Raw genomic sequence first — 72,089 nt, 5'->3', positions numbered from 1 at the left:
CCGTGTCGAGATGTAAGGAACGAGTCCAGTGATTCGTGGGGGCGATTAATAACAGCCGCATCGACGTTTTCCGAAGGCTCACTCTAATAACGTATTTTTCCCCGCTTGTCCTATAGGCTGAGAAGACGATTTGGTCTTTCGATGTTAGGGAAGTCAGAAAAGCTCTAATGGTATCCTTCTAAGAAACACATATTATTTCGGCCTCTGAAGCAACGTACCGGAACATTGCGCCATAGAGGCATTGCTTTCCGAGATCCTGTTGGTCGATTCACACCTGATTACCTGTGTGTTGTCTAATAAATTACTGTATAGTGCAACCGAATCATGGTGTAACTGTCGTGGCGCTATTGCATCAGACGCGTAAGCACAATCCATACACGCAAAATAAACAAGCTGTTATAACAAAGATTGCTAAAGGGTTTTAGCGTGTAAGCAGTTATTGGGTTTTTCGGGCAGAAGCTGCAATATGACTGTGAGGCAACGGGGCACTCAGCATAAACGTGAGTTCCTTCCACTTGTGCTCAAATTCAAGCACACGGGTGTCGTATTTCGCCTGCGTCAAAATATCGGCGCCTCTATGGTCGGAAACCAAACCCGTGGCCTCAGTCTTACAAGCGCGAGGTATTACCTGTTATGCAACGCCAGTGTGCTTTTTTTAATAATGACTAGCGCTCTTCTTTAGGCGAGACCCTTTAATGTCTCATGCTCACGTCCATCCATCCATCCGCCCGGGCCCTGGCATGGTGCCAGGTGGCCGCCGCTGACACCAGTCCTGTGCGACTTTGCAGTGCTTGCGCGCTGCTATAGCGTAGCGTCACATGAGCCCAGCTTGCCCGCTCATGCAATAAGGGAGTAGCGCCATCACGTTCCATTCTAATCGGCGTTCACCAAACATGCTTTGGAACTTACAATGGGTCCTTCAATATTTTTTTCGTTTTGAGTATTAACATTAAATAGCATGTTGAGGCATACCGTAGCTGCCAATATTCAGGACACATTCGATTACTTATTGCGACATCGTCTGCCAGCATTACGGTTAATCCGCATCTACTTGGCTCAGAAAGTGCGGGTCCATTTGTACTTGTTCAGCCATCCATCAAGTCAAGACTTTCTGCGTGACACTCAGTTTTCTGTATCTACTGAAAGTGACCTGCAATGCGCAAGTCAACGTGGCCTTTCGACGAATCATTATACCAACTCTTGCGTAAGAAATAAGACCTCCTGTCAGCTTTGCAAGCGTAATAAATCTGTACCTTTCTTATCACCGAAAGATTTCCCGACATTTGAAGCAGGAGGCCCACTGCCCACAAGAAAAGAGGATTAGATGTGAGATTAAAGCGGCTCATGCCAACTTCGTATGGCTTATCCGTACTACGTGTTGCAACACTGGAGAGGTTGTAGTTGATGCGCAGCGTTAATAAGAAAAACAAATGAGTGCACTAAGACCACAAATAAAATAGTGATGGGGACGCTGTGAACGGAAACACCAGTGATTTGTCGCCCTGTTTGTGTGTTATTTATCTCTAAAAGAAGCGAAGATTAAGCACTGGGATCGTAACAGTGATGTTGTCTCTGTACCTAGTCTTGCTTCGCGTATTATGGTGCTAGCGTCTATAGCGACACAATGTTCATTGCGCAACAAGACAGACTCACCAATAAATAAGCGCTGGTAAAATTAAATGTTAGCAAAAAATACCAAAGCTCGTACGAAAGGATAGCAATCAATGACTAGATCGTGAGACAAGTCAAGTGCTATACTTGTCAGTTTCGTCATGGTTAGTGATAACACGCGCATCGTGAATATATGCCACATAGCCACATCTAGGAAGGAAAGAAAGCAGGCAGGCAGGCCTTTATTCAGCCGGCGCTGCGTCATCCTTTGTGTAAGCTCTTTACGCTATGGCTCAGTCCCTCCTCCGTTGTCGTAGCCACTTTACTTCTTTAACTGTTCACTAGGTGGCGCTGCGCTGTTGCAGTACTAGGTGGCGCTGCGCTGTTGCATAATCTATCGTCAGTCGACGATAGTTTATGCACTGATGTCACATAGGATGTATGATAAGCTCAGGGGAATGCACAGATGAAGGTGGCTCCAGAAGTCTGGGTAGCGATCACAAACGTATCAAGCTAAGTTTTGGAAGAGCAGTGAAAGTGGGAAGGAGACAAGATGAGCAACTACAGGAAAATTTTTATTCAGAAAAGCAAATTGAAATAGCCACTAAACAAATTGAGAAAGTAATCACGGAGGATAATAAGACAGTGTGGACATACACGAATCTAATTAGACTCTTTGAGCTAGAGCTTGCTAAGACGCGTGACAAGTCACCCCGGAAAAGAAGACACAAACCCAAAAGTTGGTGGGATGAGGAAGTTAAGAGAGCCATAGCAAAACGTCAGGAAGCCTCTAGAGAACACAGACATGCTAAGCAGTGGGGTGAACCGACAGATGATGTTGAAAGAAAATGGGCAACCTTTCTAAGCTGTAGAAGGGATGCATCCCTTCTGATCAATGAAAAGATTAGAAGGAAGGGAGCTCAGTGGCTGGCAGAAGTACATAAAAAAGATAGAAAGGCAGCTGCGAAATTTTGGAACCATCTAAACTCCCTAAGAAATGAGACGAGCCTAGAGCAGAGTTTTATAACTACAGCCCAAGGTGCTAGGCTAGAAGGGGACGAAGCTATTGAATATATAAGAACAAGGGTGACAGAAAAATTTCAACAAAGAAGTACTTCATGCACCACAATAGACAAGGACGAATCAAGTGGTGCAATGGCTCCATTTTCACAACAAGAGTGGGAAAGGGCTGAGAAAAGGGTTCCTAGTAGTACATCAACAGGCCCAGATGGCATTCCAATTAGGCTGATAAAGACATTAGGTCCGAAGTCTAAGCGTGCTTTGAGAAAGGCAGTGAGCACAATAATAATCGATGGTGAAGTTCCAGATGGATGGAAACTTAGCAGGATGAGCATGATCTATAAAGGAAAGGGGGACAAAGCTGACATAAACAACTACCGTCCTACAACAGTGACATCAGTGGTCTACAGGCTGGCGATGCAGATTATAAAGGAAAGACTGCAGGCCTGGATAGAGGATGAGGGGGTGCTGGGGAAACTGCAGAATGGGTTTCGGAAACACAGGAGGTTGGAAGACAATCTGTTCTCACTGACGCAGTGCATCGAAATAGCAGAAAAGGAACACAGGCCCCTGTGGCTAGCATTTTTGGATATCAAGGGAGCGTACGATAGCGTGGTTCAAGAGGAATTGTGGGGAGTACTGGACACACTAGGCGTGGAACATGTAGTACTAATCTTTTAAAGGGTATCTATAAAGGTAACAAGGTAGTTATAAAGTGGGAAAAAGAGGTATCCAAGCCTGCAGAGGTAAAACGGGGGCTTAGGCAGGGGTGCCCCCTGTCACCCTTATTATTCATGATGTACCTACAAGGATTAGAGGCAAAATTAGAGGGAAGTGGACTGGGCTTCAACCTCTCTTTAGTCAAACAAGGAAAACTTATTGATCAGGCACTACCAGCATTAATGTACGCAGATGATATAGTGCTAATGGCCAACAACAAGGAAGATTTGCAGAGATTGATGGACATCTGCGGTAATGAGGGAGATAGGTTAGATTTTAGATTCAGTAAGGAAAAATCAGCAGTCATGATTTTCAATGACAACGAAGGTAGTGAGCTTAGAATACAGGAGGTCACGCTAGAGATAACAGATAAATACAAATATCTGGGCGTATGGATAAGCAATGGGACCGAGTATCTGAGGGAACACGAAATATACGTGACGACTAAAGGTAACAGGAATGCAGCAGTCATGAAAAATAGGGCACTGTGGAATTACAATAGGTATGATGTTGTGAGAGGAATATGGAAAAGGGTCATGGTTCCTGGGCTGACGTTCGGCAATGTGGTCTTGTGCATGAGATCAGAAGTTCAAGCAAGATTAGAAATTAAGCAACGTGGAATAGGCAGGCTTGCTTTAGGAGCTCACGGGAATACACCAAATCAGGGAGTACAAGGTGATATGGGATGGACATCATTTGAGGGCAGGGAAGCTAGCAGCAAGATAAAATTTGAGAAGCGATTGAGAGAAATGGGGGAAGAACGTTGGGCTAGGAAGGTTTTCAGCTACTTGTACATGAAGAATGTGGATACAAAATGGCGGAAACGAACCAGGAAGTTGACTGGTAAATACTTAGAAAACAGCAGGTGGCCAAACCAAAAAGAACTATCGGTTAAGAAGAAAGTGAAGGAAACGGAGACTGACATGTGGAGAATGGGCATGATTAAGAAGTCCGCACTAGAGATCTATCAAACTTTTAAGCAGGAAATTGCCAAGGAAAGGATCTATGATAATACTCGGGGTAGTTCTCTACTGTTTGAGGCCAGGACGGGAGTACAGCGAACCAAGACATATCAGGCCAAATACGAAGGGGTAGACACAGTATGCAGTGCGTGAGGAGAGGACGAAGAAACTGCCGAACACTTGATAATGTTCTGTAAAGGGCTTCATCCTATAGTTCAGGATGATGGCGCAGAGTTTTTCAAAGCACTGGGGTTTAGGGACCGGGAGGGCAAAATAAACTTTAAGCGGGTAGACTTAACTAGATGGAGGTTATCTGATTGGTGGCTAAAGTCAAGGCACGAGTGAAAATTAAACTCTTCACTGCAAAGTACGAATCCTCAAACTCACTTTTTAAGGAAAAGTAAATAAATATAGTTTTTGGTTCATTAGGTATTACGGCTTGGTGGCGCTAGCCACCGCCCGATCTAAAGGGTACAGCCATATCCATCCATCCATCCAACGGGAAGTGATCTCTAGATGGAATGGAGACAAATGGACAGACAGACAGACAGACAGACAGACAGACAGACAGACAGACAGACAGACAGACAGACAGACAGACAGACAGGCGGACGGGCAGGTGGACGGACGGACGGACGGACAGACGGACGGACGGACGGACGGACGGACGGACGGACAGACAGACAGACAGACAGACAGACAGACAGACAGACAGACAGACAGACAGACAGACAGACAGACAGATCAGTGGACGGATGGACGGGTGCAGGCAGTCGTCTATTTTTTGGAACCACGCTCTTGAAGAGAACGGACACAGCAGATGCGGTCGGTACAAACCAAAGAACAACACACATTTGTTTAACTACTTTAGAACGACAATATCGTCCACCGAATCGATGCACCAATCGTTGTTGACACGCTAAGACATCCGTACACAATATTACCATACACTCCATGACAAACACAATAACATGACACACATAATGACACAACCAGGGTGGCGTCGCCAACGCTTGACTTACCACGAGGGCCCCCGACGTGCAGCCCGTGGTGCCACGCACCGGGGACCCACGCTAAAGACAACCGTTCGCGGCAACCGCCACGTGCCGAAGAGACTCGCTCAACTCTTCCAACAAAAGAACGAAAGAAAGAAAGAAAAAACTAAAAAATAAAGGAGAAAGTAAGAAGAATAGGCAGAACGAAAGAACGAGAAAATTATGCCATCGCCCGCTAAAACGTACCATTTGTATATGCGAAGCAGCGGGCGCTAACGCTTACACTGGCAGCGACGTTGGCGCTTGCGCTCATCGTCGCGTTGAGCAGGAAAGAGACTTGGGGAGGCGAAAACGCGCAGTGAGTGACTGGTGTTTAGAACTGGAGCATGGCGCTGCTAATGGGCGGTGAGGGACAGCTGACTCCGATTGGACACAGATACCCGCAGTCCGCTTTCAGTTAACGCGCACGCTGTGAATATTTACTGTTCAGCATCGCACAGGAAAAATATACTACCGGCACTTTCTTGGAGGTTAGTGAATGGTTGTGCAGCTCCAGCAGCCCGTTCTTCCAACCAAGAAACTTGCTAGCAGACGCTGCCTGCGTCGGCGTTGAAACCAGGAGAGAAGAGAGGAGAAGAGAGAGAGGGGGAAGGGAGGGTATGGGCATGCGCAATTTTCTAAACGAGGTAACCGATGTTATCATCGACACAATGAACCATAATCTTACTAGTATTATCAAAGAGTGTGCATGGAAGTGAGAGGTACAGTCACTAAACAGGACACTGGCAAATTATCTCAGGGTACGAAAAATCTCATTACGAGGCGACGATCCATGAAAGTCTCAAATTCAACCGACAATATATAGCCATGGAGCTTTCGAAGTTAATCAATATGCGTAAGGTAGCCGACATCAGAAGGTATAACGTAGAGAGCCTGTAAAAATCGGCAGAAGCCAGAAAGCTGCGAAAGCAAACTAGTGCGTAGGCAGAAAATGGATTTATGCATTAAGGAACAAGGAAGGCCATTTGATAATAAATATTATTAGGATAGTTCAGATTGTGGAGGCGTTTCTACAAAGAGCTTTACAGAAGCGGAAACAACCAGGATGATATTGTGAGAAACAATAATAGTCCATATCCAACCACTAACGACAGGGGAAGTAAGGAAAGCCATAGAAGGAATGCAAAGAATCAAAGCTGCTGGTGAGGATAAGGTACCAATGGAGACCTGCTGAAAGATGGCAGAGGAATTGTGTTAAAAAAACTGGCCACCTTATATTCGAAGTGTCTTTTGACGGGAAGGGTACCATAATCCTAAAAGAACACCAACAGCATTTTAATCCCCAAAAAACGTCAAGCACTTGAAAAATTACAGGCCGATCGCTTGCTGTTCATTCTCTGCAAACTATTTTAATAGCTAATACAATTAAGGCGGCATTATAGATCAATCAACTAAAGGACCAAGCAGAATTTTGTCCAGGCTACTCCACAATATGCATACTATCAATCAGGTAATTGAGAAATGCGCGGAATACGACCAACGCCTCACACGAGAGGGGCTAGAGTTGGCGATTGCGTAGTAAGGGTGATCAAGCCGCGCCAACACCTGATTAAGCTCCGCCATAAGGTGCTTAGCATCCAATACTCAATAAAGTGGATGAGGGGACGATCGTTGCCTTAGCTTAATTTGAAGAGAATCGACGTGTAATCCGAGGTTGAAGGTTCGGCCCCTGTCGGTGACAACTCACCTTTCCGTGGCCTTTCTTCACATCTACGTCACTTCCACAGAATGCTTTGGTACAAGTAACGTCTCCTATGCCTAATTTAGTTTCATTATCTCTTAGCTTTCATTAGGGTAGTGCGAAGCAAAAAAAATTGACCATTCAGATTTCCCAGCTCGGGCTACAGTCATGCAAATAAGACAAGGTGGCTCTTCTTCGGAGCTTACTTATTATGAACGCAAAACTATGTAATTCATTCGCTCCCTCGAGGTAGTTTGTCTCCATAGTTTTAATTAAAGGAAGCGGCGTACTAGATGTAACCATGTGAGGAACGAAACCCGTAGTTGACGTGATAAGTAAACCGAGACCTGAGACTCGTAATCAATCTTTACATGCGTATGCGCGCACTAAAATCTAATGATTATTTTAACGCGGGCAGCAATGAATCAATAAAATTAGCTTTATTTGAACCAGGCTCTTTGTACTTCAGCCCTAAGCTGGATGGCCTCCTCAGGCCAGGTAGCCATGGCTCGCTGCCACCGTCCGAGCCCGGTTCACCAATTGTAGCTAATAGTCAGGGTTTTGCTTCCCCAGCAAAGCCTTCCTCTGGATCCGTTGAGCGCAAATAAAGCACCTGAAAACTCGGCCATGCAGAAATGTATGATGGCGTATGGTGCGTAAATCTTTGCGTGATTCCACTGGTGAAGGAAGTTACCGAATGCCAATGGCGGTTTTATATACGTAGAATGCAGTGTCGACATCTTGTCTTCGATATGTTGACTGAGATACCGAGCTCAGGATATCAAGTGAGAAAAACAGCTGGGTGCGCGAAAGATGTTGGGGAGTAGCACATGGGGGGGGGGGGGGGTAGGCACACTTTTTTTTACGGAGGGGAAGGGGGTCGTACACCTTGTGGATTTTCAGTGGGGGCAGGGCAAGTAGATGTCGTCAAGTATAATTTCGTGCTCTGTACCCCATGGCGAAAACCTCCACCCTTGTGGTTTAGTGGCTAAGGTACTCGACTGCTGACCCGCCGGTTGCTGGATTGGGTCCCGGTTGCGGCGGCTGCATTTTCGATGGAGGTGAAAATGCTGGACGTTAAAGAACCCGAGGTGGTCGAAATTTCCGGAGCCCTCCACTGCGGTGTATCTCATAATCATATGGTGGTTTTGGGACGTTGAAGCCCGCATATCATCATCATCGCTATGGCAAAATAAGCTTGAAAACTCGGGCGGAGAAGACGCCTTGGGCTCGGTGGGCTTGCCGCAGTCTACGCCACTGGAGTAGAGAGGATCAAACGAGTTTCTGCACAGCCTTAGGTTTCGGACACTTTGTCATGCGCTAACCTTTTCATGAACGAATAACGTAAGTACTGTCATAATGAATAGCACTCCTACGGGTAGCGAGGTTAGCCGCTTTGTATATTAAACGACTTATTTATGAGGCCATCATTCACAAGCTTTTTGCTTTCTCTCCGTAACATTAGGGCGCCATCTACCAATCCGCTCTTCCACGAGCCTTCCTCATCATTACGCGTGAAACAAAGAGAGATGAGCCACTTGCTTCTGGCCATTGTCAGGACATACTGATATGTCGGCCTCGAAGTTCTAGCTCACTAGTTAGACAGAGAGAGAAAGACTCTTTGTTAGAGAAAAGGGAGATTTTGCTGGTGTTTATATACCACTGCATGGATGGAAAACAGCATTTAACAAGGGCAGAGGAGAGATATACTATCATGTCCCAGCCTGAACTAATCAACTTCTTTCCTTGGTGAAAAGTGTTGTGGAATATCTTGTTCATCTCAAGTCGTTGCTAAGCAACTTTCAGTAGTCATGTTAAGAGAATGGTCCGCCGCGGGGCAGTTACGTTGCTGAGCTCCTGACCCGAAGGTTCGATCAACTTCTTTCCTTGGTGAAAAGTGTTGTGGAATATCTTGTTCATCTCAAGTCATTGCTAAGCAGCTTTCAGTACTTATGTTAAGAGAATGGTCTGCCGCGGGGCAGTTACGTTGCTGAGCTCCTGACCCGAAGGTTCGATCAACTTCTTTCCTTGGTGAAAAGTGTTGTGGAATATCTTGTTCATCTCAAGTCATTGCTAAGCAACTTTCAGTAGTCATGTTAAGAGAATGGTCCGCCACGGGGCAGTTACGTTGCTGAGCTCCTGACCCGAAGGTTCGATCAACTTCTTTCCTTGGTGAAAAGTGTTGTGGAATATCTTGTTCATCTCAAGTCATTGCTAAGCAACTTTCAGTAGTCATGTTAAGAGAATGGTCCGCCGCGGGGCAGTTACGTTGCTGAGCTCCTGACCCGAAGGTTCGATCAACTTCTTTCCTTGGTGAAAAGTGTTGTGGAATATCTTGTTCATCTCAAGTCATTGCTAAGCAACTTTCAGTAGTCATGTTAAGAGAATTGTCCGCCGCGGGGCAGTTACGTTGCTGAGCTCCTGACCTGAAGGTTCGATCAACTTCTTTCCTTGGTGAAAAGTGTTGTGGAATATCTTGTTCATCTCAAGTCATTGCTAAGCAACTTTCAGTAGTCATGTTAAGAGAATGGTCCGCCGCGGGGCAGTTACGTTGCTGAGCTCCTGACCCGAAGGTTCGATCCAGGCTGTGGAGGTCGCTTATCGATGGAGCCGGAACGCCAGAGGTTCATGTGCTGGGCCATATCAGTGCGTGAACACCAGCCCTCTACTACGACGTCTCTCATAATCATGTCGTGGTTTATGAGTTGAAATTCCAAGTATTATTACAACGTTAAGCGTACATAGTACCTAGATAGCAGAATATAAGAGCTAAAAATTATTAGAAAAAAAAAGAACAGCCACGCATCAGTAGTGCGAAGACAGGACAAAGTGAAGATGGTGGCCTTACCCTCCTCTTTTCTTTCATCCTCACTCTCACTTCTGTATCCGACCCCTTGCTGCACTCTATGCACGGCTATGTTATGCTTTACCGTCTCTCTCCTCATCATCCACACATCACTCCTTCTCACCTTGCTTTTCGTTCCTACATCCTTGCCGGATTTGCTAACCTCCCTGCCTTTTTCATAATTTATTCTCTCTCTTGTCGGATTTGTCGTGGCTGTTTAAATAAACGGATCCATACTGAAATCGCTATGACGAGATGTATGTGTATGACAAACTTAAATGATAGGTGGCGCGTCAAAATAACGTTTTGCATGTCATGTAAGCCATGACTAATTACCACGCACGTAACGTGCTGGTGGCGGGTTTGCTAGCAACATAAAGACACCAAAACTACTAGTGCATGACATAAATGTATGACGAACATAAAGAACAGTTGTAAAAGTGAAAATCATGAAGTGCATGTAACTTACATCATGATCTTAACACCACGTTCATGGTGTGCTCGCGGCTGGTTCGCTACCTGGATATACACCAAAAATGGTATCGTGTCGCGTGACTGCATGGAGAACATGGACACGTGGTAACACGAAAATAACGCCATACATGTCATGTACTCACATGACATGCTGACTCGCATTCGTGTAAGCGCTGTCCAATCTACTTCATCTTGTTCATGTTTTTCTGTGCGCTTAACGAAAATTTCGAAATTGCTTGAGCTGGCCGTATAATCAACATAAATTAAGGTGGTGACAAGTAACATGTCATATTTTTTGGTCATGTTTTCTTGCATAGAAACAAGCTGGCATGTGATATTTGTATCAATATGTTCGTCATTTAGTAACGTTACGCTATACCAATTTTGGTGCATATCAAGATAGCGTACCGGCTGCGAGTGCACCATAAGCGTGGCGTGCAAATCGTGATTGATAGACTTATTTGTAGGGTTGAACGTACCAAAACCACCATACGAATATGAGAGACGCTGTTGTAGAGGGCTCTGAAAATTTCGACCACCTGGGGCTCTTGAACGTTCTCCTAAATTGGAGCACACGGGCCTACAACATATCCACCTCCATTGGAAATACAGTCGCCGTGGTCGGGATTCGATCCCACGACCTGCTGGTCAGCAGCAGAGTACCTTGCTACTAGACCACCGTGGCGGGGCTGCTAGTCGTGGCCTACCTAGCGTGCAAGTCTTAATTTCTGGTTACAACTTCTCATTTATTTTAGTCATACAGTCACCTCACGCTTACGAGTTCGGGTGATAAGCAAGCTACTTTTGAACCACAATGAAATTCTCACTCACTCACCAGCCAACCGGCCACGGGTGCTCTATGAGCATGACATTTAAATCATGCTGTCCGTGAGATGCACGCCATCATTTTCAATTCATAACCTGTCATTCATGTTCGTCATACAGTCCCTTCACAAAACGCCACTTTTGATGAAGATTAAGGTAACCAACCGGCCGTGATCTCACCATGAGCGTGGTGTGTAAATCATGTTGCGCAGAAAATTGACGTCATGTTCTTTTTTATGTTTCCACCTTTTATTGTAGATTGTCACACAGTCACCTCACAAAATAGCCATTTTCATGCACATCAAGCTAGCAACTGGCTGCGAGCCCACAATGAGCGTGGCTTGTAAATCATACCATACATGAAATACATGCCATTATTTGCATTTTACCACCTGTTATTCATATCCGTCATATAGATATATTTTGTCGTGAAATTTTGGGCATATACTCATTTAATCAACCGTCGCGAGCGCGCCTAGACACTAGCGAAGCGAGCGAGGTGGACCCTCTGTGTGGCGAAGCCCACCTAGAGTGCGTGGGGGTGAAGAAAGAAAGAATGCAGTACTTCCCCCGTTCCTGTGACTGCACAACTGCCGAGTATTTAGTGCCGCTCTTCGGAGGAAAGAGGAAACATTTCCACGGCTTCCGAGATTTCTAACACGGCGCGTGGTTTGAACGATACGACGTTCTTTTAACGCGATAGCTCGTTTTGCAGAAATTCTCGCGTCGGCATAGCCGTTGGTATCGTTGGCTGTGAGCGAAAAAATCATCATCGTGCGCGTTCGTGAAAAATCGAGAAAGATGCAAATAAAATAAATAGTAAGCAATTCTTGTCCGAGTAGGTATGGAACCCGTGTTATTTGCGTGTCAAGTGGGTGTTGTATAACACAGCCGTGCGTCGGTTTTTGAATACAGCAAAAAAAAAAACTTCCTCTGCTTTGAAACGCATCGATCCTGACTGATGCTTCACAAACACACGCGTCCTGTATACATGCTTCACAATTCAACATGAAATAGTGCAATCATTCTCCATTGTGCAAGCGTACATGGACATCAGGCGTCAGCGCATGTGATGGAAAGAAGGAAGGAAATGTCTGGAAACTGTGGCACACAACCACGCTAGGGGGATTGGCCAAGTGTGATTATCATAGCGACTTCGTGGTTTAAAGCTGGTCACCCACTACAAAAGGCACACACGTTACTGCGACTATTCTCTCAAGGCCACGTAGTGGGTGCGTAGCAAGGTCGAAATAATTTCATGCACTAAGTTGTTACAGTATGCACTTGAGACAGGATATTACTATCGTGTTCAACTTTTAAAGGCGACGTTTAAGGATCCCCATAATTTTTTTGTGCTTCTTGGGCGTGCGTTGAGCGCCACGACAAACGTTTGATTATATGGCGTTACCTCTAGCATAAAAAAAAGAATAATGGAGGACTCATTTGACCCTTCAGCAATTTTCACTTCGCAGCAGTTTCTAAGCAGCAGGCAGAGGCGCTGTTATTATGCTGAAAACAGACGAATGACGCACGTCGAACAAAATGGACATAAGCTTTTAAATGTGAAGCATTTCGTAGTGAACTTTGGCTTCTTTGAGCGTATCTATCTATCTAGCCGCCTACGACTTTGTGCTTTCCAGACCATATCCTTTATCGAATTTATAACAAAATTAGTACTGCGTTTTATGAGTGGATGACGAACATAATGACTGGTCACATCGTGAAAATCATGACTAGTTTGTGATGAATGGTATGACTTACACGCCATAGCTGTGGTGCTCCTACGGCCGTTTCTTTACCTTGATATATCAGGAAATTGGTACAGTGAGCAGAGGTGTTGCCAGGTGTAGCACTACGAGCCCATGAGCCCCGCCCCCTCCCTTGCTTTTTTTTCGCCATGCATACATAACGCAGAATGACTATTTGCCTGCATGGCCGTCACTTTAAGTCAAAATAGTGCCCCCCCCCCCTCAGAAAAAAAGTTCGGCAAAGAACTGTATTGGCGAAACATTTCTGCGTGACCAACATAACTGATTTGATTAATATGTAGGGTTTATCGTCCCGAAACCACTATATGATTACGAGAGACGCCGTAGTGGAGGGCTCCGGAAATTTCGACCACCTGGTGTTCTTTAACATGCACCCAAGGTGCCCAACATAATGGCAGGTGGTAATGTGAAAATAAAGATGTGCGTGTTATGTACAACACGATTTGGATGTCAAGCCTATGATGCACTGATGGCCGTTTTCCTTTCTCGATGTACACCAAATTTGATATTTCGTTACGTGACTGCAAGATGTAATATGAAAACCCTTACATGTGATGTAATGACTTGCATGCCATGACTTGCATGCCATGCTCACGACATGTTCGCGACCGTTTCGCTAGCTTTTTTTACACCGAATTTCGTATCGGATGACGTGACTCTATGATGAACATAAATGACAAGTGGTAGTATGGAAATCGTGACATGTCATCTTCAACATGACTTGCATGCCACGTGCGTTGCGTGCTCGCGGCCAGTTCGGTAGCTTGATATGCATTAAATATGGTATTGCGTGACGTGCCTGTATGACAAACAATAATGATAGATTGTAAAATAAAATTATCGACCATCTCCCTGAAGGAAACCGCGATAGGATGCGAATCAGCAGCAGTGCGCACGGCGTTAATCCGGTCTGGTGCCGACGCGGTTGCAGGAAGAACAGTTTGAAGTGAACCTTGGAGTATCGTTTACTCGAGTAAACGTTTGTATAAAACGCAAGGACAAGCGAGGCGGGTTGGGTTTCATGTAAGTTTAATCGCAGATAAACAAGCCGAAACAGTGTTCTCACTTGACGTGTGGTCAAGCATTGCGGGCGATGAAGAGGGTGAAGCGAGTGAGAATAGTGTTGCGAGTGGGTGGACGAGCCGGCAGGTGCGGGCGCTGCGGTGAGCGTGCTGCGAGCGAAGGAGAGAGTGACGTCAGCGTGATCTGCGAGGAAAGCGTGTGGTGGTAGCGTGACGTCAATGCGTAGCTGCTGCGTGGCCTACTTGGCAGCCCCCAAACACCAGCGGCGAGGGAAACGCATTGCGGTGCGTTCGCACGGACGCACGTATATACGTAAGGCGTTATACACGTGAGTCAATGAGCTGCTTCGTATTTAAAAATCATGAAATCTATGTCATGTTCACCATTGTCTACATGCCACGCTCATGTTGTGCTCAGGGCCATCTCACTAGCTTGATATACACCAAAGTTAGTTCGTCGCAATGTGATTGTAAGGCGAACAAAATGGGCAGATGGTATAGCCTGAATATCATGACATACATGTCATGCGCCACGCCACTGTCGTGTTCATGGCGTACTTGCATCCAGTTTGCTTGCTTGATATACACCAAAGTTGGTATTAGTGGTGTCATTATGACGCTAATAATAAGAGGTGGTAACATAAAAATCATGACATGAATGTCTGTATAACGTGATTTATGCTATGCTCCTAGTGCGCTACGGCCGTTTCGAGTCTAATAAACGCCAAGATAAGTATTGCGTGACGTGAGTGCATGACGAGCAGAAATAACGGGTCCTAACATATCAGCCATGACGTGTATGTAATGTGCAGCATTACTTGCTTTTTCTGGCTGCTTCGCATTACATTTATTCCCACAATGCGTGGGATCTGCCGGTATTTGGGGGCTTTTTATGACCTTTAACAAATATCTGTTCAATTTTGTGGGCTGGCCTCAAAAATGGATTTACAGTACGTACAGACACACAACCGCATACTCTAACCTGCACATTACCACACAAACCATAAGCTAGGACCAATGGTTCTCATTAGTAAACCATGCTCAACGCCGACTTGGCTCACTTCCAATCACGAAAACTCCCACGGCCTATGATTGCCTCAGGCGTCTTCTCCTCTCTCGTCGCAGTTGATTGCATTCACCCAGAAGATTCGTGATTTTGGACTGCTTGCAGGATCGGATGCTTTTGACTCCTCGTGTTCAGTCGAAATTTTGACCCGTTGGTTCGTGATACTTGAAGAAAGCCAGCGAAAGCACATCAGAAAGAGGTTTTGGGGTGCTTAGGAGGTCAGCCCAGCTTTGAACAAGAAAGGACGTCCTTTATTCACTGCATCATTTGATGCCGACTATATTTTAATCCAGTGACGTCCTCGTGTGATAAATAACCTTTCGGATAACTTGTGTTGACGCTGCCGCCGCCGAAAATACCTTTTCGTGCTTGACGGAAAATCAAATGGCTTCGCTTAATAAGAAACATTGGTGTCGTCTACTCATCTATCAATTGCAGCTGATACGGCTTCACATTTCTGTAAGGTTGTACATGTCCTTGCTACAGATGCCAGACATGACCTTTGTATGAAGCGTTTAATGGGAAACTTTCCTTCAATATCACAAAGTTGAGTATGACGTAAACGACAAAATATCCTCCTCCTCCTCATCATCATCATCCTCCTCCTCATCACCGTTATCACCATCGTCATCAACTTGACTACGTCCACTGCAGGACAAAGACCCCTTTCATGTTCCCCCAGTCAACTCGGTCCTGTTCTTTCTGCTGCAACTTAATACCCGCAAACTTCCTGATCTAGCCCCGCCGCGGTGGTCTAGTGGCTAAGGTACTCGGCTGCTGACCCGCAGGTCACGGGATTGAATCCCGGCTGCGGCGGCTGCATTTCCGATGGAAGCGGAAATGTTGTAGGCCCGTACGTGTGCTCAGATTTGGGTGTACGTTAAAGAACCCTAGGTGGTTGAAATTTCCGGAGTCCTTCAGTACGGCGTCTCTCATAATCATATGGTAGTTTTGGGACGTTGAACCCCACATATCAAATCAAACTTCCTAATCTCGTCTGTCCACCTAACTTTCTGTCCCGCTCACTCGCTTAACTTCTCTGGGAATCCAGTCAGTTACCCTTATTGACCAGCGGTTATCCCGCCTACTCACTACGGGCACTAGGCTAACGTTAATTTATTCTTTTTGATTTCAACTATGATATTCTTAACCCCGGTTTGTTCCCTGACCTGCTCTGCTCTCTTCTTATCTCTTAGGGTTACACCTATCATTTTCCTTTCCATCACTCGCTGCGTTGTCTTCAGTTTAAGCGGAACACTTTTTGTAAGCCTCCAGATTTCGACAAGATTTAATATGACTATAAAGCTAACCCCCGCTTGGCTTATTGCGAGTTATGACTAATTGACCTAATTAAATTAACGGGTGATCTGAGGCCTTTTAAAACTTAAATATCTAGGCGAGCTTTGTTATATTGCATACAACCAAAAATTTTGATTAGGTCAGTTTAATTAGCACCAGTTACCATTATTTGCTTAGTTAAACTTGACCCTATAAGTAATGGTTAGTATTTCCCTGAGCTTAGCTTGGTCGCCTAATTATCGAATTCGACTTTGATTGCTTGGATTAATATGGCCCAAATGTATACAGTCTCAATAAATTCAATCATTTTCAGCCTAATTATATGATAGCATGATCAGCTGTGCTTAAATTGATTTGGATATACTTATTCTAGCTACCGATAGTGTGTCTAATTACAATAGCTAGGTTACACTGAACTAAATCATCATTAATTACCCTGTCTAGATTTGTACAATAGATATTATTGCGTTTAAATATAATTCATTAAGTTAGACTTAGCTGGTGGTCATCAATATCTTTCTATGCGTGGCTTCACTAACGTCCCTTCGAACTCCACTTGGATTACCCGCTCGCTTTCTGTGGATCATACTCGTCCCTGAGAATGACAGTTTTCTGGTGACACAGACCGCCATAACGAAAAGCTTAACAGCCCCGCTGTAAAAGAAAAGACCCGGGCCAACAGAATGCTAAGCACATCTTGAGAAATTCGTCTTCAGTGAGGCCCTGTTAAGTATTTTTCTTACCCTTCGCGGCGTCTATGTGTTTAGAAAAAGTGTTTAGCGATATTGAGTACTGGGTACTCTACTATGGGAGAGCATATAGCCGTCCCTGTCAGAACAAGATGCTACCTTCGTAAGGCTGCAGAGACGCAACGAAGTTGTGGTGGAGTTGTGGTGTTGTGGTGAAATTGTGGTGGAGGCACCTTTGCAGATGCCTCCACCACAACTTCTCTGTTTGGCCACATTCGCACAGAAGCTTTAGTGTGTAGCCATCTAAAAGCTCTACAGCGATGCATTTAGCCCTGCATTTAGTTTCAAAAGATCTTTTTGCCTTTTAACACTCAGAAAACACAACACTGCTTTAAGAGTAAAAAAATTAGTAAATTTCCTTTATTTTGGCCCAAAATACGATCCACGAACGACACAGTTACAAGAAAAGCAAAAGAACACTGCAGGTTGCAACGAACTGAGATCGTTCTTGTCCATTGAGGCTCTAGTAACTCAGATCTCAATGATGATGTTTTGTGATGATTCGCTTTTTGACATCGTTTGCGTAGTTTAACATCGTTCATGCAACGCAACGTGCAGTTCCAGAATTTTGTATCCAACGGCACTTACATCCACCTCAAAGGAGAAATGTTCCACATGTTGAACGAAATGAGAAAATTAATGACACCATTTTCGCATGTTACGTTCAAACTTTGAAAAGCTAAGTATGACGTAAATGCATCTATGTATAGGTACAAACCCAACTGTGGTATCACATTTTTTTCCATTCTCAATTATGAATAATTGGTAAGCCCATAAACACAATTACGACAGCGCCAACCAGATCCTATCCTGTGGGACAATAACGTGGTTTGGTCAGCAAGGTTATGTTGTTCAAAGAGTGCAGATTCGGGCTCTGTTTCTCATATTGTACCGATGGGCATTTTATAAGGAGAGCTTGATATGGCAACTTCCCTGCAAATCTCACGAGACTTCAGCCCAATAAGAAACAACGTGCACTAATCGTGAAATCACAGGGTGCCTTTTTGAATAGAATCGCCAAAACCCGTTTGACGAAAGCCGCACTCAAGTTGGCCTCGCACCGTTCAATTTCCGAGGGCACAAAAATTCTCTAAAGGCGGCCCTGAAGTCTTTAGCTTTCCATCCATATATGATAGGGTTCACAGATGACTTGCCGAAAAACAGACAGATCACGTACGGCTTGACGTGCACTTGTAGACTGGTGCTCATGTCATAGAAGAAAGGGATGAAGACGATGATGGAGTAAGGAAGGACTCCCAGAATACACACCGCTAACACTAATGCCATGGTGCACGCAGTCCGGGCCTCTTGTTTCACTCGGTGATGGACATCACTGGTAGAGGCTACTGCTTTCAGGTGTTTCCACGAGGCACGGAACACAAAAAAGTACAAAACCAGAGTCAGGGCCGATCCAATGGTCGAGATACCGACTGTCACTAGGATGTAGATTCGGGAATAGACGTAACTGAGATCGCAGACGACATGGGCCGCATCCAGAGCTAGTGGGTAGTCCTCGTTGTCACCGACGCCCATGTAAGGCAACAGGCTGTACAAAAGGCATGAGATCCAGACGCAGACAATATAGCCAGCGGCGAGTCGGTATCGCATGAGGCGGTGGTACGATATACCGTGCACCACGGATACGTACCGGTCAACGGCCACACCCAGATGACTAAAGGAGGAGCACGCAGTCGAGTAGGTAGCGAACCAGTAGCGCAGCATGCAAAGCCTCCGGTGGCACGACAGATCTTCGAAAAAGTAGAAGGCGTCGTAGAAAGGGACATTGAGTGCGACCAGAAGGTCGGCACAGGCGAGACTTAGCACGAAGTAGTTGGTGATGGTGCGAAGTCGGGTGCATCGGCACACGGACACGATGACCAGAAGGTTGCCAAGGAGGGCGACAACGGCAAGACTGCACTGGATACCTGCCACCCAGACGATACTGCTGACACTGTATTTGGCAGGGTTACAGGTTGTATGGTTTGCCTCCATGGTCATCGAATGGGAGTACTATCGGTGAAGTGCCTGTCGCACCGACTTCCTACGCTGCTCTCTGTCATCTTGCACTGTTGTTTGGAACCCTCTGCAGCTCTGCAAGAAAAGAAAAGCCGCTTCGGTTACGAAAATATTGTTGCGCCGTGCCGCCACCATTGATTACAGGCCGCCTAAACGAAATCTCTAAAATCCCGCCTGGGAATTAAGGTGAGGTTGATTGCTTCCTCTCAGTACTTCTTTTTTTTTTACTTCAGTGCATTCTCAGCACGCTTTATGTTGTCGCGGCCGCTATGCCACGACATACTGATCCTAAAACAGTGTGCAGGTTGACTTAGAAGAGAAATGCTGACGAAATCTATTGTTTTCATGGTACTCCGGACCACTTTGTCAACATTCGTAATCGCGATGAAATTTCGTTCTGCGACCTTGCTAAGGGTGAGAGGTTCACTACAACAGCAAGAATGTTATTTTAGAGAATATTGGTTGAGGTTTTGAAGGTCTATGGGTATACTTTTCCTGACAACTCTGTGATTTTATCAGAGTCGTCTAGTAATTGCGCGGAACAAGAGAAAGTCCTTTCACACGTCCCGGTTGGCTTCGTAGAAAAGTAAACACATTTGTTGGCTTTGAAGTCATGTTACTGTCAACGACATTGTACTATGGTGAAATGTACAGTAAGATTGTGATTGTTTGGACCGAATTAATTTCGAGGAAATTGAAAGACGAGGGAAGATTCGTGAATTATAGCTTCTTTCCTCTACACACATAGTGTGAGCTGTAGTAATGTGCCGCACTGAATGAGTTGGAATAGCTTTATATTAAAAGGTAACGCGAAATTGACACGTAAGAGCATGAGGCTGCAGTACGTATCAACATTACCAACCAATGCGGTCATAAAAGTAAAACATATAAATTTGCATTGCCTCTATTCAGAGCTCACTGTGACTCTAATCTTCAGTTTCTACAAAAAAAAAGAAAACATAAAAGGAGCAGCTATAGAACAACTCTCTTCCTTTGTGTCCAACCTTACATTTGAAACCTCGTTCCAAAGATGAGGCAGAGCAGAAATAGCTCGGTGAAGGAAGAGCTCTGTTCCAACGGTACTCACGTCACATTTGCCAGAAGACGAGCCGTGCGCCTGCAAGCGGTGTAGCTGTGAAATGCAAGGCGAGCCTCCTGTCTGCCGGCTTGTGCATATTTCGCCTGCCAATGGGTTCTGCGGTGGGCGGATGTACGGATATAAAGCGCCTGTATTTGTGCACTTTTGGTACTCCGCGGCTATGTAGTTACGAAGTACCACAAGTAACATTGTAGCCCAAGATTTTTTTACGGCGGGATATTGAGTTGTATGCGATGTACAGGGTGTTCAAAATTAGGCATTATGGTTTTTTTTAAGTTCATCAGTGAGAACATGAAAACCACCTCTGTGAGAGAGAAAGAGAGAGAGAAAATTTAATGCGGAAAGGCAGGGAGGTTAACCAGAAAACATATCCGGTTTGCTACCCTGCACTGGGGAAGGGGTAAGGGAAAAGGGAGGAAGAGAAGCACAAACACACACACACACACTCGCACACAGTAGTGTCATAATCGTTCAACGAGGCGGGTCGCTCGCAGAAACTTCATCAGCGCCTTCGTTGCTTTCTGGCGTGAAGCTCGATCTTTCCGACATTCCAAGATTGACTGCTCAGAGAATGGCTGGTCGTCGAGGCGGGCAAACACTGCTGAGAGGGACTGTCGCTGAGAGCTGTACTGGGGGCACTGACATAAAATATGTTCAATTGTTTCGTCATTGTCGCAATGGTCGCATGTAGCGCTGTCTCTCATTCCGATGCGGCAGGCAAAAGCGTTCGTGAAAGACACCCCAAGCCACATACGGCAGAGAAGGGTCGTCTCGGATCGGGGTAGGCCAGATGGAATAGTAAGTCGTAGGCATGGGTCCAGGCGGTGAAGACGGGTGTGGAGAAAACCGGGCGTATTCCGCATAGACCTTGCGACATCCTGCGCAAGCGTATTAATCTTTGCTGCTGCGTCGCTTCTTGATAGTGGAATAGGTTCCATCTCTTCATTTTCGTGAGCATTCTTAGCTGCATTGTCGGCATGCTCGTTACCGATGATGCCGCAATGGCCTGGTAACCACTGAAAAGATATGTCATGTCCTTCGTCTATTAGGTGATGGTACAGTTGTCGTATTTCGAGCGCCAATTGGTCTTGAGGTCCACGACGTAGAGCATTGTGTAGACATTGGAGAGCTGGTTTCGAATCAGTAAAAATGCCCCATTTTTGTGGTGTCTCTTGGTCAATCCTGCGGAGTGCGCTGCGGAGTGCCGCGAGCTCCACGGCTGTCGATGTCGTCTTGTGTGACGTTCTGAACTGGATGGTTTCGGCTCTTGCTGGGAAGATCACAGCTCCTGCAGATCCTCCAACAGTTGTCGAGCCATCCGTGTAAAGTTTGACATGATCTTTGTATTCTTCGTGTAGCATGAGTAGAATCATCTGCTTTAAAGCTGGCGCCGAGAGCTCCGCCTTCTTGCGAATCCCCGGCACTGTCAAGCGCAGTTTTGGTCGGTCCAAGCACCAAGGAGGTGTTAGTATCCGTTCCGAAGGCGTGTAGACTGTTGGAAGGCACTCACGGAAAGTCAATACTCTCTTACAGAAGGAGGCACTCGGTCGATCTTCTGGAAGCGAAGCTAGGTGGTGGGCAGGGGCGCGAGCAAGGTGTCTAATATGAGCTATAAGCACCTCCAACGTAATGTGCACTGTGGCCGGATGATCTTTGGCGATTGCGATGGTTTCCGCTGTTGATGTACAGCGTGGTAATCCAAGACAAACTCTGAGTGCCTGGCCCTGGGCGTTTTCTATTGTGCGTATACTGCTTTTGCAAGCGTTCGTCAGAACCGGCAAGCTGTACCGCAGGTACCCCAGAAACAGCGTTTTGTACAAATGCAACATCGCGTGCACTGATGTGCCCCACGTTTTGCCTCCGAGGAACTTGAAAAGTTGTGCGATGGCCGTTAGGCGCTTCTTTAGAGTGGCCACATGGGGACTCCAGCAGAGATTTCGATCGATCGTGACCCCCAAAAACCTGTGGGTCCTGGCGTAGCAGACACTGTGTCCATCGATGGCGATGGGATATGACGTCATTACCTTCCGCGTGAACGCGACTAGCGCCGATTTCTCAGGAGAAATCTCGAGGCCTTGTTCTCTAAGGTACGCCGATATTGAATTCGCTGCTTTCTGGAGTCTCGCACGTACCTGAGGACGTGTTACACCTGATGTCCAGGCACAAATATCATCTGCATAGAGAGATATCTGCACGGAATCTGGTATGCGTTCAACGAGACCGATCAGAACCAGGTTGAACAGTGTGGGGCTCAATACACCACCTTGAGGAACACCACGGTGTGTATAATGTTCAGAAGTCGGCCCATCATCAGTTTGCATAAACAATGATCTCATATGTAGGTAGCATTGGATCCAGCGGTACACTCGCCCACCCAAACCAACTGACTCGAGGGCGTCAAGTATGGCTTCGTGAGAAACATTGTCATATGCTCCTTTGACATCTATAAATAGTGCGACAGATAACCGTCCGCTCATTTTCTGGTGTTGTACGTAGGTCACCAGGTCAATGACATTGTCAATGGAGCTCCGAAGACGACGAAAACCGGCCATGGCGTCTGGATATATTCTATGGCGTTCTAGGAACCACTCGAGTCTGGCAAGGATCATTCGCTCCATCAGCTTCCCTACGCAACTAGCCAGCGCTATTGGGCGATATGATGTCAGCTCTAGAGGCGATTTTCCAGGTTTGAGAAGTGCAACCAACCGGCTTGTTTTCCACTCTCTGGGGACCGTTCCATCTCTCCAAGACTCATTGAATACTTCCAGCAAAGCACTTCGTGCTCGATCACCGAGATTGCATAATAGGCGGTATGATATGCCATCCGGCCCAGGCGATGACGATCGATTGCATGAAGCAAGAGCCACATTCAGTTCTTCCATTGAAAAAGGCAGGTCCAGGTGCGGGTCAAGTGAATGTGGCGTGTAATCAGCAGTAAGGGCTTCTGTGCAATTTGGCGGGCCCGCAATCTTCCTACAAAAATCTTCCGCTACCTCGATATCCCTTCTATTTTGGAAAAGGGCCAAGGCTTTAAACGGAAAACGTTGTTGGGGAAATATGCGTAGGCCTCGCACGGTTCGCCATATTTGAGAAAGCGGTTTGCGAGGGTCTAGACTCGCGCAAAATTTCGCCCACCGTTGAAACTCCAGTTTGTCTATACGACGCTGGATCTTCTTTTGCATGCGCCTGGCCATCCGTAGATCTTGAATGGATTTTGTGCGTCGATATCTACGCTCCGCACGCCGACGAGTCGCACGGAGTCGCTCTAGCTCCACGTCCGTTTCTGAGGGCCTTGTAGAATATGCCAGCGTGCGCATCGCACTCTGCGCTGCTTGTTTGATCGCTTGCTCAATGCCAGAGGTTAAGCCTTTTTCACAAGCGTGTTCAATGTTGGTTGTGAATGCTGAAAGATCGATCCTCCGTACGGTTTTCGGCGGGTGGTCGCTAGCAAAGCCTTCGATGGTGAGATAACTGGGGATGTGATCGCTACCATGTGTCTCGATGTCTAAAAACCACTTAACGCTTGTGGCGAAGCGACGTGACACGAACGTCAAGTCCAAACAGCTGCTGTACGTTGATCCTCGCAGAAATGTAGGGCTCCCATCATTAAGTAGAGACAGTTCATGAGTAGATACAAATGAAGCCAGCCTCCGGCCCGTGGTATTGACTTTTGAACTTCCCCAGATTGGGTGGTGGGCGTTGAAGTCCCCTATAATTATCCACGGATCCGGGACGCTCGAAAGAATGTCATCCAGTCTTTGGCAATCAAAACGGGCTGAGGGAGATAAGTAGACACCTATTAATGTGAAGGTGAGGGTTTTCTGCTTCACAGTCAGGCAAACATATTGGTTCTCATCATGAGGCGACACAGGTTGAATGATGTAGGTAAGCTCCCGACGAATATACACAATGACCTTGCTGCTTTCGTTTCGGGTTTTGGACGGGATTGATTCGTAGCCGGATAGTCTGATCGGGTTTGATAATTTCGGTTCACATATTACGATGATTGGGAAACGGTTAGAAAACACATACTGACGAAAATCGGAAATCCGTGATCTAAGTCCTCTTGCGTTCCACTGGATGACTGATGCTTCTCTGACGTCTTTGCGGAACGATTGTTGATCTCCTGCCATGACTCTACGCGAGGGAGGCGAGGACTGGGCTCAGCGCGTCCAACACCTGTAACCCGCTTCGAGCGGTTGGAGTTCCCAGGCTTCTTAGTATGTCTGCCATGACAGCGACGAGGGATCGTAACATCGGGATGATCTGTCGATCGACCCTTGACACATCCTCAACGGAAGTAGACTCGGTGGAAGGTGTAGGGCGGCGAGGCCTCGCAGGAGGCTCCTTTGCAGGCTGCGTACGCGGAAGCGTAGGCCACTCATCCGCAGCTGTGAGCTTCTCCACTTCATTTCGCTTCGTGCTTACTACTTCACTCGTGCTCGGAGGAAATGGGTTATGTGCAACACTCTGTCCTACACGCCTCCGTCGGCGACTACGTCGCCGCCGTACCCTTTCAGCAGCCTCTCTGTGGGTTGAATTGTCCCTAACCATTTGTTTGATAATGGCGATTTCCTTCTTAATCCGAGGGCATTCCTTGGATGCAGCATCATGCGGACCATCACAGTTTCTGCACTTCAGACTTGTTGCCCGACATGCGTCTGCAGTGTGCGGCTCAGCGCATCGGGGGCATACTGTGGTGTTTGTACATACACTCTTGATGTGCCCAATTTTCATGCAGTTATGGCACTGGAGTGGTTTAGGGACAAATGGTCGAACAGGATGTCGAAAGTGTCCCACTTTGACATGCGATGGAATGGAATCTCCTTTGAACATTATCTTTACACAACGGGTGTTTCCGAGGCGAAGTACGTTCGCGATGAGAACACCTTCGTTCGCTGGTTTTATGAGAGTTGGGAGGTCCGAGTTTGCTATGGCCAAATCAATGTCGTAGATTACTCCCGCCATGCAGGCACCGTCCATTGGAATAACCGGTCGAACTTTGATGCCTCCCAAATCTGATACTCTGCGAAGCTTGTCTATGGCGCTGGCAGTCATTGTGTCCACAGCTAGAATATTCTTCCGCGTGTTCACCCGGATATCCTTAATGTCGTTTGGTGCTACCCCCTCAAAGTACATAGAGAGAGCTTGCCTGTTTACTGCTCGAAGGCTGATGGTGGAGTCCTCGGGCATGAAGAGGATGGTGTGCGGCCAGCATTCTCCTTTTGACTGAGACGTTAATGTCCCTGCTGGTGAAGACGGCTTGATACTTCTTCTTTTGGCCTTCCTGCTTCTCACGGTCTCGAAGTCGTCATCCGACGAGTCATCGCCAGTGGCCGAGTACAGCTCCGTGTCCTCGCTGGTGCTCGAACAGGTGCTTCGTTTCCGCGACGAGCTTGCCAAAGGTGGTCTATGGTCGGACAGAGCCGCAGAAGGCTCCACGTCCACAGCCATGATGCAGTGACTATCACCGTTGGCCTCACTGGTTCTGGGCCAGGCGCGCTGATTTTCCGAGGAGCTCGCCATAGCAGACCTCTGGCTGGGCGGACCAGTGGATGACTCCGCGTCCGTCGCCTTGGGGCAGGGAGCAGCGTCTCCCGTAAAAAGCGAAAAACTTGATAACAATGCTCGGAGCCGAAAGCAGAAGCGACCACCTCTGTGGATAACAATTATATTCAGGGGGACACAAAAGTAAGACAATAATTAGTCATGAAGCGGAGCCGCCATGGAGGCTTGGACGCCGTCCATGGTTGGTGGCGAGCCCGAGAACACTCGTCCACTCCGAAGTGTAGTGGACGCGGGAATGTCGGTGTCGGTACATCGCGACTGCACCATTGTAAGAGTCAGACACAGCGCCCGTTCCCAATAACTACGATGTAATAATTAACTTTTCAGAGGTTGCAGCAAGTGGGAATGTTTGTATTGGAATGTTGTAGGCAGTCGCATTTATACACTGTTTCACTCGGAAGTATTTTTCAAGCCTTTCTGCGCCACTGCGAAGTTCAATGGTGGTTTACATGGCTGCGCATGCAAGTCAGTCAGCCCTGGCGTAAAACTCCTCCGCGATATACCGTGGAAGTTGCGTGCACCATTTATCTGACCAGTCGTAGGCACGGGCAACGATAATGATGGTTAACATTTTACTATTGGCCAGGCTACGACTGTTCGTCCTATTCGGGAGGATCATTGCGCGTATCCTCACCGCCCTTCATACGCAATCATGGAATCGGCTAATAAACTTTGCAGCGGGATATCTCGGAGCACCCACATACTAAAAGAATTACTCCAGGTAGAACTGTATATGAACGCAATTGCCTCCAAGTTTTCAATAGAAGCACGCTTACTTCGGGCAGTCACTAAAAAAGTAATTGTTAAATCTTAGTTAATTGAGTGGCTGAACGCGATAACTGATGTCTCACTTTGTGTGCCCCTGGATATATGAGTATATATATGCAAGCGGGGTTTTCAAGCTTCTCCCAGGGCTGAATTTTGAGAAAACTATAAAGGTTAACTCAAACACCCAGTATTTGTGCATGAATATGTGTTTAACATTAATTCGCATTCGATTTACGTTATGCTTACAAAATCTCAAATTCTGCGTATTATATAAATGTTTACAACGATGTCGGAATCGCATGCACATATTTAATTCCCTCCTTGGGACAACACTGTTAGTCTTACGTGCGAAGTCGGTCCTGAAATGCTGAACGAGCCGGGCGCGCTCACTGGTTTGGATGCAAATAGAGTTCGCGTTTGCGTAGCGAACGCACTCTCGCAATGTGTTATGCGTCACAAACACCAAAGAAAAAACAAGGGAAGGGGGGAATTAAACGCGGCCTTCTCGCAGAAGGCGTCATTTGCCATGTAACTGCGGTCTGTAACTTCCCTCTCCCCCTCCCCACCCACCCCCTTGCCTCCGTATCATTACGAACGTCCCGGGTGACATCAGCTGCATATTAATGTTTCGTTGGAAACACTAGAGCCTACTTGTCATGCACCAAGAGCCATGAAGTGTCAATGCAGCCAAACCAGTCTTCGAAGTGTGTCGTTTACCTTTGTAGACTTCCTATTACAAACATCCACACACTGTGCTATGTAGAAACATGATAGAAGCAGTCTTGGGGGTGGAAAGAAAGGCAAATTATGTATTGAATCGTGTATCTAGAAACATCCTGCTCGATAATGTATCTCCCTGTCTCATGTATTGTCTCTTCTGTTATTTTCCAAACCAGTGTTTTTCTTTTTGTTTTGTTTTGATGTTGTTGTTGTTTTGCTCCGGAGAGCATTATTAAGTGATTGATATCAGGGTTGAACTATGCCTAAGGTTCGTCCTCCATTTCTGAAAGGATTTCAGTGGAAACTCACGCAGTCTTCAGTACTCGACTGAATGAAAGCTGTGTTCCCATCTGGACGAAAATCTTATATTTTGTGCTGTTCATTCCGGTAATCCGAAAGTATCCAAATGTAAGACATTCAGTTATGATAACTTTTCAGGTTACTGGCTTCACGAGCCTCAAGTATTTTGCTTCTAATGAAATGCGACCACTGTAGCCGGGTTGGAACTTGGGATTTCCGGTTTGTGTATATATATATATATATATATATATATATATATATATATATATATATATATATATATATATATATATATATATATATATATATATATATATATATATATATATATATATATGGGTGTGTGTGTGCACGCATCACGTAAGCTGAAAGATTATATACCTTCTTCACTGATTTTCGTATTTAAGCTCCATGTGCTCCCTGAAGAGAAAACACGAGGACACGCCGGCCAGCACACGTTATTTTCACCTTTGTTTATTATTCCACGGGAAGCTCGCATTTTTCTAACATTCTTCGTGGCTCTTCGGTGAGCAACTTTTGTTTGTTACATGTAGCGAGACGACCGGCTGGAAATCGTCCCTCGTGTGGCAGTGATGAGCTCTGCAGAACCGACGCTCGGACGGCTTGCGTGGTTTGGGCGCGAGGCGCACATTGCGGTACTTCACGCAGCCAAAAAGCATGCCTGTATAGCGAAGTGAGCGGCGGTCATTGTGCAGCCGTTCATTCGAAAAGGTTGCGTTCACAACTTGCTGAAGTCGTGATTTTTCTATCGTTATCACAAGACGGCTGGCCGCAAAGAAATTCGTGAAATAAGCACTAGTCGCGCAATGGTTTTTAACGGCGCGCAGAATCTATATATAGCTTGTAACAGAATAGAAAGTTGGGCGAGTTGGTGTGTATTCATATTCAAAGAAAAGCGGCGCACAAAAAAGACGGAGACAAAGAAGAGAACCACACACAGCGCTGCACTCACAACTGAAAGTTTAATCCGAGCAACAAGAATTTAAAAAGTAATAGCCGCGCATGACAAGTGAGGTACAACGAGATTAAGTGATACGCTCATCAATAAAAGTGAACTCTTTTTTGTGCAATGTAACCGAGGTCTGGCTTACGCAAGCATCACGTGACTTGTTAATATAATAGGCTTCAGACACCTCACGGGTGAATTGATCGTGGTGCTTAAAAATAATAACAGTGTTAGACAGAAGAGGTGTGCACCCACACGTGGCACAATGCGAAGCTAAATGAGAAGGCGTGCCGTTATGCAAAGAGAGATAGTGCTCCCGCAACCTTTTATTGATACAGCGGCCCGTCTGTCCCACATAATGAAGGCCACAAGATAAAAGAATGCGGTACACCACCCCCACAATACAAGGCACATACTTATGGGGGTGGTGTACCGCATTCTTTTATCTTGTGGCCTTCATTATGTGGGACAGACGGGCCGCTGTATCAATAAAAGGTTGCGGGAGCACTATCTCTCTTTGCATAACGGCACGCCTTCTCATTTAGCTTCGCATTGTGCCACGTGTGGGTGCACACCTCTTCTGTCTAACACTGTTATTATTTTTAAGCACCACGATCAATTCACCCGTGAGGTGTCTGAAGCCTATTATATTAACAAGTCACGTGATGCTTGCGTAAGCCAGACCTCGGTTACATTGCACAAAAAAGAGTTCACTTTTATTGATGAGCGTATCACTTAATCTCGTTGTACCTCACTTGTCATGCGCGGCTATTACTTTTTAAATTCTTGTTGCTCGGATTAAACTTTCAGTTGTGAGTGCAGCGCTGTGTGTGGTTCTCTTCTTTGTCTCCGTCTTTTTTGTGCGCCGCTTTTCTTTGAATCTATATATAGCTATTTATGGACCTATTTCGTGTTTGTAAACAGCAGTAAGCGCCATCGACATACTAAGGCGCTTGTAGCGACGTCATGGCACGATGACTCCGTCTATAGCCCAAAGCTCACCACTGCCTCTGTAGGTCTATAGCACCTACCACTGTTTACAAACATGCAATACGTATATAGCTATTTTGCTTGATAATTATACTTATTCGCATTGTTTTTACTCGGTAAATACTTTCATGGCATCTGTTGCATTCGTGAGTGTCATCAACGTGAATGGGTGTTGCAAATGTTGCTTTTTTATATGACGTTTGCTTTATATGCTTCCTAATTAAAAGATGCCAGTTGTCATTGCTTTTGTTGTTTTCTTTTTTTCCTTCTTCATGCTGAACGTGTACGACGAGAACTCCTGAATTGAATAAGTGCTGGCATTTCACTTTCACGAAGTAGTTCTCGATGGTGAAGCACTGCGTGTTTTTGTTTTGTTGCTGTTGTATTATCATATGTTTCATATCATGCATCAGCAACCACTACCTAAAGCATCATATGAGACACAGGCGGTACTTCTGAAATAAATAAACTGTGGTATAAAATAAGTAGTCTGTTAAAGTAACATATGCATGAATGCCAACTCGGCCTCGGCTGATACTACCGCGTACTATAAAGCATGTGTGTTTGCTTATTAATGTATTTCTTCACTAACCTGATTATTCTTTCTATTGTCCCAAAGCAGGATGCAGTTTATAGTGCGGTCGCTATGATGAAGGAGCAAAGGCCGCAATAAGCAAGCTAGCTGCGCCAACACAGAATCAAGGCCACCCGCTTCTTTTTTACTTTTTCGGAAAAACTCCAATAATGAAAACATCCTGCTGCTAGCCGCCCTCCTCCCCCTGTTATTTCGTGCCCACGGCGACGCGGTTGGCGGCATATGCGGTTCGCGAAGCACCTGTCCAGCCGCGGAAAAGGTGTTTGCCTTCGGGCGCAAGCCTCGGGGTATCGATAGCCTCTTTATCAACTCGAGCTGGGGGTAAGGTAAACCAGGCCCAGTGTATCGATAAACATCCTTCGCGTTGCAGCCCCCGCTGCATCGGAAGAACCTGTTGTTGGCCAAGTGAAGAGCTGACAATGTCGGTCGCCGTGTAGTGTTTCATATATGCGGAAACACGAGTATGTGCTCTTGCTCGCTGAGTGGCGCTGCTGCTCTACATAGCAGTATGTTGTTCTCGAGCAACGCCGTCCATCCATTTCTTACCGCAGCCTCTCTGCCACGATGAGCTCACTCGATTTCGTCAAACCGAAGCACGTTTTTGTCCTCTGCAAGAATGCCACTATAACTACTCATCTTGTGAGCCCACCATTGAATAAATATTTGAGTAGTGAATATTGCGACTTAATCTAATAGTACCACATGCGAGTGAAGTACCGAAAAATGTTTTTCAAGCCTTTGAGAATTAAACACTAACTTTTGCGAAAAACATAAAAGAAAGTTGTCATCCTAGTATTTGTACCTTTAACACTAATTGTACTAGTCAGATAAAAAATAATAATAAGCATATTATTCACATTCACGGGTTTCTCTAAAAGAAGAAACTTGGACCATCTGCTGCTAGAGGGAACCATGAGTAGATGCGAAGCAGTGGGCGATAACACTTACACTGGCGGCGACGTTGACGCTGGTGCTCATCAGGCGAAAGCCAAGTAAAGAAACCCTTCACGGAATTCCGGACACGTGATCCAGTGCCTACGTATACGGGGTCGCCAGTAAACGGTTGTTCAGCGCGAGCTGTCAGTGTTATACTTGCAGACGCTGCCTGCGTTGGTCTTGCGAGGGAAGAGAGGAAGACGGGAGTTACAGTTTTGCGGATGTCTTCCTGAACCGGCACGAGACGTGAGCATGAGCAGTGGGGGTGCACGGAGGGACAGCGTGACACAGGCTAGTCAAAGAGCTGCTTCGCACCTAAAAGCACTCATGGTAACTATATGGCTCTCCGAATAGTGTGGCCACTGCGCAGGTCTTGATGTTTGATGCCATTCGCAAGACGGTAAGGCTACAGTACTTTCGAATTAATCTTTTGTTTAGTTGAGTGCAGTCGCTGCACTGCACTCAAATAAGTAGGTATTCGCAGCCTATTCGAAAATCGTCGTATTGTGAATAACTGCTATTCAATTTGAATACCGAGTCGACAGCAACAAAATTCGATAAAGAAAACTAGCAATTTTTGAAATATTCGCCCTGCTCTATGCAATTTCGGTACTTAAGTAGACGATGATCATCACCAGCCTGGAGCTATTACACTTCATGTGGTGGCCCGTAAACTAAAATATGAGAAAAATGAAGACTTGGTAGCGAAATCGAAACTTCTAGATTGTTTATATCTAAGTGCATTGTAAGATCAGGGAGACAAAAAAAAAGGGGGGGGGGGCAACCCCGCACCGGCAAGCGATGAGGAGTCAACATGATGATTTCAAGGAGCACATATTGGGGGTTTATTTATTTAGCAGTGTTTGAATTTACACAATGCATTGAATAACGAGTACAAAACATGGAATATGATGGCATACCCCTTGGCTTGCAATACTGGTCTCCGGTGGTCAGATGCACTGTAGGCCCCGAGTCCACTCACCCAAAAAGTGGCCCGAGTCACTACTTATGTGGAATTTTGCAGCATTCACGGGTACGTGGACCGCGGGGACAACCACGGTTTTCCACCGATTGGCAATCGGCTTCTATATGGACCAATCAGACAAAGCGAAGTTAGCCAATCCTGACACGGGTAAACATGGTTGCGTGAATCCTCCTTCGCGACGAAACTAGCGCAACTTCTGTAAACAGCACATTCCAGAAAGCGGCCGTGACGCGAAAGCACTTGCTGGAATCACTGTCTCTTGTCGTCCCGGAGACTCCCTGCGTATAGGCCCGCTCGTTTGGGCGCCGTGTGCATGGGAACCGACCGAAGGCAGCCTCTCCTATTCAGCTCGGTTTCTTCTTTGAAGGTTCCTCTCCAAAATAGGTTGTAAAAAAACTTCTCTAACAGCACTTGACACAGAAAAGCTCTGTGACAGTAGTTGAAAAAAAATTATGCGTTACATCGCCTTCGCGACAACCTGACACGATATATCTGGCCTCAAAAATGCAAAAGAAATTTCCTTGGACGATTCTCTTTTCGTTCAGATTCACAAATTATTTGATGCATAAGATTATCGTTACTGATTTTTTTTTACGCACAACCATCGACAGTGACTTAGGAAGTCATCAAGTAGTCGTTACAACCCCATTTTTATCTCAAGGATTCAAACTGGCAGTTAAACTTGGTCTACACAGTATACTTTCCTAAGAACACTAGGTACGACCAATGCATAAAAATTTTAGAAATAATATGGTTATTTCAGAGTATCCTTGTGTTTCCGAGCGCTAAGAACGACTTTTACTGGATAAACAGGCAGCCTGAGTCCTCGTTGGTTTCATGCATACTAATTTTCGCTTGTAATAACGCGCCTACATTGGGCTGAAGTGGCATTCCCAATGATCAAAGGTGCGTACGCTTAGCTACTAAAGGAAGTTCTAACTGTGAGCTTTCAGTCGAAGTTTTTCTGAGGCAGCATCTATAGCTTTTTGGCAGTATATCTTTGGAAACTAAATTGCAGGTGATAACAATAAATAGAGCTTGACAAACCTTTAGTATCATTTGAGCTGTTTCTTCAAGTGATTTTTTTTCGTTCAGTTCCATAGGCAGGCCCTACGTGTACGTATGAGCGTTTAAGCTCTCTTTAGAGTACCTTTCGAGGCACCACGCTTGAAACATAGCCCACAAATAAAAGCTAATTTTGCGAAAAGGTCATATTGCGAAACCTTGCTTAATTTGTTCTTCCTAATTTTTTATATGGGTAGTAGTTTCGAGCATACTTAACCATTAAAGAGTACAATACATAGCGTTCACAATGTTTGTCTGATAAAGCTAAAACAGAAAACAGTTATTTTTAAGCGCTTTCTTTGACTTTAAAGCAAAAGCTAAAAACAAGGAAATGATGCAGATAATCCAGCGCGAACAAATTACTAGCAATTCCGAAAAACCAACAAGATAATCCATTACGTCCCAACCCACTTCAATCTCAGGCGAGGAAAGAAAGCATGAAAAAATAGAACCCAAGAAGCTTCAAGACTGGACTCACTTCGTTTAATTAACTTGGCGAAGTTGCCAAGCTGGTAGCGCTACCTGTGCTGCAGAGGAAATGGTTTATCGTTTGTAATAAACAAAATGTGCAAGAAGAAAGTGTTTCTACCAAGCTTTCTTAACGGGTCGCTAGCTTCAAACTTTCAGTATGATTCCACTGCCTGAATTTTTCATTCATTGGAGAAAAACGTTTCTTCTTTTTTTTTTTTTTCATGCAAGGGCCAGTAGTTATGGAAATGCCATATATGCTTTTGAATTACGAATTTCCTCGCACTTTGCTATGGTGGGTCTGCAATGTCAGCAATGGTCACTGTCCTCTCTAAACCATGTTGGTTTGCTGGCTGAGAGTATTCGCAAATAGTATTCCCCGTTTTAAGCAGCTGGCGTCAATTATTATCAGGGGTGCTCCTCCTGCTTAATGCCTTCAAGCCAGTATACATAATGAGCAATTTATTAAATAATTACCTAATTACCAAGATCTCATAGACTTATCATCTTCTTTCCAATACATTTCACACACACCCATTTGTTTCTCTTTTTTCACTTCGTTTGATATCGTCGCGCTGCGACCAGCATTTATCAAGCACTTAAATTACGGCCCAAGAAGTAACCAGCCATCTTCTCAGGGAACGAAGCTATTACGTGATGGCCACATTGAAGGATATTCGTGATGTTCACAAAAAGATAAATTACCGATAAAAGTATTAAATAACCTAGCACTGACTACCCGCAATATTATCTAAAAAATTTGATCTAATACAACTGATCTAATAACACGGTAACATTGTCCTCCATTTTCCGGAAATATCCTGCAATAAAACTGCTCTTCAGAGAAAATGTCAACCGATCGTGACTACTGCTAACCAATGGCAATGAGTGATTACGACATAAATGATTTTCATATTGTGCGCCTTTTCTGCAACAGATGGAAGCTGTGAAAGTGGGAATAATCTATATAGAGACAGTGTACGTTGAAAGGAGGGTGCATAGTCAAAAAAAAAGATGATAAGGACGCAAGAACGTCGAGTTGTTTCATATGGCCTCTCTAACTCGCACATTTCAAGTGACCACTGTCCATTTGGAAGCGAAAAAGCAACTTAAATAGTCCAACTCACCCATGTCTTCGAATATACTCCCGGGAGCGTTGTGTAGCCCCTTTTGGTCAGTCGGTGAGCAACGTGGACGACTCGCTGGCCGAGGCCATGAGGAAGGAATACGCGCGGCCGTCCGTGCAAGGCGAGAGGCTCGAGGACTTTAGCGGCGGCCGCCACGGCAACGCGCTCGCGGAGGCGCCTGCTCCGCTTCCTCCTCCAGTCAACTCTCCTCCTCCGCTGCATTCGCTATGACCACGCTGCGGCTACATCGTAGGAAGCGCGCGAAACACAACGGACCAGCAGTTCGTCATTCAAAATGCACGCTTCCCTTAATACCGCGGCAACACGCAGCGCTGGCCCAATATTCGGACGTCCTTGGCTTGGCAACGTAAGCACGCAGGCGAACACTACACCACGCCCATTAGTGATGAGCGAAACAGCCAATTCAGGAATTGTCGACGCGAAGAGGTGCTCAGAGCAGCTCACATTTCCTCAATGAAATAATGGCAGTTTTCACAAAGGGATTGCTTTAAACGCTTTGTTTAACCAGTTTGTGTATAACTTACATGGAAGTGACGGGTTGCGTGTGGAATAGACGTATAAATATTGCACCCGCACGAATGCTTGATGCTTGCATAAGTCAAGATGATTTATTTAGTACTACCGAAGGTCCCTAATGAATGAAGCGCTAGGCATGGGCATGGAAGGCGAGCCAGGCTTGCTATAGGGCTAGTGAGTGCCGACAGAGTGTTATTTATGACATTTATATTGGCCCTCGCAACAGCGTCATCGGTGAACGGAAAACAAGAAACAAAGGTGACAGAACTGCACTTCGCTTCAGCTCCAGCCATTCTAGCTTGGGTGCTCGTAAAAACTGATGAAATTGAGGTGGTTACCGCAAGCACGCAAAATTTAATCGTAACTAACAGATAAGAAAGCCATGACAAGCATCGGGGATGGTATTTGAACTAATTATAACGTAAATGTGAAGAAATTATTGTGGACGAAAATATAAGTCGGCGTCTATCAGCGGCGAGTTCTTCACATTTAGATGATAAATACTAAAATAGCATGTCATATGTTTTCGGTGGCTCTCTAGTAAGTTAGTTATAATTAATGTGTGTCTATGCCAAATAAAAAACGAGCCCTTAAAATTCCCCATCTTTTATTGGTCCACATAGCTTGTGAAGTAAGCCAATTTGTAACCATTATGTCACGGCGAAGCTTTTTAGGGGGCTCGGCTGTCGTATTCTCTCGCAAGTTGACGTAACGCAAGCAAAACCGCGTATGACATGGCCATCTGAGCTCGCACCCAAGAGAAACCTTCTTCCACTTGTTCTTGAAGGCAATCAAGAAAGATTAAAAGAAAGAACTGGAAAAGAGAAACAAAGAAGGCTCCACGCTTCTTACAGGCTGGGAGGGGGAAGCTGGCCTAATTTGTTTTTTATTGAGAATAGAAACATGCCTGGCAAGACTGCAGTACAGTAAAATAAGTTTAGACATTTTAAATTTTGCACAGCGTGCATTGGCAAAGGTAGATGACAAAGTGTGAATCCCTGTTTCTTTCGCCATTTTTTATTATGCAAAGAGAAAATCTACTAGAAGAACCCCTACGAAATTTGGGCTTAAACTTGACACTTCCAGTGATTCTTTCATTTGGCGCAGTCGCATTTGGATTCAGCCACAGGAGCGTTTTTACTGCTGTTACAAATTTCTTACGGCAATCTAAAAGAATGGAATGCTAAAAATCAGTAACTTCAACTGTTTTATGTATATTTTTTTTCTTTTTTGTATGTTTATTATGTTTTCTTTTCAACGTTTTTTTAGAAATTTAACGCCTTTTTATTATTACCTATATTACCTAATTATTCCAACCCTCTCTTTCAAGAAGTGAATTAATTTAAAAAGCAAGGCACCGTCCCATTCATGGCCTATTCCCCTAGGTGGGTTGCGCCAAGGTATTGAAGAACCAACCAACCAACCAAGCCTTTAATAAAAAAAGCTATGAAACCTTGGGAACTTAACAGGTCTACAACCAGGCATTTGCCATTGGTCACATTGGACGCTTTATGCCAGCATTAAAGGTACATCACATTCCACTTTTGTGACGGGTGACACAGTTTGCCAAAGTCGCGTTAGTTTCATGGTAACAGGCTGACCACTGATTCAAAAAGACGTACCACCGACATTACACGCATCGATTTGTAAAACACGATAGAAAACAATGTGCGCAGTCGAACAGAATCCTGTAGCAACGGGGCCGAAACGATCTCCAGCTAGTACTAATGAAGCCGGTGCTTTAGTCGAAGCACTATAGGACGACGGCACAAAGTGGCACTTGCCTAACGCGACTTCCATTTATTTCCAGGAGTGCGCCAGGTGGTATGAAATTCGTTTCTCTTATAACTTAGGCGCTTAAATGGCGGCGATCTTCACCAAGTTCGAGCCAGGCTTTGCTTCGCCAGCAAAGAACGCGCACAAATGCTCTCAGGTTCAGTACTTGTCACGTCAACAAGAATACCAAGAAGTTAAATATGATTTCTTGCCGCTCTACGAAGGAAGACACGAGAAGGAGACAGGGACTACAGGACAGGTTTCCCTGATACCGCCTGTCTCGTAGTCCCTGTCTCGTCGTTCTCGTCGTCAGCAGTAGGGCAAGAAATCATCAATATATACCAAATAGCCCAATTCATCACTCTTCTAACCAAGCAAGTGAACTCTCTATCACCATGGGCGTTATTAACTAAAACATACCTCCGAAGACACATGGTCTCTTGAGATAACTAACTTGTAATAAGCTTTCATTCTTTCAAGAACGTTCTTGAATTACCCACAAAATTAACGGAATCTTCTGATACTTTTATACAGGCGTCTATCAAATATATGCACCATTAAAGCAGCTGTCCGAGCGACTTGTGTAAGCAATCTTTTAGTTTTTTTTTCTTTTTCAATATGAATTCCCCCGTCGAGAGAGCAAGTCGCCAAACTTACATTAATCAATCAATCAATTTTATTGTAATTAGTAAAAATGGTTCATAGTGATAATGTACAGAAGGAGGCACCGAAATCAAAGACTTCAATGGGACCTACTCACTTGATACGCACTTGCTAGGAATGATCTGCAACTTTTTATGCAGTGGCTGACGACGATGAAGAATAATGCCAGAAGTGGGTACAGTTATTAGGTGATCAAGAACGAATTTTCTAATGAGTTGGAGCATTGGATGACCCACTGGGGACACAATTCGCAGTGTGTGATGCCTGGTTGTTCCTTTGATGTTCTCAAACGCTTTATTACGCATTCTAACGCGATTGTTTTCCCAACATGAGAACCTCCTAAGGCCAGTTTAGAAACGTGTTCCAAGCACCGCCGTCGCTCAGTGGTAGAATACTGGGCTGGCGCACAGTAGACTAATGTTCTAATCCCATTTTGTTCTCAATTTTTTTCTTATTTCTATAGATACTGGTTACGGGCCCCCGCGGTGTCAGAGCGGCGGTGGACAAGTATACAGTGCCGCACGTGACCCGTGAACAGATCAATCAATCAATCAATCAATTAAAGAACTTTATTTTCACCAAAAACAAAAAACATTTACGGTGAAAAAAGGTGGCCGGGAAAAAAGCTGTCCAATGACAGCTTGACAAAGCCCCAGCCACCCATCGGCGGTGAAACGACAGGGTACAGCACCTGATAAAAGTGGTCTCATAAGAACTTTCGCTGTAAACGTTCGCCGTTCCTAAGTAGTCCAGAATGTGATGTGTTCGTTGGATTGGTCGGTAGTCGGGTACCGTTACTGTGTTGAGCTTGCGATAGTCAAGGCAGACAAGTACGTCTTTCACCTTTCTTTTCCGCTAAGATGACCGGTGTGGCATAGGGCGACAACGAAGGCCTCACAACACCTTCCTTAATGATGGTGTCAACTTGCTTGTTAATTTATCGCTTCGTCGGCCTGTGAACAACTGCATGGTGCTCCATAAATAGGGACAGCATTTGTAAGTGCAATCCTATATTGCTTAAGTATTGGTGCATCTAATATATGTCTGGAATTTCAATCTCGTCATACTTATTTGATAGGAAGTCGAGCCCTGTTGATCCATGTTCTGGCAAGTTTTCTGAATTCAAGGTTCTCATCAGCGGTGCTTTAGTGGTTTTCTTTTCATTGTGATTCTACAGGTTCAAATTTTCACGTCCTTGGGTTGGCTTTTCAAGTTTACAGTACAGTACAGTTTACAGTACGAAGTGCTGTCTCGGCCAAGAAGTATTTGTTTTCTCATACCTCGCAGAACATGGACATAAACTTCATTATGACATTTCTAATTTGCTATTAACTGTTTACGTGACCCAAAGTTCAAATGCTTGAAGTACGTTCCTGCACCGTGATGGTGGAGTCTTTTATCAACTGAAGCTTGAGCTGTTTGTATACATCTTCACTGATACAAGTAATTGTTGCTCATGTACCAATATTCGCAGTTACTGGCCATCCGCGCATCTAACTGTAATAATGAAACTCTGGGTCGCTCTTCTCGCTTCCCTGTCGAGACTCACTAGCAGACGCGTTGCCGCGGCGCGGACATTCATTGTGCCAATGAAACTGTCGCGGGAAACCAGCAGCCGAGCAACAACTACATTCATTTTGTGGGACATTCGGTCGAGAAGTCAATGTTGGCTGCTGCGGTCTGCTGAAGAGACGTGAAGCTCTCGATGTAGTACTAGGAGTACGAGTAGGGGAGATTTCTCTCACTTGTCTTATCAACCCACTGGGCAGCGAGCGGTGAGCCATACTGATGACGAGTTGAGAGCCCGGTGAGCGCCAGCTCCCCATCAGGAGCAACACCGTCAGTCAATCCAGAATATATGTGGCACTACTTATGGTCGGCCAAGAGGCACAGTCGCTTTTTTCTCGTCGTTGTAATCCTGGATGGTCTGCCGTCGTTTTAACCGGTAATGGATGAAGAGACGAAAGGCATCTCCGTCAGTCATAGCAAAGCGATTTCCTATGTCGCACTTTTTTAACGTCCTAAATGTCGTGGTTGCTGAAAATTTCTGTTAGGTTCGATGTATTCGCTGAAGTGACTGACCTGATCGCGGTGGGTAGTGTGCCCTTTTTTGTGAAAGGGAACACAGCGACGCGCTGCCTGCGCGCTCCGGCGGTTCCTGGCAGCGCGTTCAAGCGGGAGCGAGAGCAACAAGTCTCTTTTCGCGTCATCTCGCGGCGAGCAAAGCAACCATTCGTTGCTGATATAGAACAGCAAGCTTGCAATACCTCCCCCTTCAAGGTGATTAGCGTCTCTCGCGTAATCACCTTGAAGGGGAGGGGGTCGCAATCTTCCCGCTTGTTCCAGATCAGCAATGAATGGTTGCTTTGCTCGCCGCGAGATGACGCGAAAAGAGACTGTGGTTGCCTTCGCTCCCGCTAGAACGCGCTGCCAGCAGCCGCCGGAGCGCAAAGGCAGCGCGTCGCCGTGTTCCCTTTCATAAAAGTTGACCCTGCACATGATGCCTCGGTCACCTTCATGTCGAAACGGAGTAGCCACTTGTCGACAGAGACGTCTTTGGGTATTCCCTTGTACTTCGGTATATTGGGCGGAGGCTCAGCCATGGCAGGTTGATGATGTGGATCCTGTCGACTTGTGTGACGTTGGAGAACAGAGATACGTCGTGGTTCAGATGCCATCCATTTAGTTCGTTTGTCTGTTTTCCTACGATATATGACATGTACCCATTTTGGGAGATTGGCTAAGAATGCGACGTTTAGACTTTTAAGTGATCTTTTAAGAATGGTAGGTGACTTATTAATGATATGTGATAATACGTGAGACATTATATTTAAGCAATAAATTTACACTTTATATGTATATATATAAAATTTAAATTAAACCTCAAATATATATATATATATATATATATATATATATATATATATATATATATATATATATATATATATATATATATATATATATATATATATGCCCCGCCACGGTGGTCTAGTGGCTAAGGTACTCGGCCGCTGACCCGCAGGTCGCGGGTTGAAATCCCGGCTGCGGCGGCTGCATTTCCGATGGTGGCGCAAATGTTGTAGGCCCGTGTGCTCAGATTTGGGTGCACGTTAAAGAAACCCAGGTGGTACAAATCTCCGGAGCCCTCCACTACGGCGTCTCTCATGATCATATGGTGGTTTTGGGACGATAAACCCCACAAATCAATCAATCAATCATATATATATATACAAATCACACATTAGTTGAACCCCCCCCCCCCACAAAAAAAAAATTTTGCTACGCCCTGGATGTGAGGCCACGTAGTCATCTTTCAGTAGTATCCTCACATCGTATGCATTCGGAGTCTTTGGCTCGCCGCCATAGCTTTGCAGTCGTGCCAACTTATTATTATTATTATTATTATTATTATTAGTAGTAGTAGTAGTAGTAGTAGTAGTAGTAGTAGTAGTAGTAATAGCAGTAGTAGTAGTATCTAGTGTGCCATATTTAACATGTATGTTTGCCTTTGTTTTTGTTGGTTTTTTGCGTGAGCCAGTACGAAGACCTCACGCTTGTTCCTGAGCGCAATAAATAAACGTTTGGTTGATTATTATTATTATTATTATTATTATTATTATTATTATTATTATTATTATTATTATTATTATTATTATTATTATTATTATTATTATTATTATTATTATTATTATTATTATTATTATTATTATTATTATTATTATTATTATTATTATTATTATTATTAGGGATTTTACGTCCCGAAGTTTCAATGGAATTTCGAGAGATGCTGTGGTGCAAGTATTGGATTTCAATACTTCGAGGTATTATGTCTCTGCAGAAGTCCCCCATTCGGCCAGTTCACAATTCACGGGGATGTCTGCTCCTCTGTTGAAAAATGACTAAAAGAATCAGGATGATTCTGACTCGAAATTCATAAGTTACTAGTAGTATTTCATTCGTTATTCTAACTTTTTCCAGTGGCCATACAGTTTGTACGCATCATTCATTTAGCAATTTGTTTTCTTCACCAAATTCCCTTCAGTGGTTGTCAATGTTTGTGAAATCATGATGATTATGATGGTCATCATCATCATGATTTATATCTCACACTATTACTATCTGCCGGCCAGCAGTGACAAACAAACAATGATTTGTTTATTTATTATTTCTTCCAACATTTTCAACGTGTTTTTTTTTTTCAACAAGTTGGGTTCAACAAACAATCAAATTGCTTCCCTTCAATACCTCCTCAATTTTATTATATTCCGGGCAGTATGTGTACGCGCCTCTACTAAAGGAAAACGATATTTAACTGAGCGGCATTCCCTTTTTATTTTCCATGTATGCTATTACGCAACATATTCCAGGGCATTGGCCTAAAGGAAAGCTGCCAGAGCTGTTCCTGTTCCTGTTGTGGTTACGTGCCACTTTTTCAGGGACCTGCCGCCACTAGCTCGCGAGCCAGTCTCGTTCGCGTGCTCGCGTGCAATGTCAGCAGTTGTGGCCACTGTAGCAGTGTATCACTACGCTCGCAAGCTCCATCGTCACATCCGCGTTGGCACAGTGCCTGCTTGCCATTTCATGTCGAGCTATGTGGACGGACGACATGGCTGACGAGATCGTCTCTACCGATAACCTGCATCAGCGGCAGAGCGTTCACGTCGCTGGTGCGCCGTCCCTTACCCAGAGGTTTCTCAGCAGCAAGTTATCCATCCTGCTGCTGGCGGCCATCGCGGTGCTGTTTTCAGGCGTCCTGCCTTTCGTGGCGTTTCGGGCCGCCATACTGAGTAGCTCGCGCGCCCTTTACGCTGCCAGCGCCATGACGAGCCGGCTTGCCAGGTATACGATCGTAGAAATCAACAGGACTTCGCGGTACAAGCAGCACAGTCATGCGTGCGCGCGGAAAGGGGTGGGGGGAGGCCAGTCCCCCTAGTCACCTAAAGGATGGGGCCCCCTTTGTCTTTACTTAATAGGGAGGAGACGGTACGACAAACCTTCGCCCCCCTTGATGGGAACGCTGTGGGCGCTTATGAGTCATAGTGTAACGGCCTTTCTAGAACTTGTTGCGTTCTCTTGGGGCGTGTACTGCAAGTTCAGTTGCGAGGTGGCCACTGCGTAATTAATAATTTCATTTACTGAAGAATCCACTGCGCAAATATGAGAATAATGCGCACTTAGATAGCAGCACAGTTTATTCATGCAGTGGCTGCTGAACCATTCGGGCTGAGCCTTTGTCATAGGTGGGAAGTTTTGAACCAACCACTCTTTGCGCGATTCACAACGTCTAATGCCTGGTCTTAGAAGAGTTGCCAGGCGAGTGAAACTTGTCCTTCAGTCGGCCTGGTTTCGGTAGGCTGATGTATTGATGCGTTGGTAGAAATGACATGCCCAAGTGTAAATATGCGAAAACGTACATATTCATGTTTTATTTGTGTCTCTTGTTTACCTTGCCATATACATACGTGTATGTATTTTTTGTGACATATTTTTGTGTGGCTGTGTTTATGTGAAACATGGAGTGTGTATGTTCTTCCCACGTCATCTCATATCCATGTTCATGAAAAGGAAGTTTGTTTTGTCATCATCGTTAATGTACGTCTAACAAGAAAATGTTCTGTTGAAATGTTATTGACATCTGTGACAATAATTTTTTCTAAACACAGTAAGGGCTGCTCCGTCGCTCTTTGAAGGTTGGTATCCCTCGGGCCTCAGCATAGCCGCCGACAGTGGTTGCTTGTGACCACCAGCCTGGGCCCGACCCGAGCGTAATTTTGTTGATGCGGTCTCATCAATTTTAAGGCTCAAGGAACGGTTTTCAGCTCTCCCACAGCATAGTACCGAGTTAACCAGTTTTTATAAACACAGCTGTTAACGTCAGTCCTCGCCTAATTTGATACGCTCTTTTTTTTGCAAAGAGGTGTTATGCGCCGACTTGACTCTATGCTAGATACTCCGCTGCCATTCAGGAATCCCACTCGAACCCCTACTTTTATTCCTCTCTCCATCATTGTGTGCGCGATAACGATGATGTACGCCCACCGTGAAAACGTCGACTCGCGCGCCGCGTGTGAATACCGGCTGCTTTCGCGCGCTTTCACTCACGCACATAGAATACACGACGCGCAGGTGGACATAATCGCACTTGAACTTTGCAAGGGACTTCACGACGACGGCACAGAAGCACCTGGAGTGTTCATATGATTGCTGTCACAGTAAAAACTATAGAACACAAGAATACTACATGCACCCTCCACAAAATGTATTGTAACGGAGCTATGGCGCGTTTCTCTCTCGCAGGAACACTACGTCCAGCGCTAACAAGCAGGCAGAAGATGCGGTGACGGCATTCGACGTCCTCATGGCACAGAGCCACGACCACGCCCATGCACGGCCTCACCACCGTACCATCAAGCGAGTCACCGTCAGTGAGAAGGCACACATTGACCGCGCACACCAACAACCGCACACTCAACGTCATCGCGCTGCTGTCGTTCATGACAAGCTGCTGCCGCAGGTGGGTTCTTTGTTCTTGTTTTGTCCCTGTTGTTTTCCTTTATTATTGCTCTTTGTATGTTTGTTTGTTTGTTTGTTTGTTCATTTGTTTGTTTGTAATTATAAAAGGCTGCTGATGCGTGTCTTGTGTCTGGCATAAGCTGGCGTTTAGTGTAGACAAATGTCAATCCGAACATATATTAATTGCGTCGGTGTAACTGTTGCACTTCTATCAACTGCATGCTTGTAGCTCTCCTGAAATGCACAGCCTTCGAAGAGTGGAGCGCATATACACTCGGTTCTTTGCGACAGTAAAATGAGTCCGTGCCAATGGAGATTACAGGTATGGCTGGTGCCACGAAAAGTTAGCTTTGCTTATGATGCATGTATGCACTCATGTTACTGAATGTTACTTTTGCTATGAAGGCGCACTTCGTACGGCCGCTTGCAATGTTCAAGAAACAAGTTTATATCAGGCTTATATACCTTAAATGCATGCCCAACTTAATTTTTACTATAGTGTTGCTTGTACACACTACGCGTCCACAGACTTCAACTTCTCGTCAATGGCACTTCCCTCAGCAAATTAGCTGAAAGTTTTACGCGTGTATCAGTCGCAGTACTTGCAGCAACCGAAACGCTGTGCATTATTAGGCTTACCGCCGTATTGAGAAGCGCTCCTCGACTCGAATTCCATTCTTCACTTGACTGAGTTGAGCACTGCACCGCTGCTCGACAGAAATTGACGCTGCGCTTCTCAAGAATCGCTGCAGAATATTGTCGATATGCAGTGACTTGTTCCGCCAAGAGATGGCGCTCCCATCGGCTTTTTCGAGTCGAGGAGAGCCCTTGAGTGAAGGAGCGTTTGTGAATACGGGGTTTAGTATCTCCGAACATACTTTCAGGCGTTGCAATGTCAGAACAAAGAATGAACGCTGTCATCAAGAACACGCTGCAGGAACTGTACGCACAGCACTGTTTTAATCGATTCACAGACATATCTTTCTTTTTGTCTGCCGCATATATGGCACAGTGACAAAAAGTATTCTTGAAAAGTGTAATTTCTGTCCTTTACAAAGCATTTCAATAGTCGGCAAGGTGAAGCTAACAAATGAAGATGCGCACACAAGTGAAAAAAAAAGAAGGCCTTCAAACTTCTCTGCGAATGCCCACGCAGTATGAAAACCTATCGATCCGGCACGCATGGCATTCTACGTGAACTATAACTGTTAAGGCATTGCGTTTCATCTTCATGCAAGTTTATCGACGGTTGGCTTACGCATGCACTTTTGCCACAAGCACCCCTTTCTTTCTTTGCTTTTATTGCCCGTGTATATAATGCCTTGCGCAAAGCATGCCAGAATGTCCGAGATCATTCCAGATCATTTTACGATCAGCTGTTGGCTTGAGCACACAAACGCGAACAGCGGAGTTCATCCTGAACGAACGCGTTCACCAACGATAATGCTAGAATGTTCGTTGCCGCACGTATAATTTATCAGTTTATCGACCACCAACGCTGTGTGCGCCGACATCAGTATATACAGCGCACCTCGCTTGTTTAAATTTACGTTTCAAGGGCACAATTTCGGCCAAATAAATAGTTTCATCCTGGACTAGCCGACTGATGTCTTCACCACGTCACGACTACGTGACAGTATAATCGACATGTCATGCTTCAATCAGATGAGTTGCGTCATTCCTGTGTCAATAAAAAATTGCGCATTCATCAAATTTTCGACTGCACGTACAGGTATACGTTTGTGGTGTTTTGATTTAATTTTGTGCCAGTGTTTGCATGTCCTGTCCTTTAGAGCGAACCTTTACCAGCCATGCTGGGCTCCCTGCCATTGTTTTTCATTAGCAGTGTCTCGCTCTGTTCTCATCACCAGGTTATGGAACACCCTCACCCTTGTGACTCTGCGGCTTGTCAACGTGAGGCGCTGAACATATCGGAGCAGCTGGACGAGTCCGTGTCCCCATGCGACGACTTCTACGCGCACGTCTGCGGGCGTTGGATGCAGCAAGTGGCTGTGCCCAACGGCTCTGCCAGGGTCTCGGTGGACACCTTGACCCAGGACTACCTGACCGACCTCGTGGATGGAGCCTTCCGGCGCTACTCTGAAGAGCTGGAGCGCGTGGCAGACCTCTACAACGAGTGCCGAAGCCACAAGTCAGGAGACTTCGAGCGACCGCTCTTCGACGAGCTGGTGCGCGGCTTCGGAAACGTGAGCTGGTACCTCAGCATCCGCACCATGGCCAGCCGGCTTCACAATTCGGTGTGGCCCTTGTTCAGAGACGTGGGGGACACGAAAATATCCGCGAGCATCGGTGCTTTCTACCGTACCGTCAACGAGCCGGCGCTGTTCTCTATCAAGCCAACTACCGATAGCGACTTCCCTAATGAGACGCTAGTTTCCATCGGCCTACCCACTCTAGTCATGGGATCGTTCACTCGGCACTTCTCACCCGGTGACGACTACAGCTACGTGTCTGACGCTATGGACATGATACTCGGCCAAAGCAACCTGACCAACGGCATCAAGGTGAACGTGCTGAACGTCGAGCTCACGTTGGCCCGTGCCATTGGCACCACGGTGCCCGAGGCTCCGCGGTTGGTGCAGGTACAGGAGCTGCCGAGCGCGGGAAAACTCAAGTGGGACGCCCTGTTTCGCGCAATGATGGGGGAGAATGACATGAACTTCTCGTCGGTCTACGTGTCGGTGGATTCGATGCGCTACCTGTACGCCTTGCAAGAAGCGCTGCAAGAGCTGCACGATGTGGAGATCATGGCCTACCTGGGATTCCGCACCAAGCTTGTTCTAGCGCCGCTCCTTAGGGACAATGAGTCGCTGTCCCTGCTAGGAGCACTTTCGGTGTCTCCGTGAGTGCATGTGCTTTCCTTTTTTTACGTTTGACATTGAGGTTCCAGTCATGTCTATTTCTCATTTTTCTTCACTCTAAGGTGGCCTGCGCACGAAAAAAAGTAATTTTTGCCGATTTTAGATTAAGGGGCTCATTTTACGAAGTTCATATTTATGTATTTATTTACATTTATCGCTCTTGGCTTTTACGCAGGCGGATATCATTTTTTAAGGAATCGCATGATTCGACAAAATGAATCGTGTAACGTAGATTTTGTTGTAGTTGCGCTTCACTGACTGAACCAAGTACTCTTTATTCCTAGTTTCCCAGAATGGCATCCACCGTTGAGCCGACCACACTACTGCGTACGTTTCTTCGAAAAGTTCGAGCCAGCCTTATCCCTGTACGCGGCGCGCGATGATATCGGTCGGAGCCTGAGGCAACTGCGGGCCGTCTCGCTCGTGGATGCGCTCAAGAAGGCTCTCTTCGAGGAGATGGCCACACTGTTCCCGAAGCCCTTCCTTAACCACGTGACCCGCATCCTACGCTCGGCCAAGTGGACCACCCTCATGCCAGACTGGACCCACACCGCGCAGTTGCGAGCCAAATACGTCGACTACTTCTACGAGAAGGTATATACGCCAACATTTACTCGACATTTCCATAGAGTGTCGCAGACGCTGTTCTATATGTCATGCACCATTTTTCACACAAGCGTACGTTTCATTTAGCTTAAGGCTATCCATAACTACTCCTTTGACCAGGCGAAATGAGTTCTTCTACTGACGCGTTATCGCAAGTTTCGGCCACATGTAAAACATCTTAGCGGTGCTGAGCGCTGCCATTACAAGTAGTCACGAACATGTCTCAGCGCTGAGCAAAAAAAAAATTATCAAGGGCTGTTTTTACATTGCATTATGCTGCTAAAAGTAAATTGTTGATATTCGTAGGCTAGAACTATGATATGGCTATGAGGTACGCCGTTGGGGAGGATATTAACTATCTGGAGCTAATCGGGCCGGCGTTTCTGCCTTCGCACTCATTGATGTGCTGTTCCCATGATCGGGAATCAAACTCGCGTGCTTGAAGGCTGCATCACAGCGTCGCTAAGCTAACATGGTGTCACGCACATGCACACAAGAGACTACACTCCAAAAAAAAAGAGCGAGTATAAAGGGTGTCTTTTTGTCCCACCACAATAATCGTCATCTATATTGCGTTCCATCCTTGCGCTATCGCCCCGTGCCCGGTACATTCCGGTCACAATCGACATGCCCATTATCAGGGTTACATTGCATTCTCGGTAGGAAAGTGGCCAGTGCCGAGTTTTCAAGAAAGGAAGTGCACGCAAGCCTGATGATGATTATTGTTGTGGGACAAAAAAAACACCCTTTTTACTCGATATTTTTTTTAGAGTGTACTTGAATCTGGTGTGAAAGTAAGAGCTATAGCATGCACACGTTCAGCCGCCTTTTTTTATGGGAACTTGCGATCACGTGGCAAATAGCTTTGTGTCACACATATGGCAATAAGAAAGGGCGAAATCTGAAAGTAAAATAAGATTGTTACACACTAATCAGGAATGTGATGATCTTTATCGTACGCTTTCTTTCTTTAATAAATACTTTGTTTGGACGTTTCGGCGAGTAAATATCTCTTTCGGTAAGGACTGTCGCTATCGCACCTTCGTACTGCTGCTCCCACAATACCAAGTGCTAAAAAAAAAGAAAAGCTGGAAGAAAGGCTTCAAGCAATAGAAGGAATGACACCGTTCTCTCCCTTTAGTTTCACATTTCATCTCAGCGTTGCACGACATTCGCGGTTCGAGGCGTTTTGCAATGTGCTCGCTTGTTCTTTTTCATTTCTTGCCTTATGAAAGCGAGAGTGATTTTTCCATAAAAAAAGTTCATGGGCAGCTGTTTGTAGCGCCAATAATAAGAAATGCGTCCATACACTTCGTGCCGCTTCTGTCGCCACTCCCTGCAGGCGGGGCGAGTGCCTGTCCACAAGCAGTTCGCACTGCTCATCAAGCGCAAGAACGCCAATCAGTACCAGCGCTACCTGACGGGCATCTTCTTCGACGCGACTTGGACAGGAGGCCTGCTCAGGACTTCGGCCACGGTCGGTGAGGACCGAGTGGACGTGCCTCCGGGGGCCTTCGACTTTTTCCGAGCCGACGCCGACGAGCCATCGCTGGTTCCGCTCCAGATGGCTCGACTGGGACCCCGTGTCGCGCCCAACGTCTACCGGTTTGTGTTCAACAAGGTTGGTAAAGTGAAATCGCCTTGATTTTTTCTGTGCAACAAATTTTTATGTGAGAGGCCCATAACGGCGTTCATAGAAATTCGAACCTTCAGTGACGAAAAAGGTTCCACTAACAGTAATAAACGCGGTGCTGACGCGTCTCTGTCGACAGGATATCAGCATTTTATTTTTGTGGTCAAGAGAGAACGCAGCGTAGCATGTGGTCCACTTCCTACATCTCCAACGCTGAAGACCTTTGCAGGATTTTGGTGTTCTTAACGGAGCAAAGCTGCATTGTTTACACCTTTTTCACAGGAGGGCGAAAAACACCGCCATGATGGGCTGCGCACGGGAGTACAAAGGCTAAGGGCGCAGCCTTGTCAGTGCATTTTTGAAAGGTCACGTGCCAATTTGCGCAGCCCAAAGAGGACTATGGCGGCGCCCAGGGAGGCGTTTCGGAAAAGGTCTAAGCGCAGTCAGACGCCGGTGGCGTGTCAAACAGTAGGTTTGTGGTTGCAGGTAAAGCACGCTTTGAAACTATGTTACTGTTACGCGAGTTTATTTTCCTTTTTGTTTCATTCGGTTTTCAACCTCAAAGCCTGCCAGGAATGCACAGCGTGAACTGCGCCTCATTGTTCGAGAATGTTCGCGATTGTTGTAGATCGTTCTTTTAAAGGGCCACTCACCAGGTTTGACGATTTTGAGCTGACAAGCGCAATGCGGAGACGAGGCGTTCATGATCACGTCTGCCAAAATTAGCAAAGCTACGCGCCACGGAAATGGGTCGAATTTCAAGATGAACGCTGCTCCTCTTCTCCTCTGCCGATTCAAAACTTGCTGACATCGACATTGAGCATGAATTTCTCTAAATACTACCTGATAAACTTGATAAACTCAACTCACCATTCTTATACATTCTCAACGTATATAGTAGACTGCAAGAGCAAAGGCACCGCTTCAATTCTTTATTTGCCCGAGCTACATCCTCGGCAGGCAAACACACCCTCCTCATAATGGGGGATTTCAACGCCTCCCACCAAGCGGGGGGTTACACCGCATCTACACCGAAAGGTAGAGCCCTCTGGTCCCATATTCAGGCACATCGTTTTACACTACACAACGACCCGGCCGAGCCTACTCGTTTGGAGAACAGTGTGAACAAAGATACATCGCCCGATCTTACCCTCACTTACAATGCCCCCACAATGGTTTGGACTAACACCCAAATTAATCCTGGCAGTGATCATTACATTACTAGCATTACTTTACAACTAAAACACAGACCCATTGCACCTAAACGACTGATGCTCACAGAACGGGACAAATTTAGAAATACCCGCAACAGCACCGCTCCCTCACGCATTGCATTTTTACCGAGTGGACTCAACAGCTTCAAAAATATGTTGAAATTCACACGAAAACTCTACCCCTCGACACCCCGATAACTACTCTCGACTCCAAGCTTCTCCATATGTGGGAAGCAAAACAGTCACTTCTGCGACGGTGGAAACACCAGCGTCACAACAGGAAACTCCGCATTAGGATAGCGAAGCTAGACCAACAAATCGAGCGATACACGACTCAATCGGTGGCACAACAATGGCGTTAGCTTTGTGAAGGAATTCATGACCACCTCAGTAATAAACGAACGTGGCAACTTCTTAGACATCTGCTAGACACCAGCACTTCTCGCGCACGACACTCTCACACTATCACTGAACTGTTACACAAGCTCAGCGACCATTTAGGACAGCTCTTCGATAACCTTCGCACGTTGCATTTACCTCAATTACGTAAGCATTCTATACCATCTTACACAGGGAAACCTAATGAGTCATTAGATGCGCCGATAACGGAACGACTGTTTTGACACGGGCACCATTCCACCTTGGTGGAAAGATGCCAGAGTCATATTGATACCTAAACCGAACAAAGCTCCCTTAGTAGAAAATATGAGGCCCATTTCCTTAACATCGTGTCTCAGAAAGACTATTGAGCATGTTGTGCTTGCACGCCTCCAGAGACACGTGGAGGATAAAGGACTACTGCCTCCAGAAATGATTAGTTTTAGGCCCTCACTTTCCGGGCAAGATGCGATGCTTCGCCTTCAACACGACATCATAACTCCTAACCAGAGCGAGCATACTCAGGCAATCTTTGGTCTGGACATACATGGAGCATTCAATAACGTAGCCCACTCAGCTATATATGCTGGCCTCAACTGCATTTCTTGTGGCACTAAAATCTACTCTTACATCAAAAGCTTCCTCACAGACCGCACAGTTACATTAACATTAGGACCAGAACATTCCTCACCCTATACACTAGGCAGCTTTGGAACACCTCAAGAATCAGTGCTCTCTCCAATTCTTTTTAACCTGGCCATGCTACCGATACCCAACGCTCTTCAACGTATCCCTGACTTGAACTTCTCTATCTATGCCAATGATATCACCTTATGGGTGAAAGGAGGCTCAGATGGACATATTCAAGACACCCTACAAACAGCTGTAGATACAATAGCAGCACTAACATCTCAGATGAATCTCTATTGTACCCCGAGTAAATCAGAGTTACTCCTTCTACCAACTCATCGTCAGAACAAACACGTTCCAATGATCGAAGTTCACATAAATGGGTGCCTCATTCCTAGTGTATCATGCATTCGTGTGCTAGGTTTATTTATCCAAAACAACCGACTTAATACGTACAAACTCGAAGCTTTGCGCAATACCATTGAAAATACCCTAAGAATGATAGGAAGAATCTCAGGGAAAAATGGAGGGCTCCGAGAGTCAGAGTTACTTCGTGTAATACAAGCTTTTGTGATTAGTAAAATCACATATACCCTTCCTTACCTTCACCTTAAGTTAGCAAAGGAGGAATCGGTCAACACCCTCCTCCGCAGAGTTTACACATACGCGCTAAGCATTGCAATCAATACCTTTAATGCACTACTCCACCAGACAGGAGTCATAAATACCCTATGTGAAATCCATGAAGCCCATTTAACAGCTCAATACGCAAGGCTCGCGACCACTAGCGCAGGTCGCACATTTTATCGTCTACCCTAATTGACTTCACCTCACTCACCAATGCTAAATACAACATTCCCCAAAACATACACAAACAATTACTCATACCGCTCCTTCCTAAAAACATGCATCCAACATATCATACTAAGCGCCGAATCCAAAGAGCAAAAGCTCTTCAGAAAAAATTGCATGGAGCCAATGACGTGCTCTATGTCGATGCGGCAGAATACCCATCCTCCTCATCCTATGCCCTCTCTGCTGTCGACTATAACGGCAAGGCGCTCACAACGGCATCCGTCACTCTCAACTCTTCGGAGGAGGCAGAGGAGGCTGCCATCGCTTTAGGTCTATCCATCCCCAATATTACTATGATTGTAAGTGATTCCAAAACTGCCATACGCAAGTTCAGCGCAGGTTGCATCTCATCAATTGCCCTTTCAATTCTTAAGAAACATCCTCCCACGCAAGACGTTGCTCTCATATGGACGCCCGCGCATGCGGGGTTGAGTGGCAATGAGGCGGCTCATACCTGTGCTCGAGGAATGACCGGCCGAGCGCAGGCCTCTGATGGCGCCTTAGACCACGCGGCCTTTTTCAACGCGAGAGATCGTCTTTTGACCTTCCACGATATAACAAATCACTACCGCCTACAGCGCACTATATACCCCCCCCCCCCCTTACATCATGGAGCTTCGCGCTACCATGAAATACTATGGCGCCAGTTACAGACCCGTACGTTTCCTACCCCATCTTTTCGCCATCTTATACACCCTGCGATATACCCCTCCCCTTTGTGCATTTTCTGTCAACAAAGAGCTAACCTAGACCATATCATGTGGGGGTGTACTCGAAACCCACCACCTAATTCTCTACACATTAATAGTAAAGAGCAGTGGGAGGCTGCTATGTGCAGCTCAGCGCCCGAGGTCCAGGACCAGATCTTGGATTGGGCCAAGAGGGTAGCGGAGACCTACGCTGGGTAGGCTCCTCTGACACTCCACCACCGCACCTTTCCCTCTTGGGATGAATAAAGTTTTAGGGGTGAAGCTCCTTATGGCGTGGCTTGTGCGTCCCTCGTAGTACGTAACCACCAGTGGCACATACCCAAAATAGCAGTCCTTAAATAGTATTTTGACCTCCAAGGTGGTTCCGGTGAGAGATTTCTTCTGTGCGTTGTTGAACAATAAAAGATAGTGCTCAATGCACATGTTAATGGCTGCTAAGAGGGAATTAGAGACAGGAGCATTCGGCCTTTAGGTAACGCGCACACTGCGATCCCCATTAGCAGCTATTGGCATGTACATTGAGCACGATCTGACAAGAAAGGGTTGCTACGTTATACTCGCTGGGTGTAACCTCCTTGGTTTTAGAAAGGTTTAGCGAGCGTTGGGCCGCATAGCCATGAATACAGTGAACTAGTATATATTATGAACTCGAGGTGGTGAAAGGTGGGAAGTAAACCAGAAGCGCAAGCCGTAAGAAAGTGTGCATGTGCCACCTCCCGTTTAGTCCTTGAAATGTCCGCTGGATGGCGGTGCTTCTATATGGAGAATATATGATGAAAAGATGCGAGATGGTGGTACTTGGAGTGCTGAATAGATGGACGAACGGACACACAGACAGATGCATGGATGGACGCATGAACGGACGCAGGCGCGGATGCATGGACGAATGCAGGGACGGACGCACGAACAGACGCACGCACGGACGGGTGGATGGACGCATGGACGGTTACACAGACGTACGCAGGAACGGACGGAAGCAAGAACGAATGGACGGATGAATGCTTCGCCCCACTCCCCATCATTCACTCCGTGGATATGCTGCCATTTTTTTCTCCTCCTCCTCCCCTCTGCCGGCGCGCGCCTACAAAATGAGAGCATGACGTGCGCGTTTGAATGGCCCTACGTACACGGCAATGCAGTGACGCTGGTCTTCTACGTAGACGACTCTGCTTTGACGTTGCATACAGTGGCACGTGATATGGCGAAAATTATTTGACACGGCATGCGTAGTTTATGTAATTTGTTGCTTGAAAAGATCAGTAAAACTCTAGATAAATAATGAGACGCAATAAGGGAATGTGAGCGTCTTTTTTCCATTTTTCTCCCGCGAAATGCAATGAGATGAAGGGCTAATGTGTCGGAGGAGGAGGAGAAAAACTTTATTCATCCCAAGAGGGAAAGGTGCGGTGGTGGAGTGTCAGAGGAGCCTACCGAGCGTAGGTCTCCGCTACCCTCTTGGCCCAATCCAAGATCTGGTCCTGGACCTCGGGCGCCGAGCTGCACATAGCAGCCTCCCACTGCTCCTTATAATGTGTCGGCGTTTCGCATGCGTTCATGTCCCCGCGGTGAGCGCATGGAGCAGACAACCGCCATGGAACGCTCCTACGCGTTCGCGCACTTATTGTGCTCATCTACCACGTCTAAGCCAGCGTTTCAAAACCATCCCGCAGAAACAGGCAGAAGACCACAAAATAACGCTGGTCAACAAAGCAACGCCATTCACGTGCTCGGAAGTTGGACTTGTGCAGGCACGTCATGCGCACGTCACCTCTTGGTCGGATGCCTGAAAGTATGGGGAAGAGATTTCGCTTGCGAAGGCTACGCGGATGAGGGGCAGACGTTTCGAGCTCGCCTCCTCTCATCCTCATTCCGCGCCACTTCAAAAAACCTGTTTTCTCCGCTCGTGATGAACGTATTCAAAAAATTTTTGTGGCAAAATGTTCCTTATCGTACACCCAACAACTTCGACCGTCTAACTAAAATTTGGTATGGGGCCTGGTGAGTGGCTCTTTCAGAATGCGCCCATGACGCGAACACTCGAGATTATTCCAGAGCTTGCGCGATGACCTGTGATAAGGCTGAAATACTCGACGGCACATGTATAAATGCCGACGCGCTTCGCCGCTTGTCAGTTTATCGACGGCCCGCGCTCTGTTCGCTGCTATCAGCGCCAGTGGGTATCACTATAATCTGACCTTCAGTTTCCTGGTCAGATGATCGGCCAAATAAACAGTTTCATCTCCAACATACAGTCTGATGCCGGCACGAACGTCACGATCACGTGACATTGTTGTCTGATTTGCAATGTGCAGTCATCACCCGCCAATTGGGGTATTAGCTCACTGCCCAGTTTATCACCTATTATCGTTCCCAAACTTATTGCGCTCGCTTTCGCTCGTATCTACAGCCGCTCAAATATATATAGCTCTCGTGCGCGTGCGGCGCTTTTTCTGCTTATCTTCGCCATATGTTGAATTAAATTCCAAAAAGAGTGAGGACAAGTGAATGGCCACAATGCGTTTGCAACTCTGTTCCACCGTATGGCACTGGCAAACAAAAAATTGCCGCTGCTCACTGTAGGTTTGGGAAGGTGTGATTGATTTATTGATTGATTGATTGATTGATTGATTGATTGATTGATTGATTGATTGATTGATTGATTGATTGATTGATTGATTGATTGATTGATTGATTGATTGATTGATATGTGCGATTTAACGTCCCAAAACCACCATATGATTATGAGAGACGCCGCGGTAGAGGACTCCGGAAATTTCGACCACCTGGGGTTCTTTAACGTGCCCCCAAATCTGTTGGGCAGGTGTGCGCCCATTTCAACATAGCAAGGTATGCTATAAGAACGAACCTGTTTATATATTTTTGAACTTATAATTTTCTTTAATCCTGTAATCATTGTGGATGATTATGTACCAGTGTATTCTGTGCAACAAATGCTTGTTGGTGTATGTACGCTTTTGCGGCCAAGGTGGCACGACCTATAGTCAGGCGTTTATTTATTTAGCCTTTAGTCTTGTCCCCTAAGAGGAAGTGTAACAATTTTGCCTTGAATAAAAATGAAATGAATATGACATGAAATAGCAGTATTTCCAATAGTTTGGTTTGTATGAACACGACAAAAGATTTCATTTCTTTTGAAGGCACTGGACTTCTTTTACCACACGGGCCATCAGAAGTCTTGGGCTCTTCTCGACGACGCCCGCTCCTGTGTCTGGAACCAGTTTAGCACAAACTTGTAAGTTAAGTAGTTAGTGTTGAATTTATTCGTCGTACTTAATCAATGTGAAGCACCTCCGTGAATGACTTGATGAATAACAGGCACTCATTACTCCCCTTAGAAACGTAGATGTTATAATTTTAAAAACCACTTTGAAAATATCAGGATCGTACTCAATCGCGTTTCTTGTATTCAAAATGGCAGCACCCAGTTACACTGAAGAAACAAATTACACGGTCAATTTTCAGCTTATACGGTCAAATATTACACGGTCAATTCTTAGAAACTTCCCTGTTTTTTAACTTTGTAGATGAAGCTTGCGTAAGTAAGGTCGTTAAACTGGTATCTGTGCATGTTAAGGTTGCCAGTTGAATTCCTGCAGCCGTCCAGGTCTTACAAGACGTCACAGTTACTGTTACGATTCGACTGCCTTAAAATATTTCTGCAGGCGAAATTCGCCAAGAGCATCAGCTTAGGTGGTAATGCGAAATTCTTGATTATGGCAGAAATATTCATATTAACACAAATTTATTCGCAGTGTATTTAATGCTATGATTGAATATGAGGCATATGTCTGTTTAAAAGACTGATATATTCTAAATTGATTGTTCTTCCTTTTTTACCTCAGTGGGCAGCATGAGTATTGACGAAAACAGTGAGCGGACCGGGCCCGTAGCCAGGGGAAAGGGCGGGGAGGAGTCTAGGGGTCACCTCTTTTCCACCGCCTAAAATTTTTATGAGGGGGAGTAATAGTGACTACAAAATATGTGCTTTCCTCAAACAGCCAAGGCCTACAGCAAGTGTCCTCCACATTCGCAGCACAGCATCCGCTCACCCTCACCCCCCCCCCTCTTCGTCCTCTTACCTTCATTTTTGAGACAGAAATCTGGCAACGTGCCCGATGCGGACTATATGGCATATGAAGAGATGAAGGAACATTTTAAAGCTTACGTATTCTTCTTTATTCGTAATTCATTTGTACTTTATTTAAAAGTGGTTATGAGACACGTAGTAGTCGGATGCTGTGAAAATTTCGACCAACCATCATGGATTCCTTCAATGTGTACCTATATCTGAAGAGACTGCCCTCTTGAATGTAGCCTTCAAGATGCGACGCCCACGGCCGGTATCCAACCCTCACCTTCGGGGTCAGCAGCCGATCACTGTAGCCACTCGCCAATGGGGTGCATGCCAACGCTAATCTCTCGCTTCCCATGAGTAGTAGGCTCTTGTGGCACTTTGTTGCGCCACGCCATTATCCTCGTTCTATCTTTGTACTTCAACCGACCAGCAAAGGCATCAAGTAAAGCGTGCGAGTGCTTGCTGAGCACTGCGGGGGCAATGAGTAGCTCTGTGCGTTTGAAAATGCGCTGAAAGAGTTCTAAAGAATAATTTTATGTAGTAGCAATAAATAGAGGGATAACTTGGCTGACGTACGCTATAAGGATGTTAAATGTAAGGTTATAAATTATTTCATCATATACATTTACACTTTATACACTTATATGAATAAATGTTCACCCTATTTGCTTTTTCAACATATCTATGCATAATCATGTTTTTATTCAATCGCGTTTGTGTCCCTTTTCCTCCGTTAGATATCACGTGACATTTTCGGTTCACTTCTCTTGCGTCATTTTTTTTTCTTCAAGGCTAGGTTCGTGTGAGACATACAAGGCTGTCGCCTCAGTAAGAGAGTACATATGCAATAACTGTATAGCACAGTCAGGTAGCGCCCTCTGGCTGGTTCACGGTGCTAAAACGCACTTCTCGTTCAGCGCGCCGCAGGAGGACAGCGCTTCGAACATGTCGTTGCGTTCGGAGCCTGCGGGCTGGTCCTTGCTGGCGCACGTTCTGGCTGCCGCGCCGTCGTACAGGGCCTTCTTGGCCGCCTTGGATGGGGACTTGTACCTGCGCGGCCTAGAGCGCTACTCTTCCGAGAAGCTCTACTTCGTGTACTACGCGCTGAGCTCCTGCGAGAACAACGATCCGCGCTTTCTCGACCGCCTGCTCGAAGACGGCGACGAGACGCCGGCGTGGCACGCCGTCAATGGCGCGCTGCGAAATTTTCGCGCCTTTGCGGACGCCTTTAACTGCTCCGTCGGATCTTTCATGAATCCAGAGGAGAAATGCACGTGGTCTTTCTAAGGCCTGCGCGAGTTTTAATTCGAGAGCGATGATAAACGATACGAATCGTGTGGCGTTTAGGTAAATTAAGTTCAGCGTCAGAAATAAGACGCTTATTTTAATGCCAAATATACGTTTGATGAGCCGTTGTTTTATTGAACCAACTTAATCTAGCTCACTGGTGAATTTAGCGATTCTCGAGGTGACTCTAGAACCCGGCAATCAACCGGTGGTTTATCGGTGTATCATTGTGTGGGTGGTAAGCATGCGATTTCTGTGGATAAAATGAGAACACAAGAATCTTGGTTAAAATTCCTACTTCTCGCTTACTATCTCTTGGTTTGATATTGGGTCATCACCAAGACCTGAACACAAAGTAGTGGCTAAAAATTCTTGTAATTCATTTTCTTGTTTTCATTGGACTTGTCAAATTGCATAGAGGGTGCATTACTATGAGGAAAATGTGTATCCTGGACAGTTTCTTTTTTCTACTCATACTGCTGATATGCTGATTGATATTGAATAAGCACTCATTAAACTCCTAAGTATCATTCCCTTTGGTGCTCTTTCCTGTGAAAAAAAGATTTGATCATTTCGAAGTACATGCGACGATTTCTATTTGAATACCAGATGCGCACCATCCTGACTGCGCATTTGAAGATTGACGTGGAAAGTGGCACATAGGTAGAAATTATAACTTAGGCAGACCTGCAATATTACCGGCCGTCTTTAAAGATATCATCTAGGAGAATTTTTATGTTACGTTTTTCTATGTATAGCCTGCTGCAGGCAATGTCAACATCGTATAATACATGACTCTAAATGTGAGCTTTAACGAACCAACCCTTATTTCACCCCATGATTATTCGTCACTATGTTGATTTTAAAAAGTCAGATGTAACGTTAATGTAAGACATGTTCCAATTTTCGAAATGTAGTTGTAACTACATGCATTCGCATTAAAGTTCTAAGATTGGGAGGGAACGAGCTTTAGGTACTGTTTGAGAGGAACGTCTACGACACTGCTTGCCGCTGGCTGAGACCGAACGTTCGGGCTTCAAATTCCTTGCGTGCTATGCTCTAACGCCCAGTTAGGATGGCGGTCATTTCACCGTCCACTTTTAGGGTATATATATGCACTGGCAGTGTCGGTCAGCACTGGTTTAAATGCACATGAAGTGGACGGGGATGGCTGCCGCTGTGGCGCAGTAATACTACAGCAGCAATCACAGGCCTGATACACAGGCCAAAAAAATAAAACAAACTTTCTTTCATCATCTAGAAAGATTGACCTCAGCCCGCCCTGCGAAATGTTGGGCAGATGTTACTTTTTAGTAGCTTCTGCGCAACCAAAAGACCAAGGAATTGATCAAATAAAGGCTCTTGTTCAGAAGCCATCTATCATCCTCTATGTGCACAGGCTGTCTCATGGCTTAAAAAAAAGAAGTTGTGGATAGTAATGACACCGGGGTAGCATTCTCAAAAAAGTTAAAGGTGAACTCCGGCGTTTTTTTATATTCCCCGATTTCAGTAAAACTTTGAACATATGTTCGCGTTGGTATACCGTTGTGATATGTGTCAAATTATACAAACATAAGTCAAATAGTTATCTAGAAAGGTTTTAAAATTTATAGCTGATTTCGGAATCACACTTGTAAACGCGGGCCACCCTTTGTATATGACGTCAGGGCCTACCCTTTTTCAAAAACCCCACCTTTCTTAGCAGACGGATGCAGCGCACGCTTTCTTCTACGACGTGACGACAACGCGAGCACAGTTCAATTTTTTCAGCTCCTTCGCCAGCTTGCTTTTCGCGCATCAGACGATCGAGGCACCTGACTATGTTTACACCCTGGCCAGCCGTGGCAGGGTGTAGCGGATCTCGTGACGTCATTGGCGACGGCATCTTGTGACGTCATTGGATACCCACCATGGACGACAGAATCACTCCCTGTTTGGAATTCTGTGCTGACTCGTTGTTTTTTGCTTAATTAAAATTATTGAGGAGTACCTGGGCAAAATGAGCCACCCTGGCCTTTTCAGGATTGTCAATACTATTAGAAAACAGCACTATCTCAGTACGGAAAAAGTTGCACCGGAGTTCCCCTTTAAGCAAGGTATTTAAGCAAATAGAAAACTATCGAAGAACGCAAAATGTCAAAAAGGACGAGGATGCGGCGTGAATAACTGGTGGTCGTAAGTAAAGTGTGAAATGGGTGGTGTTTACTTGCTTCCAATATCCTGTGGTCACAGTTACATAGATCAAACGGGAAGATGCATCGATACCAGGTATCAGGAACTCAGAAGATCGTTGGATAAAAAAGGCAGTGGACACATACCCCAACACTGTAGCTCTAGCGGTTGCATCGCCAATTTTTGTGCTGCTATCAAATCATTCTATCAAAAACACCCAAGTCAGAGCACCAGACAGCTGACAGAGGCGTTTCACATTTGATTAAGAGGGCGAAAATGCATAAGTCCATCACATTAACGGACAACAAATTTTCACTCAGTACTCCGATGAGGAATGAGGCACGTGTTTCTTTCTTAGCCCCATGCGTACCTTTTTCTCCTTTGTTTTACTAGCCAGGCCATGTTACAGAAGTGATATGCGTGTACAGACGCGTTCACTGTTAAATGGAACGCCTAAGCGCACAGCATTTTCAGATTTCGCTATATATCTTACGGAGGCATAGTAGCCTAAATATGCTCAAGACTGCAGGTGGTTGAAGGTTCTAACTTCTCTTTACTGACTAGTAATGTTCATGAAGATTGTTTTCATAACCCCTTGATGTCAGAGAGCAAGCAATAGTGATAGCGTGCATTCATGTGTTGCCTTTAGCAGTGGATGGTATTGTGCATGCTTTTATTTCCTAGAAATTGTAGTTGCGAGTGCGTGCGTTTTTCCTCCTTGAGTCCGTGTCTGTGTGCGCACCTTATCCAGTCTGAATGATTCTTATGCAACCTTGTCAATCGTCAAGTTATAACCACTTCCGCTGCCACTGCCCTCCGTAGTCCATATAACATTGTTCATGCTTCAGGATGCAACTCCGTTGTCTAAAGAGACCACCGGATGGCGGCAGCTGCCCATGGGAGCCATAGCCGCTGAGGCAGCAGACGACTTTCGCTCAACGCGACCGGCCGGCGGGCCACTGTGCTACGCGGTCAATCCGCTCAATATATCTAGGTCTGGGACAGGAGAACGCATTCGTCTGCCGGACAGCGCGGACAACTCGTGAGCACCGCTTCCTTTGACTTCCTGACCGGTGGAAAGGGACCGCGAACGGCTGCAGTCGACGGTGGTACGTTCCCGACATTCGCAGCACTCGACACAATTTGAGGCAAGTTGCGCGTATACCTCTCACGCTTTGGTTTAATTTCATGCACCAACGGGTCGGACGTGACGCGTGAGTGATTACCATTTCGAGCAACACGCCGTCTGACCTTCAGAGCCGATATTCTAGAGCAAGCGGCGTTTTAATAGTAACGCGTCATTTGCATGCTGGGTGCACTACGAAGTCAAATGCGCGAAAGTCGGCTCAGCTTCGCATGCATGCGATTGCTCTTCTGTTTCTTGCATATCAGTTTGAAATATCGTAAATTCAAAAGTTCGGGGCAGTGAAAAGAAACATTGAGGTGAATTTAGCAACAATATTTGCTACAGCCTATGTTTACAAATGTTTGCATTCATTCATTCATTGTCTTTTATATTCATTACTACCCTTGGTGCTCCCACCCAGGAAGAGAAAAAGTGCGACTTTCAAAGAATAATAAACACTCGAATCGCCAATCTTATGAGAAATATTGCGACGGTGGAATGAAGTTAATTCCCTTTGTGACCAAATGTTCCTGATAATGTCACTTTCTGTGTCATTTTCACTTTTATTAGACAAAATCTAACTTATGGTTGGGCTTCTGAGACTACCTGGTTCATGGCCTATCCCGTTGCGTGGACATGAGTCATGGTTTCAAGGTTCTTCTCTGTTCTAATCTGTCAGGAGATAAGGTGCAGTTCAGCCACAGGTAGCATCAAGATTCATATTTTGTATGCTATTGCACAAATGGTCATAATTTTTTACGCCCTAAACAAAATGTCATAACACATCTCCAGTCAGTTTGGACATGAAAGTGCTACGTCAACCACTTTCACTTTGTTGGAACCATTCAACAACCCACTCGTAAAGCAAGTGGCATTATGTGGCACCTGGTAACACAATTTGCATTTTTTGACGTCTGGGTTTCAGTTTGCTCTTCTACCGCTCTATATTAGATATGTTAACGTCGTTCTTTCCGACATTAAGCATCTATATTGTCTTCTTGTTAAGAAGTTCTAAGCGCCGATCGAGCCCTGTGTATAGAACACTCGGCTGACAGAGAGAGGGCTAGGTTTCGCGTGATAGTGGTTACATACACCGCGGTGGCGGTATGGGCAGCTACAGCGCAAAAAAAAAACAGCCATTCTGGTTGTCTCGTAACAGATTTCGCTGTAAAGAAAACATGAGCGAACATTTATGTTCTGCAGTCAGCCTTGGCAAACGAATATTGTGTGACTTCAATAGTGCCACGTTCCTTTCCTCAAATTTTGTTATCACCCCGTTACACCGCGTTCAGCGCAAACGACGCCTACGATGTTCGAGAAGGTTCGAGGCTTTAGTAGATCGTTTTGTTAAGATTACGCCCACTTCGGAAACGTCACAGATTGTTCTGGAACCTACGTCGCCGCTAGCGATAACGCCAGAATATTCGATGGCAAGTGTATAAATGCCAACACGATTCGCCGCTTGTCAGTTGATCAACGGCCGACGCTCTGTTCGCCACTATTAGGGCCAGTGTCTTAGTTTCCTTTTGTGTGGCCACAAGTTCAGCCCGAATAAACAGTTTCTTCTTCGACCTGGAGTCTGCTATTTCGTTCGCGTCACGACCCCGTGACAATAGTGTGTGCCCAGCAAGTGCATGGTAGTTTTCAGTCAAGACGCACTTTGTCTACCAGCTCATTGAGAAGCTTTACTGTGATCACGTATTCAGCTTCAACCGCTGAATATTTTCCTTCTTCCATAGAATTTACTGCCCTTTGTCGAATGTCCGCTGTCACACATCGTGTTCAACGTATGCCGTTTCCATCGCGCCGCTTCCACTTATAGAGGACAGTGATCAACTCAAAGAATATCGTGCATGTTGATTGATTGATTGATTGATTGATTGATTGATTGATTGCAATTACTTCAATGACATCCTGCGTGACGCGACCTAACGCGCAAAGGATGACCCCCATGTCGGGACCGCCGGACAAACTTGTCAGTCGCCTCATAGGCAATATTATTTTTCAAATTTCCAGTTGTCCGTGAATCTCGCGAATAATGTGTGAAGTGTACTTTGATCTATTAGTCTCGGTATTTCTGTGAGCCGTTACTTTGTCTCCAAATGAGATCCGAAGTAATAACAATAACAAAATATATTGTGTTCTACGGGCCGGAACCAGGATATGCATTATGAGACAAACCACAGTGGAAGGCTCCGGAAATTTCGGCCCACGGTGTTTCTTATCGTGCACCGCAATTGAAGCACGGGGGTGCCCTTTGCATTTTTTCGCCATTGAAATGCGACCGTGAATCGAATTTATGCCTTGGACTTCCACAGCGTGACACTTAAAGCTGCCAAGGCGGGTCTGATAGCCATGCAGAAGCCCGAAGTCGTTAAGCAACACAAATACAATGAATTGCAAATTAAAAAAGCGGCACACAGCAGTAGTGTGCAACTGCTCAAGTATGCATTTTTCTTTACCATCTTTTGCAAACTACAACGATATCGCATAACGTACCAACGGTGCTGACTTTTGGTAGTTTCAAAGTCGGGGGTTCGATCCCTGCCGCGGCGGTCACATTTCGATGGAGGCGAAATGCTAGAAGCCCGTGTACTGTGCGATGTCAGTGAACAGTAAAGAACACCAAATGGTCAAGATTTCCGAAGCACTCGCGTCCCTCCCCATATCGTGGTTTCTGGAAATAAAGATCCTTTTATTATTATTATTATTATTATTATTATTATTATTATTATTATTATTATTATTATTATTATTATTATTATTATTATTATTATTATTATTATTATTATTATTATTATTATTATTATTATTATTATTACAGCTGCTACCATTTTGGGTGGTTAAAAATTAGATACGGTCACAGCGCTAAATACCGCCGGACAATGTCAATAAAATTTTTACTCATGGTCACAAAACTTGATTGATTGATTGATATGTGGGGTTTAACGTCCCAAAACCACCATATGATTATGAGAGACGCCGTAGTGGAGGGCTCCGGAAATTTAGACCACCTGGGGTTCTTTAGCGTGCGCCCAGATCTGAGCACACGGGCGTACACCATTTCCGCCTCCATCGGAAATGCAGCCGCCGCGGCCGGGATTCGATCCCGCGACCAGCGGGTCAGCAGCCGAGTACCTTAGCCACTAGACCACCGCGGCGGGGCGTGGTCATAAAACTTGAAAGCTCCCTTAGGAAGTCGCCTAAGGTCGCTCGAAAGCGAAAGCCAACTGGTGTGACAATTTTATCCTGTATTTTATGTCGCTTTTTAGCGGCACACGCAGCGCTGAATACTACTCTCCGGCGGTGTCTGTTGCCGGCGACCATACGAATAGTACCCTCTGTATTATGTGCCTCACGTGCCATGAGCCCTGCTTTAACTACGACCACTTTGTCTTTCTTACGTGCGCGTGTTAAAAATATCGTAGCATATCCACAAAGTGAATGATGATGAATAGGGTGAAGTGTCCGTCCATTCGCCCCTGTGTTCTTTCTTTCTTCCGTCCGTCTGTGCGTGCAGACGGACGGACTCATGAACACATGGATGGAAGCACGGATGGACGAAAGCATGAACAGACGGATGCGTGGACGGGCAGACAGACGTACGGAAGCATGGACGAACTCACGGACTGCCGGATGACAGCACGGACGGATGGACGTTTCTCCCCACTCATCATCATCCACTTGGTGGATATGCTGTGAAAACCACTGTCATCTAGTTATATTATTCCCAAGAACATATACACACAATGCCTTCTAGTGACCAAATCATAAACTAGAGGTGGCTACATACTACTACTACAGAGGAGAGAACGACCCGCGGCAAGGAGCTTCGCCCCTAAAATAACCCCTGTGAGTTTTTCGTTTTGTCACGCGAACGCGACATTGTGGATAAGAATGTGCAGCTACGCTTAAGAAGAGCGGAACCTTCTTATATTTACAGCAGAGTTGTTGCGGTTGAGGTTCGCAGTGTGTCGTAGGCAGAAAATTATCGTGATTATCATCATGAACAGGCGTGCGCTCGGCGACCACCCAAGCTTTCTGTGCCCGAGAAGATGTAACGTGTGGCCCTTATTCGGTGTTCTCAGCCCATGCGTAACGTTAATATTTAATGGACCATACCTAATCAGAGGAGACTTTTGGGCTAGTCGCATATCCAGGAGCACTAAAACAATATATGCTGAAATTCTACAAGCACACATCAACAGTCATATGTCTGCACTCTTTGTGTGTGTGGGGGGGGGGGGGGGGTGCGCGCGCGTGTGTGCGTGTGTTCGTCGGTTTTTAGCGTTTATTCTTAGTGTCAGTGGATCAGTGAGCTAAGTAGGTTAATGTGCCCAATATTTGTTAAGCATGCGGGCTATACTTGAAACAAGCATAAGCTTGTATAACCAGGGGCGGGAAAGAAAAGGGTGAGAGGGTTAAACGCAAGCACAGCCAAGCCAAGCTAGGACCAGCTGGGCACTTAGTAGCTCCACTGCCATGTGGCCTTGCGCGACTTTTTGCAAGCTGCATTTTTTGGTTAGTTATGTGAACAGCGCACATACAAAGTGAACGTGCAGCTCACGCGTGCACGTTTTTTTTTTTCTTCATTTCGACCTCGTCATTCACGTCAGCTTTTAGTTCAAGGTTGCGTTAAAATTACACTAAGATTTTCATCTTCGTGTTTGTAGTAATGCGACAGCGAAAATTGCACGTGCCAAATTTTTGAAACCGGCAATCATCCACTCATTTTAAAGTTTGTGTTCGCATTTCTATCATTCTACTACCATACGGAAGTGCTGCTACCATGTGAGCATGACAAACATTTTGCCCCTGCTTAAGTATTGCTGTAGGCCTTGCCACATAGCGCTCCAGGTATGCAAGAAAGCCCACTTGTAAAAAAAAAGAGAGAGAGATAAAAAAGATAAAGGCACTTTTCCAATATCGTACACAAGGGTGGCGTTCGTTGCGGTCACCCGCTATTTCCGTCATTTATAGAGAAGCTGAAGACGCTTTGGAATTTAACAGGGCTTGGTGGTTAACAAGGACAGATATTATTGTCGACAATGTCGTAATTTGTTCCGTGGTTGTTGCAGCAAGATCTTTAGAAAACGTGCGAACAAGAAAAAAAAAAAAGGGGGGGGGGGTTGCTCTGCCCTTGCGAGTACGCTAAAAGTGTCGGCGTGAAAACTACATCATCATTAATTGGGCCCTTTTTGCATTCTGACGAAAGGCTCCCGCCACTCACTGAACCGAACTTGGAAAGTTTGTGTGACGAAGGCTCGAGTAACTGTAGCCGATCTGTATGTTCTGCTGCTAGATTACAATATCTAATAACGACAAACCACCGAGTGTCATACGTGAACAAGCGTCTCTGGCATCTTCAACCATGGCCTCCGTTACTTACTTGTGCCGTGTCGTTACCGGAGCTAATCGAGGAGGCCACGCTGCCGCTGTGCTACTGCTGTTGCTGATAACGCGGCGTACCCAGGATGACGTCACTGCGTTCGCTTTGCATATCGGGAAGCCCTGCAACCACACGTTCTGTTTTTGCAAGAAGTGATGTTTGCGTTCCCTTCGCTCTCATAGCTTTCCAAATTCGGCAGTGATCAAGCTTTCTTTAAACGCTCCAAGGTCATTTTTTTCTTTAAGTGCTTCGGCTTCCCTTTAACTTCCCAAGAGTATATAGCCAATGCCTCATTTACTAGACGCCCGCCGCAGATCACCGCTAACCCAGTTCCACAACCTCTCCCTCCTTTTTTCCTCCGCGAAAGGCAACGAGCGCCGCGTGCGGAAAACGGCTGCAACAAAGGTCACGTGATGCTGCCTCTGAGATTCCCATCACACTTGTTACCGCCTCGGGGGCGCTATCGGCATCACTGAGCAGCATGATGCTGGCAGACGCCACGCATTTCCGCTGTCACCGGAAGTGGGTAAGGCAACGAGTGCCGCCTCACCAATACCTGGTGAACTGCACGAACTGGAAGAACCGCCGCCGCAATGGAAAAGTGAGCAACGTGGCGGGCGTCTAGTGAAGGAGGCACCGGGATAGCGTACGAGGCATGTGCAGTGACAAACGTTAAAGTAGTTTAGCGTGCGCTGCGGCTGCTGCAATTTCGATGGAGGCAAAAAGGATGTAGGCCCGTGTGCTCAGACTTAGGTGCGCGTTAAAGAACACCAGGTGGTCGAAATTTCCGGAGCCTTCCCCTACGGCGTCGGTCATAATCATATGGTGGTTTTGGGACGTTAAATCCTACATATCAATCAACCAGTTTTGTGCACGCTATTCTACTATTCCCTAATAATTAATACGCGTATTAACACAGTACTTCCTTTTTAAGCCTTACGGCTTTCGATGTTAATCTCGCAGTTGCCTAGGTGCGTAAAAGCCATTTTCCATTACCGCACTGCTTCCTTAGATTGTAGGTTCACATCTCGAGATATTTAAAGTTTTAGCTAGGCTAGTTGGAACACTGAATTTGGATGTATTTCCAGTGCATACGATACACATGCAAAGCACGCCTACACAGAAGTGCGCAATAATAGTACGAATGCTTGCGTTCTTACTGTCTTACTGTGTTTTAGCATTCGTACCGTTCTTTCATCTTTATGCGTCTGCTTGTGTTTTCTTGTGATTTTTTTTTTCGTACGCGCTAGAAATGTATTATAATATTTGTAGTGATCCGATTTGCGTGGTATGTAACGGGAGGGAGTAGGGTGGGTGGGCCGCAACGCTTAGGGCCTACATTATATACTTTACGTAGCATAAGTTACATAGTGTGTGCAAATGTGTTGAACCAGTGAATGCACCGAGCCTTAAGTTTTTGTGCATTGGACCTACCTTCAGCAACGAATATTTTTGAAATTTTCTCTGAAAGAAAGGAAAACATTGTCAAGTCTAGATCTCAATCACAACCTGCGTTCTGGCAACTTTTTTTTTCAGTTTTCTGTGTTTATATTTTTTCTCGCACTTTTTAAGTTTTTGTAACTCTCATGTGCTACAGCAATTTTAAATAACTAAAATAAAGGAATGAAACGTTTCATGTTTCTACTCAACGTTTCATGTTTCTACTCATCCTTAAAAGATCTACGAGCACACGCATTCTTGTTTATACTATCCTACCAATTGCTATTTCATTGGCTGAATACTACGTATGAAGGAAAGTAAGGAAAATGTAAGGGCTCGGTTTTTTTTTTCGAGGCACAGTATTTATCATTACTAAAAGACAATATTGGCGAATGCTATTATGTTTGTAATGCAAATGTGAGGAAAGAAAAGTAGACGAGAATATAACTTGCCGCTGGCAGAGACTGAACCCGCGACCATCTAACAAAGCGTCCGGCGCTCTACCAATTAACCTACACTGGCAGTCATCCCCTGTCTATATAGATATGTGCATTTAAACGTAGGAATCTCCGTCAGCGTCGGCGGGGTTCAGATGGTAGAGAATCGCGCGCGTTATTCGAAGGTCACAGGTTCGGCTCCTGCCCACGGCAAGTTATATTTTCGTCTGCTTTTCTTTCTTCCTATTTACATTGCAATTACAACTAGTAATATGCCTTGTGCTTTCCTTGGCATCAATGTCTGTTCGTTCTCAATAATACTGTGTTTTGACTCGGTGCAAGACACACCTTCAAGCGCAGAAATTTCCTTCGGTGTTTACGGCTTGATTGATGATTGATATGTGGGGTTTAACGTACCGAAACCACCGTATGATTATGAGAGACGCCGTAGTGGAGGGCTCCGGATATTTCGACCACCTGGGGTTCTTCGACGAGCACCCAAATCTGAGCACGCCGGCCTACAGCATTTCCACCTCCCTCGAAAAATCAGCCGCCGCAGCCGGGATTCGATCCCGCGACCTGCGGGTCAGCAGCCGAGTACTATATTCACTAGACCACTGTGGCGGGGCAGTGTTTACGGCTAATGTTAAGCTAAAGAGAGGTATCTCTAATCAGGCCACGTCCATGACATAAATAATAGTCTAAGCTTTAGTTAAGCTGATGCCAGAGGCACTCTTTTCTTTCTTTTCTTCTTTGTTGAAGAAAGTGTCTGTTCCACATTCTTGATAAATTACTTTCCCGTTTGAGCAAAGTGAGACTTCGCGATCCACAATATTGATGTGTTTTATTGAGCGCCTGATCGTTGAAAAAAAAACTTTCGCCTACGTAGAAACGTCCTCTTCAGGCGATGAAGATTCTGTGGAGGGCTGGACAAAGAGGGATAGAATCACTCGATACTGTGACTATACAAACTTTTATAAAAAAAAAATCTAGGCGTATTTATCCACCTCCAAGCCCCAGACTCGACATATCCTTAGTGGTAGATTGGAGGCAATTACAAACCCAGACCTTCCCCAACCCCACTTATTTTAAGAAGATATACCCAGATGTCTATCCAGATGATACTTGCAAATTGTGCGGCTGCACTCACGCATCACTTAGCCACATTCTCTGGGAATGTGCAGTTTTAGTAGAAGAAAATGCAGTCTGCCCAGATGAGGCTGTGGCGCTGTGTATGGCCGCGCTGCTCCGCTCCAACCTCCAGGATCAACTGTGGCATCCAGCAAGCCCGCGAGGAGACAGGGTCTCCGGTCCTCCTTGGGGCCGGTGGCCTAGGATCAGGCCACGAATTTGCCGGAGTCAATAATTAAGTTGTTAACCACCACCATCCACGAAGCAAAGTGGGCCCTCGCTTGCTGTTCTTGTATGCGCTCGCTACATGCGCCATCTCATCAGTGAGTAACGCTTGGTGACCGGGCTCGCAAATATTGACCTTCTCAGCAAATATCAGCCGTAATGTTGTACCACAGGAAATGGTGACTTTTTTTTTCAGGAGTACACTTCTACATGGAAGAGCCCTTGGAGCAAGAATAGGTTGTGTTTTTTTCTTCGCATAGCATCTTCGGTATTTCTAAGTAGGGGCCTGCGACTGTCGTATGATTCTGTCTTTGTCACGTGGAGTAACGCTCCATCTGTAGCTTACGTAGCGCACGCTCGCGCCAAGGAGTAGTCTTCTTTTCATTGTTCCTCGAGCGCCTTGATGGTGGTCACGTATCATCAGCAGCAAGAAGAATGCTAGTGCGCAGCGAAGGCAAAACCAAGTACAAATTAATAAAAAAAATCTGGAAGCATGTGCGGAATACAGCGAGAAAGGTAAAAGTCAGAATAGAAGGAGTAATAAAAAATTGATAAAGAGATGAAAAGAAGTATAAAAGAGAGAAGTAAAAAGTCATGAAAAATTCCAAAGCCAGAAAAAGAAAAGCGAAGAACAAAGAAGGCTGCCCAGCTTCATACTTCCATCAGGCTTGGCACGATTTCTGCAAGCTGCGTTATCTGTTGGTTCGCCGCCACAGCGGACGCTGGCGAAACCGGGTCGTGACCCAGGCCCATGCCAACGGCGTACCGTCACTCTCACTGCCTGACATCGTATGCATAATAGATAGACCCAACGCCACGTGGGCCACTTTGAACGACATGACAGACAACAGTATGCGGGGGTGCTATGTATGGTAAACAAACAGGCGCCGATCATATATACTACAGCTACAAAATCAAGTGGAGGCGTGAATATGTTGTCGACTGTTCCGATATCTGAACTATTAAGACAGCTTCGCACTAGGGGTGCCGAGCCCGAAGGATTGATTGATTGATTGATTTGTGGGGTTTAACGTCCCAAAACCACCATATGATTATGAGAGACGCCGTAGTGGAGGGCTCCGGAAATTTTGACCACCTGGGGTCCTTTAACGTGCACCCAAATCTGAGCACACGGGCCTCGACATTTCCGCCTCCATCGGAAATGCAGCCGCCGCAGCCGGGATTTGAACCCGCGACTTGCGGGTCAGCAGCCGAGTACCTTAGCCACTAGACCACCGCGGCGGGGCAAGAGCCCGAAGGAAGTGCACAGCTGGAAAGCCTTCTTTGTTTCTCTCAAGTTTTTTTTTTTTTTGTCTCTCTTTCACGCTCTCTTTCGTTCTTTTCGTATTTACCAAATGTTTTTTATTTCTATTCATTTTTTCTCTTTCTATTTTTTTCTTTGTGTCTATTTCTTGTTTGCTTCCTCTTTCTTTTTCAGTTCTGATACTTCGTTTTATTTAATGTTATCGGCACCAAGGCACTAGAAGAAGATTGGGAAGGAGACTTCTCGGCGGTGCGACCATGTGCCACACATATGGGGTTTCGCATGCATTACGCCAAGCAATAATAACAGCACACAACAGCATACGACAAAAAAACGTTGAATTAGCCCTGATTGGGTAAGGAGGCTGCACGAGCTAAACTGGTTTAGGCAGAGTTCAGCCCGCTCGTTTTGGCCACTTCT

The 72,089-nt window shown here is 45.7% G+C and overlaps 2 protein-coding genes across 3 annotated transcripts; one reads left to right on the top strand and one right to left on the bottom strand.

Moving 5' to 3' along the window:
- Positions 1–17,428: 17,428 nt before the first annotated feature.
- On the bottom strand, positions 17,429–34,832 carry LOC119175038 (adenosine receptor A2a). 2 transcript variants are annotated; one of them, XM_075894818.1, is made up of 3 exons: positions 34,703–34,831; positions 20,202–20,309; positions 17,429–19,189 (listed from the first exon to the last, which is right to left on the bottom strand). In XM_075894818.1, the coding sequence occupies exon 3, from the start codon at positions 19,094–19,096 to the stop codon at positions 18,143–18,145; it is 954 nt and encodes a 317-aa protein (XP_075750933.1). In that variant the 5' UTR covers positions 19,097–19,189; positions 20,202–20,309; positions 34,703–34,831; the 3' UTR covers positions 17,429–18,142. The 2 variants fall into 2 exon arrangements, with proteins under 2 accessions (XP_075750933.1, XP_037282109.2); XM_037426212.2 differs by lacking the exon at positions 20,202–20,309 and having other exon boundaries at positions 34,703–34,832.
- A 7,455-nt stretch (positions 34,833–42,287) lies between these two features.
- On the top strand, positions 42,288–58,555 carry LOC142817203 (membrane metallo-endopeptidase-like 1). The gene is made up of 7 exons (XM_075894256.1): positions 42,288–42,520; positions 43,955–44,195; positions 46,066–47,057; positions 47,361–47,670; positions 49,025–49,303; positions 56,261–56,355; positions 58,116–58,555. The coding sequence occupies exons 1-7, from the start codon at positions 42,288–42,290 to the stop codon at positions 58,483–58,485; spliced, it is 2,520 nt and encodes an 839-aa protein (XP_075750371.1). The 3' UTR covers positions 58,486–58,555.
- Positions 58,556–72,089: the final 13,534 nt, after the last annotated feature.

Source organism: Rhipicephalus microplus, chromosome 5 (genome assembly GCF_043290135.1).
Source record: "Rhipicephalus microplus isolate Deutch F79 chromosome 5, USDA_Rmic, whole genome shotgun sequence".
NCBI classification, from domain to species: domain Eukaryota; kingdom Metazoa; phylum Arthropoda; class Arachnida; order Ixodida; family Ixodidae; genus Rhipicephalus; species Rhipicephalus microplus.
The sequence above is the reverse complement of the archived record's forward strand: the minus strand, read 5'-3'. Positions and strand labels throughout refer to the sequence as shown.

What these genes read in the sequence shown, in the direction of transcription:
- LOC119175038 (XM_037426212.2), bottom strand. Translation starts at nt 19,096, where the DNA reads ATGACCATGGAGGCAAACCATACAACCTGTAACCCTGCCAAATACAGT.
- LOC142817203 (XM_075894256.1), top strand. Translation starts at nt 42,288, where the DNA reads ATGGCTGACGAGATCGTCTCTACCGATAACCTGCATCAGCGGCAGAGC. An exon ending in GGAGCACTTTCGGTGTCTCC is followed by an intron (nt 47,058 to 47,360) that starts GTGAGTGCATGT and finishes CTTTATTCCTAG; the next exon opens with TTTCCCAGAATGGCATCCAC. An exon ending in TCGACTACTTCTACGAGAAG is followed by an intron (nt 47,671 to 49,024) that starts GTATATACGCCA and finishes CACTCCCTGCAG; the next exon opens with GCGGGGCGAGTGCCTGTCCA.